Genomic DNA, 63,389 nt, shown 5'->3' with positions numbered 1-63,389 from the left:
AAATTAAGACAACCTAGAAGAACCAAACAAAGTTAACCACAAATTTGATTGACGAATCAACATGCAACAACGATGTCCAAAATGATCTAAACTATCCTCAATGTACTAAACTACATTGACTAATTGAACTTAACAACGTGTACCTAAATAACCTGATGCCTGCACCAGTACAGTAACCGTCATGGAGGAATTGGTATGGAAAGAAAGTTATCGTTTTCTGACTTTGTCACCCTCACGCTAAGATCGATAATCCATGAGAAAACCCCACGAAGAAGGCATAGACAGAGTTTCAGCCTGTACATCAGTGTTACTCAAGCCCTACCCAAGTTTCAATGAGGAGCCAATGCAAGTGGGTTTCCCAAACTCACCGAGGGTGAAAGAGATAAGACGACGCCAATTTTGTCTTGTTTCTACTCGCTGGCGGTGAACCAGGTCACCAATGTCCATCGTCAAGCACAGCCATGATTGACTCTGGAGCCGAGATTAAACCCTCATCCATAAAGATATCATCAAGAAATATAACATACCCACTCAACCATGCAATCCACCTTTATAAATTAAAGCCATCAACGACACTTGCATGTTGGTAATGGAATAACAGTTCTACAGACAAGTCATTGAACCCTTCAAGTTGGTTTGTTTCTACCCAGGAATCCATATCTCTCTATGTCATCGACTCTCCCAAGCACAAAGTCATCTTAGGATTTTTTCCATGGCTGTCTCAGTTCACAACCCCGTAATTTCTGGCATCAGGGTGAGTTGACCTCAAGTGGTCGACTTTCTGTGAGAGTCACTGTTTTTCCCCAGTTCCCCAACAATGTTATACGACTAGCATAGAAAGTCCCACAAGTACCAAGCCAGTTAGTATTCCTCCATATTATGATGACTTTGGCAGAAGTCTTCAGTAAACTAAGGCTACACAATTACCACCTCACCGCCTCTGGGACTGGTTCTATTTGAGTTACTTCTCCAATGCTATGCCTACTAAAAGTAGAATTTACCCATTATCCAGAACTGAGACCCAAAGCCATGGAGGAGTATATCGAGGAAGCCTTGAGTTCATGGTTCATGAAAAAGCATGGACGACTGAGGCCATGTATTGACTATAGAGGACTTAATAATGTCACCGTGAAAATCCAGAAACCCCTGCCACTGGTTCCTTCCTAACCCTCAAAACAACTCCGGAGGCCACTATATACACCAAATTCGACCTACAGAGTGCATATAACCTGATCCGAATAAAAGAGGGTGACTAATGGAAAACTGCCTTCCTCACCCCTAGGGGGGGCACTACTTTAACATCAGGTCATGCCATATGGACTTGCTGTAACGCCCAGCAGTCTTCCAATCATTCATTAATGAGATTTTCCGAGACCTCCTAAACCAGTACGTCATAGCCTACATTGATGACATCTTGATCTACTCGAAGTCTGAAGAGGAACATATTAACCATGTCAGGACCGTTCTCACTCGACTACTAAAGAATCAATTGTATGTTAAGGCAGAGAAGTGCGAGTTTCACGTCAGACAGACTTCATTTCTTGGTTATCTTAGTCATCAGGGTGTCAAGATAGATGAAACCAAGGTCAAGTAGTAACAGAATGGCCACAGCCATCTACTATCAAAAAAGCTTCAAAGATTTCTGGGGTTTGTTATAATTTCTACAGGCGATTTATCAGAAATTACAGTATGATTGCTTTACCCTTGACATCTCTATTAAAAGGCAAACCCTTTGAAAACTTAAGTGGAATGAGGAGCACCAAGCATTCAATACTCTGAAGGCCAGGTTTACCACGGCCCCCATCCTCAAACGCGCTCTCACCTCGATCTTCCGTTCATAGTGGAGGTGGATACTTCTGACTCTGGAATCAGGGCCGTGCTCTCACAACGCATGGCCAACCTGGTAAATTGTATCCCTGTGCATTCTTCTCTAGAAAATTAACAGCAGCAGAGAGAAACTATAATGTCGGAAACAAAGAACTCCTGTCCATGAAAGCAGCCATAGAACAATGTAGAAACTGGCTTGAGGGAGCAGTCCATCCCTTCCAGGTGATTTGATTTACTGACCACAAGAACCTGAATATATCAAAGGTGCCAAAAAGACTCAACCCACGCCAAGCTCGCTGGTCTCTCTTTTTTCACCCAATTCCAGTTCACAGTGACCTATCACGCCCTGGCAGTAAGAACACCAAAGCAGATGCCCTGTCTAGACAGTATGACCTTTCCTTCGACAGCCATACCCCCTGAAAGCATACGCTTAGCGCCAGTCAATGCATTACAGTTTAACCTTCTTCAGTTCGGCTTAACGCTGGATACGTGTTTTGAGGCAAATTCTCATGATAAGACCGAAAAGAACTTAAATTACACTTTCAGTTTTGATCGTACTCGATAAAAGGAATACATCAAACGAATCTGTATAAGGGTCTACTTTTATTTGTATACATACATGATAACAACAAAACTTTGTGCATTTATAAAATAAAGAAAACAAACAGAGTGCGCAGGTCTGCAGCCTTGGTCTGCAGTGATCTTTATTTAGAAACACGTCATTAAAATGAATTGTAACTCAGTGAATACTCAACACAGAGACATGAGAGATATATCTATAGAAAGCTTGACATGTCTACTTTTAAACTAAGTGCTACCAAAAACAAATATTCTGTGATAAAGTAATCCATATGAAAACAACGCAATGTCCGTCTTTCACGCCTCCCTTCATTATATCTAATGCGACCATCCCCCACGCGCCAAGTGCTTATTGAGATTATAATCTGGGCGGCTGGTAACCGCCCTCATCAGAGCAAACAAAGCAGCGAGACCGTACTTCACGCTTTTTAATGTTACTGTTCGCTTCGTGCTCAGAGGAATAAGACATAATTCACCTCAATAAGACCGCTGAGAGGAATAAGATGTGTATTACCTCAGAAAGAAGAACGAAGCGGCTTGACCCAGCAGAGATAAACATGAGTAAGTATTTTTATTATTAATCTACTTGTATTAGTTTTCATATAACTTGTACACATTTTACTAGTTAGACTTTCCTGACTAAATGTATAATCAAGTGAAACATTATGAAATAAAGTTTCATTTACATCATCTCAATGTTTCACAATGCCAGGATGTTTTTTTTATTATTTTTTATTTTTTATGTTCTATAACATAGACAGCTCTGGTGTAAATATTTTTAATTTGTTATACCCCGTCATTGGTGTTTGCAATTGTCTGAGGTAAAAAAAAAAAAAAAAAAAAAAAAATAAAAAAAAGTGTATCAAGTAAGCTGCAAATATCACTGACAATAAATGTTCTATGTGTAATTGTGTTCTTTTTTTTTCCTTATAAATTACTAATAGTATCAGTGACCATCAATGATAATGTTAATAATGCAGTTTATTTCACGTAAACAGCATGCTTACTTTTTTATTTCAGATAAATAATAACCTGTTGCAAAGCGAATAGCCAATGCAAATAAGCAGCCACTCAGGAACCTGGAATACAGCTAAGACCAAGCGAGGCACACACTCCCATCTCTTCAAAGTCTCTTCAAAAAGTATGTACTTCAGAGCACATAAACAATATACATTTTGGAAATGCCAGGTATGTGATGTTCATTTATATATTTCAACATGACACATGAGCCTGCATTTATTTGATCCAAGTTGCATTTGCTAAAGCAGTAATATTGTGAAATATTTTTACTATTTAAAATAACTGCTTTCTATTTGAATAATATTTAAAATTAAATTTATTCCTAGTGATCAAAGCTATATTTTCAGCATCATTACTCGCAGTCTTACTCAACAATATACACTATAAATACCAAAAAGCTGGGAGTCAGTATATATACAGGTCCTTCTCAAAAAATTAGCATATTGTGAAAAAGTTCGATATTTTCCATAATGTAATGATAAAAATTAAACTTTCATATATTTTAGATTCATTGCACACCAACTGAAATATTTCAGGTCTTTTATTGTTTTAATACTGATGATTTTGGCATACAGCTCATGAAAACCCAAAATTCCTATCTCAAAAATTTAGCATATTTCATCCGAGGCCCAGGATGCTTCGATAGCGGCCTTAAGCTCATCCAGAGTGTTGGGTCTTGCGCCTCTCAACTTTATCTTCACAATATCCCACAGATCTCTCTATGGGGTTCAGGTCAGGAGAGTTGGCAGGCCAATTGAGCACAGTAATACCATGGTCAGTAAACCATTTACCAGTGGTTTGGCACTGTGAGCAGGTGCCAGGTCGTGCTAAAAAACGAAATCTTCATCTCCATAAAGATTTTTCAGCAGATGGAAGCATGAAGTGCCCAAAATCTCCTGATAGCTAGCTGCATTGGCCCCTGCCCTTGATAAAACACAGTGGACCAACACCAGCAGCTGACATGGCACCCCAGACCATCACTGACTGTGGGTACTTGACACTGGACTTCAGGCATTTTGGCATTTCCTTCTCCCCCAGTCTTCCTCCAGACTCTGGCACCTTGATTTCCTCAATGACATGCAAAATTTGCTTTCATCCCAAAAGTACTTTGGACCACTGAGCAACAGTCCAGTGCTGCTTCTGCTTAAGCCCAGGTCAGGCGCTTCTGCCAGCTGTTTCCACATGATAGTTGACGCCTACTCGCATATGCCCTTTTTGAAACAAAAATGATGTAGAAATTTTTGAATTAATCTATTGTTTTCTGTGAGTGATAAAAGCAAGGGATGATTTTGCACATCATTTTGAGCAAAAATTAGTAGGCTCAAGGATGATTAGTATTGAAGGCTCGTTTACTGAAATCAATGAATAGCAATCCTGACATATGTGTTGGGTTCTGTCCAGGTGCATCTGCCCTTGATAAAGAGGTATTTCAATATCAATAGAACAGTGGGATTTAGTAATAACATCGGAGCACCATGAATCTGTTTACATAGAGGTAAACACCCCCAGCTTTGCTTTTATCATTACAGTCCACATTGTTCTGTCATGCCCTGTAGATATTTGCGCCCCTCTAGCGCCTCCCACTATTTGGAATGGTGCTATTAAGCCTAGTTTCTGTGAAAACCATAACGTTGCAACATTCGCTGAAATGATCTGAAGTTAGTAAGTCCTCTATCTTCTTTGCCAGAGATCATAATTAGTGAGGAAGATGCTTGGTATCGCTGGACTATGTGTGGTTGAGCTTTCTTCTTAGCCTGCAGTCGTGATGTCTGTAACTTGTAGACCGAGAAAAACACAGACTGAACAGACTAGGACCTTTAAAGACAGGATAATTAGGGAAACCACAGGTGAGTGTAATGACTAAATTAACAGGGACATGGAACACATGGGGAAGAAACTAGGACACACCTGGGAACTAATCAAACCCAACACAGAGACAGAAACCCCAGATCACGGGGCAAAAACACACTAAATGAGTCCAGGGGTTTGTGACATTACTCGCACCATATAAACAACAGAGGGAGAGTGGGTGGGAAACTTGGGAGGAGGTTCCGTTGGAGGACCAGGAGGGGTCCAAACAGACAGAGACAATGGAGGAAGGTGCCAGGATTTGGATATGACAAGAGGAGGAGCCTATGGAGGAGACAGGAGGGACCTGGCCACAGCCATAACAGCCCAAGGTGGAGCAGAAAGGTTGAGGAGAGCCGAAGAAGCCAGGGTGACGGGGAGGATTCGGAGGTCCCAGGCGTAACTGATGGCTCTGGCGCAGATGTGGATCTGGAAGGCCGCAACGTGGAGCTACTGAGCTGCAGAGAGGACTGAGGTGGAGCCGAGGGGATGAAGGAGCCTGACGAGAAGCACAGAGGGACAAGTTGAAGCCGAGGCATGGGATGGTCGACGCCAGAACCAAGGCGGAGCTGGAGGCACGTTTAGGAGCCAGGCGGATCAGAGTGGACCCTGCCAGGCCACGGCGGAGAGAGTTGGAGAGGAGCTAGGAGCCATAAGTGGAGCCGATGGGTCAGATGGGCCGAGATTGAGTCCAGGCTGAGGAAGGCTGAAGGTGGAGGTGAGGGAGCTCCAGCCACGCTTACGCTTGAGGATGGCAATCCCTGGGCTCGCACTGCAATGATGGTGGGCTGAGGGCGAGCAGAGGGGCTGCCAGATGACAGCGGTGGAGGAGGCAGAAGTGGGAGGGAGGGGATGAATTTTGGAGGAAGCGTAACAGAGGACACATCTAGGAGCCGGCACTAGAGGAACACCTTCTTAGGAGCCGGCACTGGATCGAGTCTGGGGCTGGAGCCAACACTGAGTCGAGCTATGTGCTGGAGCTGACACTGGAGTGAGTCTGGGTCTGGACCCGAAGACACGGGACTTAAGTGGGACCATGATCCCCTCCTGTGCTTAACTGGGGATTCAGGAGCCCCTCCTAGCTTAACTGGGGAACAGGAGCCAGGCCCTGGTCTTACTGGGGACATGAGCCCTTCCTGTGTTTAACTAGGGAACAGGACCTTCCTGGGCTTAACTGGTGGGGAAAAAAAAAACAAAAAAAAAAAAAAAAAAACAGGAAGCCCTTGCCCCCCTGGGCCTAACTGTATACAGGCACTGGAGAATTCGGAAGCCCCCTCAGTGCTTGGGCGAGGAAACCACGGAATGAAGGAGGGCAGGATGGGACCAGCAAGAACGTCGGAGTAGAGGAGAGGGGCAGGTCATCGTCCAGTTAGAGTCCCAGTCTATAAAATTCCACCTCCTCATTTTGGCCCCCTTTTGGCGCTCCATATTTTTGGCTCACCCTCAGCTGCTGTGCAGCGGGACGGAAGCTCCAACTCCACACTCACGACCATCCACATCTTTGCTCCCTCGTGGTGGGGCACTGTCGCCGGCTCTCCCACCGTGGTCTGACGGGTTGCGCTCTGGCTCTCCAGCATTGGTGGGCTTGGGCTTATGCTCCATAACTGTGGGGAGTATGGTGGACTGGGCTCTGGGTCAGAAGTAGATCTTGGTGAGATCCTCCACAGGGGCAGTGGGTTAAACGGCGACCCGTGTCTCCGCCAGAGGCCACCTCGGACAAAGGCGTCCGAATTCCTCCGAGGGACCATTCTTCCGACGGGTATGGTGGTGAGATGGCTAGCAACAGGAACGCCTCTGCTCTAGTCCTCGAGAGATGGTCACTTTCTGCTCCAGCAGGAAGGAGCGTGGAATTCGAGGTGAAGAGGGGATTGCATGGACAAACTACTAACAAGGAAACAAAAAGGGACCTTCGGAAGGAAAACCGGAAAGGAAAACAAAATGGAGGATAGACAAAACGTTATTTAAAACTTTTGTGTCGGGTCTTACTGTCACGCTACACTGCACCGTAAGGCAACACGGCAGTCGAGGAATAAATCAAGAGAGAGAGTATTTTTAATCCAACACAGAGGTAAATCCAACACAGGGGTAAAGCCAACACTGGGAAACAGGAGGATACACACGTATGTAACTTGTAACCTTGAAACTAGACAACACCTGGGAACTAATCAACCAAACACGGGGAGACAGAAACTGGGTCACAGGGGCAAAAACACACTAAATGAGTCCAGGGGTGTGACAGATTCACTCAAGCTTGGGGACCAGAGTAATTCGGGAGGTAGTAGATGAAGATCAGTGATGTATCCACATCTGTGTTGTGTGCATCTGACTTAGGATTCTGTACTGAATCGTTTAGGGCTTTATGTTGTAGGGATTCCTTTAGAGGCCTTTTGAACAGTTTGCATATAAATTAATAACTCTGGCCCAATGATATACATTTAATATGAGTGCTTAATGTATATGTTTATATGTCTGGAAGATACTGCAACAGGTGCTTCCCTCACCGAACTTCAAACCAGATTCCGAGATAACTGGATAGCCCTCCGATGCCAGACACCAAAGGCCATTGGCTGAGCAGCAACTTCACATTACCTCGACACACAACACCACACACACACATTAATTTCATTTAGACTATAATTAATCAGTTACAAATTTAGCTGGTATAATTCGATGTATGTGTTATGTTTCACTGTGGTTTAGTAGCCTAGTTTACCATTCTTTACTTTGTATTAGTTGAGGCTCTCAATTGCTAATTCAGAGTATAGAGTGGATCATCGTCTTTATAGATCTTCGCATTATGTTTGTCCTTGGTATCAAAAGTGGATCTTGTTTTATTCACCAATACATTAAATTACTGTTACAGCTATGTGGTGCCTAAAATGCATCATATATATTTTTACCATATTTTGGGTTACCAGATAACCAAGTTTCATCATGCCATATGCAAACACTTAGGTGTCATTGAGACAAAAGAAAACACTTTCCTGCTGAAACTAAAATGCCTTGGTTATTGGGCAATTCAACCAAAAGGGGTGTGTACTGGGAAACCAGATAAAACCTCTTCCACAACCAAAAAGTGCGCTTCCTCTTAACTTGCAGTCCCTGGAGACACCTCATTCACCTTGGAAACCTCGCGAAACTCCCCTCCGGGGAGTCCGATCTTCTGGCAGTTTCCAGCAACTTTGTTGATTCACAGTCGGAGTCTAGAGTCAACCCATGGATGAAATGACGAAGGTTTCACCTCCGCACAGGATTCAACAGGAATATAACGATTATATCATGCATGGGACACTGTACTCAGGAAATTACAGATCCCCTGAAAGAACACACTTGTTAAACAATTTAGATGCGTTCTAGGCTTGGACTCCTTTACTTAAGGTGATGAGATTCTTTGATGGTTCGTAAAAAGGTTGTGATTTAGTTATGAGAAATATGCCAGTCCTCTACACTATCTTGCGAGGTGAAGCACTCGATCCGCTCGCTTGCTCTATGCAGTGCGCTTTCTCTTGATCATCCATGCTTCCTTGCTGGCATCTATGGTCAATGGGTTGTTTGTGTTAGTCAGTTCCCAGTAGTGTAGTTTAATAAACATCCATATGTATTCACACTTGGTTGTCTGTGTTTGCTGCTCACGGGACGAGGTAACTTTAATGTTCCGGTTTCGTTACACACTCTGGGAGCAATTTATTAGTAGTAAAATAATTTTTCGTGGCCAGAGAAATACTTTTACTTAGAGTCAATAAATGATTAACACTGTCCACCCTGCGGACGAACAAATTATTTTATTGTACTATTAATGCTATAATGAAGTTAATAATTAATGCTACTAATAAACTATTAATGCTAAAGTAATTCCTGAAGATAAATGTAAGTTAATAATAACCCGTTATGATTGATTATATACATCTCACTTTGAGCTAATTTTGTTACATAAATGGTGGAGAATTTAGGGCAAACCTAGTTCTGTGAGCAGACTCAGTAACCGTGGTGTGTTTCTTATGCGTGGTTCATTCAAAACCAAGGACTATCCAAACGTGTGTGTTTTTGTAAATGAATGTGTAGGCTCTACACGCCCACGTTCCCGAGCCTTAACAGTTCCCTGAGTTCCCTCACTGAGAAACCAAGCCACTGTCAATGACTTAAGTTAACTGCAGTTTATAAAATTTGACCCTGTAAAACGGCTAAACCTTTTATAGTGTGTCTCAATGCAATTTTAACTGCCCTAAATTGAGCAAAGAAACCCTCTTTTAGCGTGAAGAAGAGATGTTCCTCACGTATCTTAAAATGAAGGCCTTAAGTTATATATAGCTATATTGATGCCATTGCTTCTTCCAATGTCATACAACTAGACTATTACTCCCTGGGTTTAACCATTAGCATAGCTAACTAATGTGTGCCCTCTCGTCCGTTCACGGAGCAAAATTAATTTAGAATACTGCAGGTCAGTGTTGGGATTAATGATAACCGGGAGTCTTAAAATCTCAATCAAAATTGTTGCAACAATCGCATAAGTACCATATATCTTGCGAAGAAATCCCAGAGGCAGCGTGTGTAAATAGTTTTTCATACTAAAGTTATCTGATATTTGGGCGAAGAAACCCCCACTTTCAGTTTTTAATGCATAAAGTCTTAAGTCTGACCAAGAATCCTCAGAGTAGCTGCATGAATTGAACTGCATGGCGAAGAAATCCCACTGGCACTGATACTGAAACTGGGCGAACGAAGAAATCCTCGCTGCAGTATATTTGCTTTTCATAGTGATTTGAGTGATGTTCTTCATCTCCCTAAATTAAGGCTTTCCTTTTAACCATCGCATATCATTGTAGTCATTAAAGTGATGCAATTAAATAGCGAAGTAATGGTTTAATTCTAGTCTAGCTAACTAGTAACTTGCCATTGTCTGTTCACAAGGGTGAATGTGCTGTTTTGATTTGTGAATTATATGTTATATGCGGGCGGGCGGCATAACCATACTATAACTGACGGTCGCCTAGCGTGGTGCCCGTTTCCCATGCAGATTTACAATAGTGCAAGTTCTGCTCCACTTGCAAGTGTTGTAAACTTGCATCGGTCTCTAAGACGCCAACATCTGATCCCGGAAGTTGAGGAGCAGCCTCTTCTGGTTCAATCTTATAACAGGCACCCACGTCACAGACCTTGTGTAAAAACACAACTGGTGTAGCCAAAGCTAACTTAATTGTTAGCTGTTAGGGCATCCGACTAACTGACACTGTGCGAGTTTTGTATAAGTGTGAAACACTCCTTCTCTCCTAACTCCCTGGTTTCACTTCTGTTTATAATATAACCTTCTGTATAGACTCAGTTAGGTTTGCCCCTCCTTACGTACGTTGGTTCTTTTTGTGTTATTTTTATTTATTTATTTATTTCTTTTATTCAACCTCTCTATGATTTCATTTAATTCATTTATTTTTAGCTTGAAGGTACAGATTCAGCTAAATTGATTTTAATTAAATCTGAGATTTAAGTTTATTTTTATTACTTCTTTTAGTCTCCTAAAAGCTATTAGGACATTTTTATTTTACCTTTACCTTATTTTAGTTATTTGACCATCACCATCTTCCCTCTCTGTATAGGTTAAAGCAGTTCTAGCAACTGTTGTCCCTTTATGAGGGTACAGGTTTTAGTAGCCTAATTCTGTCCTTATTACCTTCCTCACAACCAGGGACCCTGAGACCAGACTAGAAACACTTCCTATTGTTTCTGTGTATTACCTTGAGGTGTTTGATGTGTCCTCGTTGCACAGCTAACAGTCTCCCATAGGTTTTATGACCATGCTGCAGTACTTTAACAAGTGATAACTGCTTAATCATATCTCCTAAACTAAATAAGGAAAAGCCCTCCCTCTGTCTCTTCCTGATTTTATTTCAGTTTTTAGTTGATACATTCATAGTGACTGAACCTGTCTGAACCATCAGAGAATACTTGGTAATAATGTTGATAAATCGAATAGTTTAAAGTAATTAAGTGACCCCCCTGGTTATCACCCATCAACAGTGTTACTCATATTTTCAGGGCTCACTCAGACCAAGTCATCCACTCTCGCCTTATCAGCCCGATATCTACGCGTTTAGCCAGGATCATCGGTGCTCTTGCCCACAGCCAACATCATCACGTTCAGAATGGAAATGGAAAAATGCCCACAAGGAGGCCGGAGGACCGTGAGCGTGCGCAGGAACCTGGCAGACCAACTGGACCAGCAAGTGACAGCGAATGAAGAGGACAAAGGAGCTACAGGAGGAAAGAGTGAAGGCTTCAGAAGAGGCCCTTTACAAAACCTGCACAGACTGAGCATAGAAAACAAGCTGGGATAGAAGCCAGAGAGGCTCCAACAGGCTGAAACTCTCTTAAGTAATTGGCCCTGGTGAATCGAAACATTAGCAGCCTGTGAATGCCACCCCTGCAAGCAGCCCAAGCTGAAACCCAAGTCCTTGGAGATCAGCAAAAGACAACCCAAACACCAATCGGGTAAAAAGTCAAACAAAGCCAAGGAGTGACATCAGTGTCCACAAAATGAACTGAAATATGCTTTGCAGACCACAAGGTGAAACAGACGTTGAAAAACACAACACAAAATTCAAGCAGGCCCAGGCCCCCAGACAAGAGTCCAAACCTGCGATGGGGGCGGGTTGGGGGGTTGGGGTGAGAAGCCCACTGTTCACATTTCACATTTCCCCAGCCAGCAACCACAGGGGGGTGGGGCAGGGTCCTTTCCAGAGGATCACTGCAGACACACACCGCAGTGGACCCACATACCCCAACAAGCTGGGCCAGAGACATTACAACAATGTCGACCTAAATACTGCAAAAGGCCACAACACTTGCCTACTTACAAAACAGGGACTTTATGCTTGAACTCTGCCAATGTGACCACACAAGACAGACTATCTGCTCAGGGATCACCCCCAGCCTCGAGGCGCACACATCCTGTACCAGCAGACTGAAACTGTCAAAGCGAATTACAAAAACTACAACTACGAAGTCTACTGCAATGAGTCTCACGACAGATGACAGAACAGGCAACAAGGTGGAAGGTTTCAGCTCCAGAACCTTCCCTCCACTCGATAGTCTTTGCAGTACATTGGCCCTACAGAGAACACAGCACTGCCTCCATAGAGACTGTTCAAATCCTTCATATATCTGCACAGTACCAGAACCGACTCTGGAGAGATATGGGCCAGCATGAAAAGATCCTGGGACATTAAAGAACGGATCCTGAGTGTGGGCCTCACTGTTCAGCAGCAGGACAAACATGATCAGAGCAGCAGAGTCCTTTTAACTATGAGCGGCATGAGAAACAAACAACCTACTAGAATGCCCTCCTACTAAGAGAAATGCCCAGATCTCAGCCAACAGCTCTCGCCACAGAGACATCCATCCTCAGCAAAGCCAGACGGTCATGGCACCCAGACAGCACATCAGAAGACGGCTGTCCACCCACTACAGGCCAAAATACACACATGGCCAACTCCACTGCATCTGACCATCAGCTCCATGAGACTGTACACCCCGTGCACAACACAACTGGACTTGGAGCATTCATAGAATTGGGCTCAAGTGCAGGAATGTCACCTCTCCAGCCACCCAACTCATCTGAAGAGCACTACCAGGTTACAAAGATCAGGCTTTACATCTCAGCTGGTTGCGAGAACACAGTCTCAAGGTCAGACCAGCCCACAACCCAGATCCCTGCTAACCAGCCACTGACCACAGGGCCAGCCATTCCATCACCGTAATGGCATCACCCATCCACTTCAGCTGATGGCTGCACATCCAGGAATGATCCAACACCTGTCAGCATACCGGTCACCACACAAACCTGGTATCAAGACTCCTGAGGATCCCAATTTGCAAAGGGGGGCAACCAGGAAACAGGAGTTGGAAAACAAGGCGAGATTTGGAGCTCCAAGTGACACTGAAGTAAACCCAACTTTTAAGTCACCTCTAACTCTTTGAGATAGACCCCACACGTTGAAGCTCAGAAACAGAACTGAACTCTTAAGGCCCCAAAGGTGTGCACTGAACATGCAGTCAATACACGTATACACACCTTCTCATTGATAAAAAGAGCTGCTGGATCACATTGACCCTTTGCTGAACTTGAGAGAAAGCTGAAACTCAAGGCTGAAGTGCAAAACCCTGCCACTTCAGCCCAAACAGTTCACCAGACAGACTGTCAGGTCACCGAGGTCACGAGAAGATCATCACAGCCAGCCATGAGAATATTGCCTTGAGCCTCACACCAGGACCTGCCTTCACAAGCAAGTGCATAAGTTTCCCTATGAGGTCTTGTTGTCTGGAACTAAAGGTAGTGCCCACTTCAGCAAAACACTGCTCCCGCCAGAGCACAAACTACTCAGAGGACAAAAAGAGCCTGCACTGCACTTCCTGAACCATCCAGTGATTCTCCAGTCACAACGGAACCTGGAAAGTGATCACAGAGATGTGCCTCCAAACTTTAATGGCCCTCAACAACCAATGCATCCGTACAGAGGCCCAATGCACCAAAGCCACATGGTCAATGGCCCTTTAAGGACGCAATGATGAGGCACGGTGTGCCCAGAACAGGTGTTTTTGTGGGTTAACAGCAAACGTCTCCCACAGCAACACTGCAAACGCTGGACTTCCAGTCATCAAAGTACAAGTGACATCCATCCTGATCATCCTTCAAATCGCATCGACTCCGCGAGAAGTGCATCAGAAAACTCCTGATTTACAGACTCAAAGGATATTGTTAATGTTGGATTTTGGCAAGGAAACACTCACATCGGGAAACACACACCAGTTATGGTAGCCCACCACAACAGTAACCCACAGTTATACCTGGCCCCAAATCTGTGTATGTGTACCCTGACCAAAGACCAAAGTCATTATCTCTGCCCAAGCAATCCCTTCCTCAGAGACAACACTGAAGGAATCTGCGGTTTAAAACCCATACAAAGAGAGACACCTCTGCCGGCTGAGGCCAAACTTCGCACACAAAAGTCCACAGAAACGCACAGCAGAGATTGTGGAAACTCAGTGGCGTGTAACATGCCCATCCCTACCGCCACACTGAACTATGACCAGCATGACACTGCCCCCGTGTCAGCCCTGCCCAACAGGAGTATGTGGATTCAAGTGCCCAATTAGGTGCCATCCACAACCCGGGGACCTGGCGCGTACCTTTACCTTTCACGGCCGCCCACAGTTACATATAACGTTGTTCTATGTTCTGACATGCTCTATTGTCACTTCTAAAATCTAATGCGTAATCATATTTTTTGATCAACAATAATTTACAAATCATTAAACAAAGCATCATCTGTTGTGTAAAACAATATATCTTGTTTGATGGTGTTGGTTGCATCTTGGTGGTTTTTCTTATCAGAATTGTTCAACATGTGACTTTTAACACAAATACGTTATCGTTTCTATACGTGTGAATATATCCCTCTATCGTATTCTACAACAAAAGAAACAATCAAGAGCACTTGTTATAACTAGTTTTTTTATTTTGATTTCCCGAGTCCGCTAGTAGCTTATAGCCCATTAGCATCCACCCAGCGTGGTTGTCAGGCCTAAACCGCGTGCATCGCTAATACTCTATTCCCACCATTACAATTCGCTTTACTCACTGTAACTTGCTTTAATGGCGGATGTTTGTCTACCTTTGAGTGCAGGTGACGACACGTTCAGTGCAGCTCGATCTGGAGGCCGATGGAAGAAGCAGATTCGGGTCCATGCAGCAGAGGCAAGGCCAGCCTGAGAAAGCGGAAGCCGGCTGGAAACCTCCGGACTGACGCTCACAAGTCAGGAGGAAATAAGTTATACAACTGGCGCTGCTAACAGTCCACCCACCTCCACCCGCGTGTGTTTCTCCTGCACAGGCGCCGGTGCACCCAGGACGCAATCTTCCCATTAGTCCGTTAGCCCGAATGTAAAGTGCACCTCACTGTTTCCCTTTGTACTCGGTGTTTCTTCTGCGCAGATACCCGCGATTCTGCGCCAGATACCCGCTGATCCTGGAAGGCCGACGAGAGCCCCAGAGCGGTCGTGCGTTCACGCCGGTGTTAACGACAACCACGCAGCCCGGCAGATGGAGATGCTGAAGAGGGACTTCAGGATCCTGATCCCGAGGAGCGGTTACGCAGCACGACGCGGCACCCCGGCGACGATCATCGTGTCAGGACCACTGCCCACACATCGACCGAAAGGACCGCGAAAAGGTTCAGTAGACTTTTGCTCTAAATGAATGGTTATTGTCATGGTGTAAGAACAAAACTGCTCTTTGTTAATAATGCTGGAATCTTTTTCTGGGGCGTCTAGAGCTTTTCGCAGCTGATGGCCTGCACCCCAGCAGAGTCGAAGCAGGACTCCTGTCAGGAACAACATCTCCAGGACTCTACGCTCCATTGACTAGGTAAGACCAATTCTCAACAACCACAGACAACATACAGAACTACCGACATTTTTAGCTATAAGTTTTTGATTGAATAATTGCTGTTAATAGTGTTATCGTCTGTTTGTTTACGTCTTTTATTGATTTGTCTGAACATTTCTGCCAATTGAATCTGATGATTCATTCTGATGGAATCTGTTGAATGCCTCCGGCTGTTTTTTGATTTGTACTGTGTGGGAACATTTTCGGTGAATACTAATAAGAAACTTGGAAGAGTTGACTTCAGTGGTGACTGACTATATTCGGTTCTGTGTGGACGAAAGTATAATCCCAGAAAAAACGTTTAGTGGTATCTTCAACCATGAAGTAAACCCTGGGTAAAATAAAGAATTAAAAGGTGTACTGCACAGGAAAGAAAGGAAGCTTTTGAGCAGGGGAGACAGGCGCTCACTAAAAATGAAAGTGGCAATTCAGAAGGAGAGATTAGACAGATAACAAATGACTGTGAAACAGAAATATCAATGGCAGATTGAGAATTGAAAATGAGGGGGAATAACCTGAAACATGCATGGCAAGGGATGTATACAATTAGGAAGGAGGAAGAAAGAAGCACATAGATTACAAATGGAGATGATCAAGCATTTGCAAAATGAACTGAACGGTTTTATGCACTGTTCGAAACATCAGATTTTCTCCTGGGCGTGATGATGCCATTAGACAGCAGCTACAGTATGGTACTCCTCCAACTATTACAGGCAGAGGATGTGCGTAGAGTTTTTTAATAAAAGTGATTCTAAAAAAGCACCAGGCCCCAGATCAAATAAGTGGTAGGGTTTTGCAAATGTGTAAGTGAACAACTTGAGCCCTCATTTTCTTGCAGCTTTTTCAAAGTCATTAGATACACACAATACATTCCAAAAGCCTGGAAGTCCTAAGCTCAATAGTACCAGTACCTAAGGTAGCAAGACCAGCTGATTTAAATGATTATCGTCCAGTCGCCCTAACATCAATCGTGGTGAAGAGCCCTAGAGAAATTGTTCTGAGACATATTCTAAATGATGTGCAATGTAATATCGACCCTTTACAGTTTGCCTATAGAAACAAGCGGAGTACAGATGATGCCCTTCTGTATATGCTCCATAATATCTATTGCCATCTGGATAAGTCCAAACGATATGTCCGGTTCTCTTTATAGATTTTTTCCTCCTACTTCAACACCATCAGGCCCCACATTATGATGGAGAGGCTGGGGCAGTTAGGGGGTAAATCCTAACATAATAAGGTGGGTTGAGTCCTTTCTGACGGAGAGAACACAGAAGGTGTGTTAGGGTAAATGAGGCTGTGTCCTCCCCGATTATGACCAACACAGGATCCCCACAGGGCAGTGTCATCTCACCAGTATTGTTCACTCTTTACACTAATGAGTGTAGAAGTAATACACCTGAGCATCTTACAATAAAATTGGTAGATGATACAGCAATAGTGGGGTTAATACTGGATAGTGATGAGACCAACTACAGGGCCTGGGTGGATCAATTTGCAGACTGGTGTAGGTCCAGCCTATCTTCATTTTAAATATAAAAAGAAAACAAAGGAAATAATAATAGATTACAGAATTGGTAGCCAGCCCCATCAGTGTTTTGGTTATAAATGAAGAGAGGATGTTGGCGATTGTAGCCGAAAGTACAAGTACTTAGGCACAATAATAGATAATAAGTTGCAATGGAACAGTAATACTGACACGTCTAATAAAGGGGCTGCAGAGGCTGCCTTTTTATGCGAGGAGACTCAAACACAATTTAGAGTGGATAGTGATATGATGTTACTTTTTTATCACTCATTTGTGGAGAGCACTCTAATTTTTTTGTTGTGTTTGCCTGGTATTTCTCTTTGTCAGTGACCAATCAAAAACAGACTGAGCAAGATAGTTAACCTGGCTAGCAAGGTTGCGGGGAAAAAAAACCAGACAGTATGGATATTACCTGTGAAAGAAGGGTGCTTGAAGAAAGGTCAAGCAATTAATAGAGATATGTCACACCCCTACACCAGGCATATGAGGTGTTGCCATCAGGAGGAGGTTTTAGGGCTACCCTCTTTCAAAACTAATCGAGCCAGTAAGTCATTCATTCCAACTAGCATTACATTTATGAATAAGAACTTACCTGCAGGACAGCAGGTTTAAATAGCATCATGCACCTTTCTTTCCAGCTTGACTGTTACAGTATGCACAACTGCACTTTATTATCCTAGTTGTATGTGTAGTGGGGTTTTGAGTCTTCTGTCCTGATGGTGGGTATGTGTTGGGGGGGTGTTTGGGTAAAGGGAAATTTTGTTGTGTATATTTTGTTTGGAATTCTGTCTTGCCAACTGTCTTGCTGTCTTTATGTATAAATGTATCAGACGTATTTTCGTATGGTGTGTGTGTGTAGAACAAATTTCCGAAGGATAAATAAATCTCTCTCTCTCTTTCTCATATGCACATGAACTGACAGTCACCACTGATAAGCTACTACTAAATATTGTAGAAACTTAATTTTCTGTGAAAGTTGCTTTGCAATTTGTATCGTAAAAAGCGCTTATACAAATACAATGAGCTTAAACTTTATCACTGACTGATTAGAGTTTTTTTTTTTTTTTTTATTACTTTTGTGAGTGAAGTATTAAAAACAAACTAGCCTTCAATTGAAACTCGACCCTGTCTTTTGCACGTGATAAATACTAATCCAAGTTAGTTAGCCATTTCAGTTATCAACAAATGCAACCTCATGCTCATCAGCATGGTAGGTCATTAAAGCTAAGCTAGAACATTTCAGTTAATACGATTCTATTGTACAATGACATGCTAAAATAATTAAAAAAAGAAACTACATAGTACTTTCATTCTTTTGGCTTGCTCTTTATAGAAAATGTGTAGATCACAGATCAAAAGATGTAAAAATTTCGCTCTAGAAATTTGTCAGCTTGTAAAAAATAAAAAAATAAAAAAAAAACTTATGTGGGATTTTTGTAACTCTGCAGATTCCAAGCACGTTCACAAAGCAAGACTAATCAAGATGATCTGGAAATGTATTGCATATTTGCTTGTGACAAAGGGGATACTTGTTAAAAAACAATACAGAATTAAACATGGGAGCTATGTAAAGAAGCCAGCCATTTCCATGCCTATATCAGGAATGGTTTTGTACTTTTTACTAGGCCTTAATAAGTCTTTTTTAATAGCCTTAAAACACATGTATCTCTGGGTTTTCATACATCAACTGAAAAACAACCACATGAGGTGAAAATTAAAGCCAACTTTCACTGTCAACTGTGTGATTTTCTTTTGAACCCTGTGTGATTACTGATTGGGGTGGAAATGGTAAATATCGGCCGATAATTTGAATATTTTGCCTGCCTTCTTTCAGTGTAGACATCTCAAAGACCACCAAAAGTTCACATTGTCCATTTCAAGGATGTAACTTTGAAAGCAGTGTATGTTCCACATCTGATTGCACACAGAAGTAAGCATCATCAAAATCAAAATGAGAGAATGTTTAAACCAGAGCTAATAGTAAGAATAGAGAGTAATGAAAATGACACTCAGTGTAATTGACACTCAGGAATGTGTTGTGAAGTGAAGAAATGTGTTGTGAAGGAGAAGCATCCAGATGAATTAAGCCAAGATCATTTTAGTGCAGAAGAAAGTGATACACAATCTCAAGATTTAGAACAATTGGAACACAATTTAGCTGCCCTTTTTTAAAAAATGCAAACCATCCTTCACATACCAGAGAACTCTGTTCATGAAGTAATTCAACAGCTTTGCCACATAGTACAGTTGTCCCAGCCGCTTTTGCAAAAAGAATGTGAAGAGCTGTTCTTCAGAAACACTTTGGACATGTGTAGATGAGTGAGCTGTGGAAAGGAGGTGGTGGTTGAGACTTCTGTGGCAGAGAGAGAGTGACATATTGTCCAAATCATGTACCTGAAAAAATGGATGTCTTGGTAAACCAGTAAAAAGAAAGAGCATTGTATGTAATCATAACTTTCACTCTGGTAATACCTATAGAGTTTGTAGTTGAGAAAGGGAGAAAACAGTAGCATACGCTCCTTGGCAGATGCTATGTTCATTGAACAAGAAAGACATTTTGGATAAGGCTATGTCAAAAACAAGAACATAAAACCACATGAATATAGGGCATAAGCTAGATGGCTCACGCTTTAGAGAGAATGCCTTCTTAGTTGAGATAACTTCACAATCGCTTCTGGGTCGATTGTAGAAGTGTTAAAGGAACGGGGCTCTACAAAATAGTAGATATAACGTCGTGGCAGCCCACTCTCTTGCAGGATTTATGAAAGCTTCATTGTGGACAAGTTTTGTAGATTTTGCTTGGCATCCAGGACTGACACACACAACACTCCAAGAGGTAGGATCTGGTGCATTTCAACTCAGAGAGAGAGAGATACACACAACAGGCAGGTGCAAGAATCATTGCAGAATCCAAATGTGGAAATTTTGAAAAGCAGCCTGTTATTATTACTTTTGTTGTGGATTTTTCCTTGTTCAAAATAAACTGCTAAGAGAGGTTTTGAGCCAGTAGGACTTTATTGATCACAACAAAGCCGTGAGGTGCGTTTGCCAAAGACAACTCCAGAACGTCCTTATATATATATATGTCTAGAGCTGTTTACAGAATCCATATATGCATTGTGTTATTTTTTAGACAGGTGTTTTTTTTTTTTTTTTTTTTTTTTTTTTCATATGTAGAATGGATCAATAGCTGTCATGTATGTATTTATGGTCCTGAATAATAGATTCTTTCCCTTATATGCAGGGTCTTCAAGTTTTTAAATAGTACACTCATTTCTTTCTCAACTGCAACCTTTCCCACAGTTATTCACACACAGTCCCTCTTCAAATAATAATAGTAGATAATAGTAGACTAGTTTCTTCCTAGCAAATAGGCATACTTTATGGGACTCAAAGCTGAAAAAGTGCCCTACCTAGCTTAAAATTGCAACAGTTCCTTACTTCCAGTGTGTTACACACATAATTATGGTGTCTTTGGAAAGAAGACCCCTTGAGCGTACTTTTTTTTCAACCAGAGTTGATAATGCTAAAATATAAAAGAGTAGACAACAGCTTGAAAAAGTTTTTACCACACTGAATTTTTTTTTATTATTTGATATAAAAATACATGAAATCACTCCTGGAGCAATCTAGAAAAGTAATGGGGTTGAAAATGTCCTTGGGCGAGTTTCTATTTCCAAATCTAAAGGAGATACCATATGAAAAATGAGACTCTGCAGAAATCCATTTTTGGCCAGTTATAAAGATGGTAATCATATAAATACGCCAGAAATCAATACGGGGCATCTAGAAAAGTTTACTGGTTGAAAGTCAAATGCTCATGAGTTTCTATTCAAAATCTAAAGAGATACCATGAAATAGTAATGATCAATAGCTTTTCAGTATGTATTTCTGTCCTGAACAGATTCCTTCTGTTCCTTATATGTCAGGGTCTTCAGTTTTAAATAGTAAAACGCATTTCTTTCCACTGGGCACAGAAAACCTGTTCCCTACAGTTATTCATCACATTGACCAGTCCTTCAACTATAATTAGTAGATAATAGTAACCTAGTTTCTTCTTTTATTCCTACAATAGGCATACCGTTATGGGACCTCCAAAGCTGTAAGTAGAGTGCCCTGACTACTGTAAAATAGCAAGCGTTGTCCATGACTTCATGGGTTTTACACACAGTAAGTCTGGTGGTTTTTGGACAAGAAGACCCTTTAGCTGTCCTTTTTTTTTTCAACCAGGAGTTTGATCATTAGCTCAAACTATTAAAAAGTATAGACACTGAATTGCCTGCAGAAAGGTTTTTACCACCCCTGCATTTTTTTTTTTGTATTCTTGTGATCTAAACACGCCTGCACCGTCCTGGGAGCATCAAGAAAAGTAATGGGTTGAAAGTCAAATGTCCCAATGAGTTTCTAGTTCTCAAATCTAAAGGGGATACCATGAAAACTGGAGACTCCCTGCACCCATTTTTGGCCAGTATAAAGAATGGTAGCAGATAGAATGCGCCATAAAGTCAATAAATTCACACCTTTCATCAGATGTGCCCCGGGGGGTCTTTTCACATTGCTAGCCAATGCATTACACAGTATAGCAGCTGATTTGCACTCAACCAGATGGTACAGGCAGATACAGCACATTCAACTAAAACACCCTCCCATATATAACAAATGGTTGAAAGATAAAAAAAAATAAAGATAGAGGCGAGCGCTAAGTTCTGCCTCCCTCAGATGACATGTGCTCCACAGCGCGCGTCACGAGCCAATACGAGAGGAGCGCCAGAATTCTAATACACAATCTTTCCTGCCTATGCTTTGTCACTTTTTTTTTTGGTGGAGCAGTCTCATTCATGTTTGGGACACTGTACGCTACAAACCATGCTGCTGTTTTTTTTACTACCAAGATGCAGTTTCTTCTGAGCGTGATTTATTCCATAGACGGACACAAACAATAGTGTCCCTGAAGAACTGAAATGTAAACAACGGAATTATTATCATCCATATTAACACCTAAAAAACACGGCTCCATGAGATTTCGTTCAGTGACCTTTACCTTTCTAACTAAAACTGATGTGACAAGCTGCGGGATGCTTTTATGACTCGTTATTTAGGACAACTCGGGGTTGTCCAGGCGCTGTTATTCTTCATTGTTTTGATGTGTACTGCTTACACAAATTTAGCAAAAAAACACACGCCTCTGTAGGATATCAGAACCATTACATAACTACCACTTCACCCTTTTTAATTTAATTTATTTGCAGAAGTGAGTAAAAGATTCGTGAAATTCCCTAACTTTATGGTATTTGTGGGTATTGATCAATAATGTCAATGTTGCCAGCATAATATCCTCACACATAACTCACAATTAAACCACGCATAGCATAATGTCCTTCAACCCAGATCCTTTTGCGCAGCGGAGAGGGTCACTCTTGGGGAGAGTTTAGGCTAGCACATATACCCAGAGTCATGGTTCATCTCATCAGCTTCGTCCTCACATTTTAGGGTACTGGAGCTCTCATTCAGTATTTGCAAATTAAAGTTTGTCCGCCATTTTGATAATATTCATTGAAATGTCTCCCTGGAATCATGTGCTTATTATTGGAGATGCGTATCATTTTCCATTTGTTTGACAGTCACATTAACATTTAATGTTCCTTCAATATAGGTAATACACAACAAAATAATAATCCTCCACAGTAAGATAGGCTCAATTCCTAAAAACATTCCTAGTTTACCAAACCAGGCTCCCCCAGGCTCCTAATTTCAGGTCAAAACAATCCCACATCTGACTGTCTCCGAACATAACACAAACTCCCTCCTCCTTTTTTCTGCCAAAAAGCTAATTGACAGCCTGTCTATTTTGCCACGTCATTCTACTTGTTGCATGCACTTGGTCTCCTAACAATGTTAATTCATCATCAGTATAAATAATTAATCTTTGTTGATTATAATAAATATAATTAATCCATTCTGTATTTTTGTTTTTGAATCCAAATAAATATTGGTTCAAAACCTGCTTTAACTTAATCTCTTTCCTTAAATTCATGTGGAATTCCTCTAGCTAGGTTGTCCAAGTGCATCTTGGTATGTTAATTAGGGTCTAAAGTCTATTAAGCTCTCTCTAATTCTGTTGTTTCTTTGATTTGGCATTTTGTTCTGCTTCCCCATGTGTACCAGGGTAGATTTTCGTCTTCTTGCAAGTAATCATAGCGCTTAAACGCATATTCCTTTTTCCAAAAACCCAATATGTAAAGAAGGCAATCATTGGTTCATTTCCAAAAATATAAAATAAATCTATTGCTATGATTAATTGATTGGTCTTCATATATTTATATAGAAGGTAGAGCAATAGTTTTCGTTTTCGGCCTTCCTTGGGCGGCTATTCTTAATTCCCTTGGTGTATTCCATGGGCTAAAAAGATCCGGACGCTCTGCAAGGCAGTTCATGATTTCCAAAAGTTTTTTTTTCCTATTTTAGAATACCAAAATAACAGCGCATTTTCCTTTGAATTTTTGCCTAAATCATGTGTTCCTTTTGGTTTGTGAAAAACACCTCATATCTCTGGCTATAACCAATAATCAATGCTATAATCCCATTCTGGAATCTCTCCACTTTTTCTTTTGTTTCTAAGATTTCATATTTTGACTTGTATCTGAATACTGGACACCAAGATCACGACAGTAGCCTAATAAAATAATCCTTAAACTTTGAATTTCCAAAAAAATGCCTAGACATTCAGCCAAAACAATATGGTCTTTGTTAAAATCTGTTACAATGACAAATTTCTTTCCAAATTCAGCACCCTTTAGATAATCATGTGGATTTGGTAATGGCTATGTACTTTGTTTATAGGAGATTTGGAGACACAGCAAGCAAGTTTCGTTTTCCTGTTTCTTTAACAGTAAAGGTTGCCCATCTATACCTCAATCATTGTTTTTGTGCTGCTTCCCATTAATCATCATTTTGACTAAGTTTTTTTTCATCATCTTGGGTATCATAGTCAAGCGTTTCTCGATATTTTAGGGCAGCCTTTGTTCGAAAGCTGAAGGGGTAAATCATGATCCGGGTTTGGTTTGAAAACCCCATCATGGGGCCACTAAGGGCAAAAATTTTCTCCTATAACGACAACCAAAAAAGAACCGGAAGGACACTTCAGTTGTTTGATCGGACAGATAAGAGCAATACAATCAATCGAATCGGTAAAGGGTCATTTTTTTTCCATTTGTATCCACACAGAGACAACAGAAAATGTGGTGCATTGATAAAATAAAGAAAACAAACAGGGAGCGCTGGAAATCTGCCCGCCTCGGTCTGCAGTGATCTTAAGTTCAGAAACATGTGTCAAGTAAAATGAACTGTAAAAACTCAGTGAATACTCCAACAAAGAGACATGAGAGAGTATATCTATAGAAACCTTGAACATTTGGGGGGTTTTTCCTACCCCCCTAATGTAAAACTAAGCCAGTGCTACCAAAGAAACAAATATTCTGTGATAAATAATCCATATGACAAACCAACGCAAATGTCCCGTCTTTTCACAGTCGTCCCTTCATTATATCTAATGCGAACCACGCCTACGCCGCGCCAAGCGCGGTATTGAGATTAAAATGTTCCACGTGAAGCTCGCACCAACTAAAAATAAAAAAACGCCCTATAACAACAGAACAGTGCAGTGAGTTTTTTTTTTACGTTTTACTTTGCGTTGACAGAAATGAGACTGAATTCACGGCAGAAAAGACTTTCTGTGACAAATAAGAAAGAATTCACCTCAAGAACCTTTGGATTATTGATGCATAGCGGCTTGATCAAGCAGAGATCCTAAACATGACGTAAGTCTTTTTTTTAGTATCCTCCTACTTGTATTAGTTTTTTCACATAACGTGTACACATTTTACTAGTTTTAGACTTTTTCAAACTATTATTCCTGACTAAATGTATAATCAAGTGAAACATTATAAAAGTTTAATGGGTCACAGCATCTAAATGTCTCACCATGCCAGGATGTTTTTTTTTATGTTATATATTAACATAAACAGTAATACGATATAAAAAAAAAATATTGTAGCTAGCCTAATATCAGTAAGAATGGTTAGACAAAACTTTACTGAGTTAGGCTATTCTCTGTTCACGAATATAGCTAAATATGTTTATAACTATATATATTGTATAGGCCTACATACAAAGCATGCTTGTGTTTATGAATGGCAACTAAGCTTCTGTTTATAAATATCTACTCTGGTGTAAGTATTTTGAATGTGTTATACCCTGGATCCTCTGAGGTGTAAATTGTATCGAGTAAGCTGTAAATATCACTGATAATATGTGTGCAATGTGGGTAATTGTGTTCTTTTTTTTCTATAAATTAGTACTAGTATCAGTGACCATCACAATAATGTTAATAATGTTGTTTAAAAAAATAATATTTTTTCTCAGAGTCTTTCTTGTAACTCTTCTCTCTCAAGTTTACACACCTGACTGAAAGGCTCATTATGCAGGCTCATTATGCAGCCAGGCCCTTTGTCTTCTCAGGTGTGAATCACAGCATTATGCATGATAGTTGGGACGGCCTTCTTGCATATACCTTTCCTACACAAAATGTGTCTTAAAAAATGTAAATCAATATATTGTTTTTCTGTGAGCGAGTAATCAAGATGATTTTCACATCATTTTGAAGCAAAAAACGCGTAGGCTTCAAAATCTGTCTCAAAAGTCTTGTGAACAAATGTTCTCTAGGTGTTTTATTGCCTTATTTCAGTGACTTCAAAATTGTAGTTTTTTCACCTAACCACGCATAAAATGTTTGCTTTCCTCAAAAACACAATCATGTACATACTGCTGCTCCACATATTATTGTAGCACAGTTCGTGCTGATTACAGTGCTATTAGACTTTAGCCATTTTTATTTTTATAAGCAACTGAAAAAAAAAAAACACACAAATATCAGGGCATGTCAAAACTTCTCTAGGCCCCCAAAACACCCTCAGGCCTCAGAGGGTTAAGGACTGAAAAGTTAATTGAAGGGAAGTCAGGCTGTTCTCCGTTGGTTGAGCTTGGACTTGCATTATTAGATTCCCTAGGCATATGATGGTCATTGTCCATATTGCTTTGCTCATTTTTCCATTCCCATTTTCAGGAGCCTCTTTACTTGGTAAAAGTTGTTGTTGATCTTTTCAGAGTTTTTTGTACTGTGCTTCTCCTTTCATTTTCCTCTTCTTCTGTATCTTCTGTTTCATTTTTTCCCTCCTGTTGTCTTCTCTGTGTGCTTTGGGAACTCTGGTGCAATGGTTTAAATGGATACCAGTATTACATACATCCTTCTACTTGGACTGCTGTTGGAGTACTCGTTACCACCTTTATAGGGTCCCCTCTCTCCCTGTGTTCATTCCACTTTCCCCTGAACACTCTCAGATACACCAAGTCTCCTGGAACAACTGGACAAGCTGCCTCTGTTTCCCTCCTTAGCTTCTGCTTTCTTGTTTCCTGCAAATAGATAGCTTTGTGTTATTGCAGTTAGTATTCCAAATCTAGGAAATACTTCTCTTGTCAGAAATTTAATTTACTGTTGCTGCCCCTTCATCTGCTGATGGAACGCTTTAATCCACCTGCTAAATCTGTCTATTACCCACTAACATATACCTTTTACCTTTGCACCCATTTTATCATGCCCACATAATCAATCACCAAATGTTTTAAAAGGCCCTTCTCCGTACTGGTATATGACTTATTGGTGTTGTTATGCCTTTTCTTACATTATGTTTGACGCAAATTTCACAGGAAGACAAAAAATGTATCAACCATTGATCTTTAATATGGAGACCGATATCCTTGTAGTTTAATTCTCCTTACTACCTCCCCCCTCGCACAGTGATCAAATCCATGTGCATCTGGAATTAGAATATTCAAAAGAGTGTTTGGTTGCAACAATCTTTCCTTCATGTGAATGTCAAATGTTTTGAGTGTCTTTTATAGCTCCTCTTTTTTGCCACATAGACTGTTCATATGAAGTTGCTTGTTCTTGTATCCGAATAATATCATCTAATTGAGGCTGTGGTTCTATTAAAACTATTGGCGTGAGTATTGCTGTTTTACATCCTGAGCCTTTTTTAGCTTCCAAATCTGCTACATTATTTCCTTTGTTTACATAGTCATTTCCTTTTTTATGGGCTTGACACTTTATAACTGCTAATCATTTAGGAAGCATCACTGCAGTGATTAACTGACATATTTGATCTGCATATTGGATTGGAGATCCGTCTTTTTGAAACCTCTCTGTTTTCAAACTGCTCCAAATAATGCACCATGAGCATTAGGCAGAATCAGTAAAAATATTTACTGTCTGTTTTTTTGCTAAATTTCACAGGCAACTGTAAGAGCCTTTAGCTCAGCTAGCTGAGCTGAACAGGGTTGTATACAATGTTGAGATATTACTGGTACAAATTTGTCTCCTTCTTTTCTTACAACTGCATACCCTGAATAAGTTCCTGAATGATCTTTAAAACTGGAACCATCCACAAAATATGTCACTTCTGCCTCAGATATGGGTGTGGATTCAAGATCAAGTCATAGTTTCATAAAGGCTAGTGCCACTAGCTACACAATCACGTGGTTTCCCTTCAAAAGCTAACAGGATCAATTCAGCAGGGTTTATAGTATTACAAACATTTAATGTACCCCATCTGGATAAGCAAGCAATGAGGAATAAGCCAAAATACAGGCTGGAGTTAGAACACATTTCCCTTGTTCAATTAATTCCACAGTTTTGTGGTGCATAAAATTGTCACAGGATATCCCATTGTTATTGTAGATGCTTCTTATAAGCATAATGGATTTCTTTTCTGCCAAGCCCTGCTGATAACAAAGGTGTAGCCTTGTGTTACATTATCCAACTTTGTGCTATAGTATGCTATAGGTTGTTTTTTTCTTTGCGCTACAGCTTTCTTGCATTAGTATAGCTGACGCATACCATCTCAACTCTTTTTGCTACATATAAATGAAAATTGTTTTACTGTAGTCCGAGATGCATAATGGTCGGTGCCCTTTGTAGTTCCTTTTTTATTGATTAAAATGCTATCAATGCATTTGTATTCCATTTAGGTGCATTGTTCAAATTTTTCTAATCCTACTTGTTTCATAATTTCTCTTAATGGTGCTATTTTTACTGCATAATCCTCTACCAGTCTGCATTAACCCTATCATTCCTAAGAATGTCATTATTTGCCCTACTGATTGTGGTATTTTAACTTATGCCTTCCAAATAAGATGGGGCTCTAGCTTTCGTACCATATGCAATAAGCCTTCCTAAACTTCAACTTACTTTTAGATACTTTATGGCCACCTTGGACCAATTTAGTAAGTACTTTTATAGAATCTATGTGACACTGCTCTAATGTTGCAGAGCAAATCATTAAATCATCCACATATTGTAATAGAGTACTATCAATCATGAGATCTTTTAAATCTGCTCTCAGCACTTGATTAAATATATGTAGTGAATGTTTATACCCCCTGGGGCATTCTCAACCTGTCCTCCAACTAATATGCTCGTATAGGTCGTTTGTCCAAATCCCCTGAAATACGATCCATCAGAGCGTATACTACAATTGCGCCCCTATCGGCAAAAAGTCGTTTTCATATTAATGTTTTGTACTCTTTTATTTGCACTGTGATTTCGTTCCGTGTAGCTCAGTTGGTATATTATTGCGTTATACCTTGATATGGAATCATGCTATCATGGGTTTCGATCCCAGAGAACGGACGTGCACGTAAAAATGTATATGCTCAATAAATCATAATTTAGCATGATTTCTGTGAGGATTAGGTTGAGGGGGTGGGGGTTAGGTGTGGTCATTCGCGAACGAATAAGCCACCTAGTAAAATATGTACGAATTACTGTGAGATCGGTGTAAAAAGTCCACCACATTGCATTTAAAATAAACGTGCGTTTTGATTGGTAATGACGTTATACGTAATTTCATGACGACAGACGCAATGCGATACTATCATTATTTTTACGCCCGCTAGAGGCCGCTTAACTTTAAAACGTAAATATAGGTCGTAATAAGGTGCTTGCACAAACAACCTATATGGTCGTTTTTTGTTGGAGGACAGGCTCGGCATTCTAGTATATGTATACTGTTTTTTCAGCATATGTGAATGCAAATAAATATCTACATTCTTCTGCCAATGGAATGCTGAAAAATGCTGAGCAGAGATCAATTACAGTGAAAAATTTAGCATCAGGAGGAACATTTGTCAGCAGTGTGCATGGATTTGGAACTTCTGCTGTCCAGTCTCCCACAATTTCATTTATTGCTCTTAGATCATGAACAAGACACCCATCTAGATTTACCAGCTTTTATAACGGGAGCAATTGGAGTGTTGCAATAACTAGTTGTTTCTATCAATACTCCTTCTTTCACTAAACCTTCAATAGTGTTTATTATGCCTGCTTCAGCTTCAGGTCATATAGGATATTGCCATTTTCTTGGCAGACATACATTAGGTTTAAGTCATACTACTTTAGGATTTGCAGATTTTACTAATCCTACATTTGTGTCATGTTGAGACCATAATTCAGGTGGAACTTGACTTTCCATGTTTTTTAAAGAGTTCACTATTAGAAGCTTCTTTATTTTAGGAATTGTCATTTGCACTTGATTTTTATGATTTACAAGTACTTCCTGTGGGACACGTGTTAATTTGGTATTGCATAAAATCTTAATATAGTCTTTGTCCATAGAATGAAAAATTAATGGATTTATTGTTGCTTCCCATTGGCACTGTTTAGTTTTTTTTTTTCCTCATTTGTCCTATATCTTTTTTGTTTCCAATCTCTTTCCCCTATATAAGGATACATGTGGAACAGAATTTTTCTACATTAAACCAATTTTTTTATAATCATTTTCAAATTATGTTCATTGCTGCTCCCCGTTTTCCCCACTATTATATAATCTGAAATCATTTCTATTTTTTGCCCCTGTTGTCTTTTCTTTGCCAGTTTTTTTTTATTTTCCTGTATCCATTTCAGGATCATATACCATTGTACAGTGGAATTCCTGTTCTTGGTAGCCGTGCCTCAGGTATATGGGCTTCAATTAATTTTTCCCCCATTTATTAACAATTTGTCTTACATCTTTTTCTATTTGTCCTAACCAATATACATTAACTGTTGGTTTGTGAAATCATCATCATTGAGTTTCTAGTCCTTGCATATCTATATATATGCCATCTGGAGATCACCAATTTATAGGCCTAGTTTGCAGAATGCATCCCTTCCTAATAAGTTAACAGGAGTTTGATTGTGATACCAGGATTGGAATGATCCCACTTTATTTTTGGTTTGTAGACACACTGGAGCATTTATTGGAATTAGCTGCATTTGTCCCGAAAATCCTATTGTCTTTACAAATTTCCAGACATGTGGAGATGCAAAGATTATTTGAATTAAACACATGTAGAACTACTCCTGTATCTACCAACATGGATGTGGATTTACCCTCTATTTTAACTTTCAAACATAGGTTCTTGATTTGCATTATTTGTTAACATTGGAAATTGACTATCCCCAATAGGATTCTTTGGGTCTCCCTAAAACCCTATTTCCTTTGCATCATTCCTGGTTGTTGAGCATAAATGTGGATAATAGGTGTTGGGGTTGATATGTATTTGGAGGCATTCTAGCAGGTGGGATCGTTTGAGTTACTAGTGGTGGAGTCATTTGAGCTGTTGATGGTGGAGCACTTGCAGGATTTATTTATCATCATTTGTTCCACTTCTTCTTTCTTTACTGTTGCTTGAATCTTTTTCTTATGTTTTTGATTAATTCCTTCAAGTTGCAGTTTGAGTTAGTTTTTTTCTTCAGTTCTTTTTCCTGATTGGTCACAAAACTCCTTATGTGATTTGGAGTTTAGACCCAACCACATATTCCAGCTTGCTTTTTATTGGTTGTGGCATGGCATCAATAATGGCATTTCTGAACAATGTAGACATTAGTGGGTCTCCTTCTGGGTTCCCTTCAGTCTCTTGTTTTCCATCTTTTTTTAGTTGTCTTTGTATGTAGGTGTTTGGGCTTTCTGTTTCCTCCAGTTGATCTCCCTTTAATGCTTTAGGGTCCACTCTGGTTGGGTATTCTTCTCGCAATGCTTGCCACACTCCGGGGCGATATGCATCAAATACAGTCCCATCCATATAATAGGAATTTACAGCTCTCTCCAGGTCTGATGCTTGGAGGACTTCTTCCAACTTTGTTCCTCCTAGGATTTTTTGCTAAAAGGGCTTTAATGTCCCCCACAGCCAGCAATTTGCCCTTTGTTTCTTCTTCAGATGTTTTGATCCATTTTCCAGCCCCCTCATGGACGTCGGGGAGGCGAGCAATCAGCCCCTCAAGGTCCTGAGTTGCCCATGGCACGTACTGCCCCTGCGTACCTTTAATTAGAACTGGAAGTTGTTTTGCCTGTGATCTAAGTGTGCCCTTCTCCCTACCTTGTGACCATCTTTCCTCATCAAATGCTAACTCCTCCTCTTCACTAACTCTTTCCCTACACTTTAATAATCTACTCCTAGTTCTAATCAATTTATCTGTATCTTGTATTATTTTCTCAGTTTCTTTAATTTTTTCACCTATTTTTGTTTCTATCACCTGTGTTTGTGCTTCTATATCCTCTTCTCTCTTCCATGACTGGTCAAATGATTCTTCCTCCCATTCTGATTTTCCCTCATACTGTGTTTATTATTTTTTTTTCAATGCTGTTCGTGCTTGTTTAGAACAATCTAAAGGCAAAATAGGCTTTTCTTTTTATACCCTTGAAGTTTTTTTAGGTCTTACGTCCAATGCAATTTGTTTTTCTTTTTCTAAACCCTCCATCTGTATTTCCCTACAGTCCCTTTTAGCATGGGGAACTGACCTTCATTTGATCTATAAGGTGGTGGTGGTACTTTAACTAACATTTCCTCTTTTTTCTTTTGTCTTTATCTGCTTCTTTTCAATATTTTCCTTGCTTGTTTGATATTTTTTTAGCATGTCTTTTCCCTTCTTTTTTAAACAGTGCCAGCACTTCCTTTTCTCTTTTTTTATTTCTCTTTTTTTTTTACGTTTAGCACTTAGTCCTTTTATCATATGATTTTTTTTTCCATATGATTTCATTTCCTAACACAATGATACATCAAATGTTTCCTTCCTTTGGCCATTTAGGTCATTAAGTCCTTAGTTCTCTTTTGCCATTTGTTTGAAATTTCTTCTATTAATTCTTTACTCAATGGATATTTTTTAACCCTAATATTCCTACTGGAGTAGTTGTCATAATTAATCGTGATTTTTATTTTTTCTTTCTTTCTTTGGATTATTACTTTACGATTAATCAATATAAATTTTCAAAACATTTCCCTTTGATTTTTTTTACTATATTGTATTTTAATCTTAATTATTATATTTTAGTCCTAATTTTACTAATATAATTCTTTTGTAAAATTATCCTATACTCTAATACCAACCTCAGTTGTATTTATTGTATCGTATTGTGACCGTAGGTGATAATCCTATGTTTAGACTCACACAAGACTTTTCACTCCTGATCGCCCACTAAATCACCTCTTTTGTTTGGATGTTTTCTATGTTTGGGCTTTCGCCTAAACAGTCCAGCTCTTGCTAAACTGCATTCGGGGGCGCCCCTAAAACACCTTCTTTTAGGTCACAATATGTCAACATGCAATAAACAATTGACATTATTTTTAATAAAAATTTCATATAAAGAAATTTCCCACTAATTAATGTGCTACCGTGATCAAAAATACAGTGTGGATCAGTACTGCACATTCAATCACTCTACATGCTAATAGTTATCAAATAAAGCACGGATTACTCTTAGAATCTCACAACCATATTACTAATGTAACATATATATATATATATATATATATATATATATATATATATATATATATATATATATATATATATATATATATTATTTTTATTTTCTTTTTCAATTCTAATAATCTATTAAGGATTATGTCATTAACTTGTCTAAATAAAGAATCAGACAGCACTACTTTAAAACACCTGACAGAAAGAATATTTATGATGTCAAGCTGTCTTTGCTTTCCAGACCATTTACACAAGTGCAAACACATACAACATATATCTTTCTCTAGACTCATTCCCTGGTGTGAAACTTCAACACCTTTCAACCTCCCACTTAAGACTGCTGACTTCTTTCCCTATTTTTACTATTAAAAATACTAACACCTTTCTAGTCCGTATCCCGGTGGGAAATATCGACACCTACCAGACCTTCCGTTTAAGTCAGCGATTTCTTATAACACAACAATGATACAATAGAACCAAAACCGTCTTTCAGGTTATAACTAAAAACTACCAACCCATCTTTCAGGTTTTAAGATCGTCTTTCAGATCTTTACTAAAAACTATAATACCACCATCTTTCAGGATTTTTTTTCTAAAAACTATAATACCACCATCTTTCAGGGACTTTTTTTTTCCTAAAAACTATAATATGCATGCAACATTTGACAGACTACAATACATTCTGGATTCAAAACCCCTTTTTCTTTTGGTTCTTAAATTTTTGGAAGAGCTTTTTAGAGTTTTCTTCTTAGCACAAACTGTTATTCTCTGGAGAATTAATCAAACATATTTTTTTTTATAAGCAAAAAATGCTTACCCATGGCCATGTGTCTCTTCCAACTGTCCAGAAAGAGCCCACAGCAGCTTTTTGCTCTTTCGCCCTGTCTCCCGTCCCTTCGTGGTCGCCAATTATGTTATGGATTTTTCCTTGTTCAAAATAAACTGCTAAGAGAGGTTTTGAAGCCCAGTTGACTTTATTGATCACAACAAAGCTGAGTTTGCGTTTGCCAAAAGACAAATCCAGAACGTCCTTTTCACACAGATATATATATATATATATATGTCTGGAGCTGTTTACAGAATTCCATATATGTATTGTTGTATTTTTAGACAGGTGTTTTTTTTTTTCCATATGTAGAATGATCAATAGCTGTTATGAATGTATTTCTGGTCCTGAACAGATTCTTTCCATATATGCAGGGTCTTCAAGTTTTAAAATAGTTCACTCATTTCTTTCACTGCAACCTTTCTCACAGTTATTCACACACAGTCTCTTCAAATAATAATAGTAGATAATAGTAGACTAGTTTCTTCCTACAAATAGGCATACTTCTATGTATTATATTGTAATTAAGATCACTGAAAATCTTCTACACTTTAAGACTTTTCAGTAACACAGACAAAATTATGATAAAAAAAGAAAACTTGACAAATGATACAATGTTGTCTCTGCAACAACCACACACAAGACCTCCGACCTCGCTGACATGCGATGTGTTGCGATTAGAGGGCTTCCAATACATCTTGGTGATGACCCAACTGAGTTCTTCAAAGCATGCTTTGTAAGTATTATTAATACATTTTTACTTTCATAGTTTTATTGTATGATTTTCTTAATGTGCATTTATGTTAGCAAAAACAAAAAGGAAATCGCCAAAAACAATGTGATATTTTAGTTAAATGATAAATGAAATAAGGAGTGAGGAGGAGGTTTTTAATTTTAATTCATTCAGGAGAAATTTGAATTCATGTTATGACACCTTTGAAACTTTAAACTACAATCCAGGATAATCCTACATCTACAATCCTCATCCTTTACATATTTTAATGTAATCAGTAGTTCATGTCATATGCATGCGCAATGACTTGTATACAAAAGCAAACATATAAATTTAATATTTCAATATTAGTGAACTCCTGGATACTTTTGTGTACATAATTCACAAACAGTTTATGCTTGCATACAACTAAACTAGTCTAGAACAACTAATCTAGAAAAAAAGCTGTACACTGCTAAAATTTATTTTAGTAATTTCCATATTCTTGTCCAGGCTTCTAATGATGCAAACTCATACCAACATGTGTCCGTTGGAATCCTCAGCCAAAAAATAAAAATAAAATAAAATGAGGATGAGGCCCTGCAACCCCTGTCCTTCCACCTCAACCCATCCTCAGTGGGAATCATCTTGGATGGGAATGTTGTAATGGACAATTTAGACAACATGCCCCAGGCCATGGTCTTTTGTTGGGGGTTGACTTATGCACTGCACCTAAACTACCCTAGGTGTATGGGGCAATACCTTTCTTTTCATTCAAAAAGTTCTGCTAGGTTTGGGTAGGAAGGAGTCGAAGGGCAAGATTCTGACTGTTGCAAATCAGCTTGCCACATGAATAGGTAAATCTAGGTATAGTAAATCCATATTTCATTAAGGCCCACTTTCATCATTTGTTATAAAAAATATTTTCCAGATATTCCTTAAACTATGCTTTAGTGTTTAGCAAATGTTCATATTCCATATTAAATACAGTAAACTATAACATACATTGTTTGTTTAAATATTTGGAAATGTTTTAAAACACTATTTTAAATATTTAAAATTGGGTAATTGTAATTAAGATAATTTATTGTTTTGTCACTCTTTGAAACTGTGAATTCAAATAAATTGTTAGTTTTTCAAATAATGCAGGTGTTTTTTTTTTTTTTCTCTTAATTAAATATTTACAGTAAATAGCTAAATTTAAATAATGTATGGGTTCTGTCATAACATTTATCCAGGTTGAGATTTCACTTCAGTGTTCTGCTTTGTATACCTTTAAGACTATACAGGTTTGATTGAAACTTAAAAAATGTATGGTAACTCATTGCCCTAATAAAGTCAATTTTGTCTTGTTGAGAAAACAATACATTTCAAGTTTAATGTACTTAAGATTTCAACAGCATTGCATTAAAAACTGTTAGTTCAATGAACTAAATATTTTTAATTAAATACTGTTGAAATCTTAAAAACATTAAACTTGAAATGTATTGTTTTTTTAACAAGACAAAATTAACTTTTTTAGGCAACGAGTTTCCATACATTTTTTTAAGTTCAATCAACCTGTATAGGCTTACAGTGTAACTATTATATGAGCTCTTTCAGGTTGATAATAGATCAATATTAAAACATTACTTAAGTCTTTTTAAAAATGTCCAATAATTAATTATCTCATGTCTCAAAGTCTCAAGTCTACTTTATTTATGACTGTAAAGCAACATAACATGCAAGATGAGAATAGTAATAACAAAAAAAATTCAATAAAATTAAAACAATTTACTTCTTCCAAAGTCAACATTTAAAAGCCATAGAAAACAAGTATGTTTTCAAGCGAGATTTAAAAACATCAACTGAGGGTGCAGATTTGATGTCAGGTGGAAGGGTATTCCACAGTCGTGGGCCAGCAACCAAAAATGCACGATCCCCCTTTGTTTTCAGGCGAGTTTTTGGAACTGAGAGCAGTAAGCATTTAAATGATCTTTGAGATCTACCAAAGTTCAAATTAATCAGGTCCGTAATATATTCTGGGGCCATATCATGGACAGCTTTAAAAATGTACAGCAACACCTTATACTGAATCCGATATTTAAGCCAATGCAGCTTTTCCAAAACTGGAGTGACATGCTCCCTTTTCTTTGTACTAGTACGGAGCCTCGCAGCTGCATTTTGGACCAATTGCAATTTTGAAATAAGAGCTTGGCTCACTCCCAAATAAAGTGCATTGCAGAAGTCCAAACAGGAGGAGATAAATGCATGAATCTCAAGATCAGCACCAGACAAAAAAGATTTCATTTTTGCAATAGTCCTCAACTGAAAGAAGCAACTTTTTACCACACATTTAATCTGATTATCAAACGTTAGAGCCGAGTCAAAAATTACACCCAGATTTCTCATTTGGGACTGCACATTAGTTGTCCATGTACCTAAACACATTGTTTATGTCACAGTCAACCTTATTTGTCCCAAAAATGATTACTTCTTCAGATTTACTCACATTTAGCTGTAGGCGATTTTGCTCTAACAAGCACTTCACATCCTAAAGACATAAGAAAAAAGATGAAAGAGAAGTTGATCCTCCAGATCTAATAGGCAAATATAATCTGAATGTCATCAGCATAAAGATGATTAGACATACTGGTGTTCTTAAAAAATAAGGCCTAAAGGCAACAGAATAGGTCCCAAATGGAGCCCTGAGGTACTCCACAGTCAGTAGAGACTGAAGAGGAAGAAAATTCCCCAACCCTCACTGAAAAGGATTGTCCCATCAAATAAGAAAAAAAAAACATTTTAAAACAGTCCCTCTCAGACTCACAACATGCTCTAAATGTTTAATAAGGATATCATGATCTATTAGATCAAAAGCTGCACTAAGGTCGAGCATAATTAAAGCTCCTCGACTACCCAAGTCTGCAATGAGTAACAAATCACTGAAAGCTCACAATAGAGCTGATTCAGTGCTGTGTCCTGCCCTAAAGCCAGACTAAAAAGCACATCATTATTATGCCAAAAAAGAGCGTCAGCTGAGATAAAACCCACTTTCTCCAATATTTTCAAAATACAGGGCAGCTTTGAAATTGGCCGATAATTTGTGAAATCCAAAGGGTCCAGAGCAGACTTTCTTTGAGAAGGGGCTGAATGACCGCTTGCTTAAGACATGATGGAAAAAGACCTGTAGAAAGGCTACAGTTCACAATAGATGTAATACTTGGTCCAATAAGTCAGCTGTCGCACCAAGCAAACCTGAAGGCAAAACATCCCAACTGGTAGCTGGGTGTTTCAATTTAGTAATAATATGACTAATATCAATAGATGAAACCAGATCAAGTTCATTAAAAAGTGTTGACACTAGTAGAGTTTTCTGCCACCTTTGAATCCAAATCACGAATATTGGACCTAATGTTTTTTACTTTTCCAGAGAAAACACTTAAAAACTCTTGTAGATGGAGGTATGGTAAAAAAAATACCGAGAAGTGAGTCTTGTAAACATCTGGTGAAAGACCAGAATGTTTTTTTTTTCCACCAATGCCCATTCTGCCTTCCTACACTGCTGTCTAAGAACACGAGTATGTTCATTAAAACCAAGCTGAGGATTTTACCTTACAATTGCTTAATCTTGTAAGGAGGCAACAGTGTCCAAGACGTCAGAACATACAGAATTAAAAACAGTAAGTAATTTATCTGGATCAGCAGTAACAGACTCAAACCACAACAAATAAAAAAAAAAAAAAAAAATAAAAACCTCACCAAAGGCCTGTGGTGTTGATGGAGTAATTGTATGGGAACAAACATAAGAGAGATTCTGAGTCGCCCTCATTTCATTCTGTCTACATTTTCACTGAAAGTAACAGGCATATGATCCGAAAATGCAAACATCATTAATCAACATCACAAATATTGACAGCCCTAAGGAAAAAACAAGGTCCAAAGTATATCCTCTCTCATGCGTAGGGCCAGAGACATGCTGAATAAAATTCAATGAGTCCATCAGGTCTGAAAAATCTCCTTTACCAAAGGCTTCCCAGGACAACAGATATGAATATTAAAATCACCCACAATTAAGATATAATATGACAATAATAAAATTTGAAATCCTGAAAATTCCCTGGATAAAAGCCTGTCTATTACTTTGGAAGTCAATAAAATGACCACACCAAAAAACAGGCTTAAAGAACTCCACACAGTTTTTAAATTCAACTGAATTTCAAAGCTCGAGTAGATTAGGATTGATAAACAGTGACAGTAAAACTGCTGTTTGCACACTGTAGCTAGACCCCCCCACCACGACCCAAATTGATCCTTGGGGTACTAATTAAATTAGACTCGTTTGTTGGACAAAGTTCATCACATAGATAGTCCAAATCATCCACTCTTTACCACGTCTCTGGGATAAACTAAAAAGTCCAAAACATTATGTGAAATAAAATAAATTTAAAATGAAAGTCTTGTTTTGTAATCGAGCATGCATTAACCAGAGACATCTTTAAAGTCTGATGAAAAGAACCGTGGAAACGACAACATGTGGCTGTGACCAGACTTTACCTGTCTTAGGCATATAGTTAATATAGTACTCAATTCGGCACCTCTGAAACTCGATGAAGACTTTGCATCCAGGTAAAAGCGCAATGCCGACGAAATATCCACTCTGGTAAACTGGCAGCAAAGTCATGAACACAAGGCGCCAACCCCAAACTCAATCGCAGCAAACCCCGCCATTGCCGTCTTCTCTTGCAAACTGGGCAACACACACAGTCAGATATCACTCACTGCAAAAAATTCTCGACATGCTTATCACGTGATCGCCACTTACTCAAACCAACCCAACCACTCTAACCCCGTCTTCAAACCGGCGTCTTTGCTTTGCAGCACACCACAATGCCCATGTATATTAAAAAATTAGCTTACAACCAGAAACACGTATAGTTAATGTAGGTGGCAAGTGCAGCGAACTACATTATTTTCCCACGCCTAAATCGAAAAAGTCCCAACAACTAAAAATGAGCAAACTCTGATGCAGGGTGTTACTGCGTAATTCATAATATTATAGAAACCCACAATGCGAACATGAAACGGACAAAACAAAAAATTTATTTAATATAAAAGAAACTCACCCAAAAAGAAAAATAAAAATATTAAAGTAACAAACACTAGTGATATCATAGAGGAGTGACGTCAGGCCCCACCAACAATGGTCGTCGCCATCTTTCACTTTGCGTCAAAATGCCACACAGCACATACACGAGAGTTCCATAATTCAAAGAAAGAAAAGCTGTTCAGTAAGTTTACAAGATAGAAAAACCAAAAAAGTGAGGCTTTAATGGACTTACCAAAGTCCATTTGGTGGTGGACAAGTGTGGTAAGTGTGGACCCTGCACACCACAAATTGCGCGTTCACGGCTTGACTGCGGTCGTTCAGCGGGCAACCCTTTGAGGCACTTGAAAAGTGCGTTTTGTTAGTTATTTTTGTTGGCTTGCGGCAAGTTCCAATGGGATATCGGCGGGCTGAATGCAAAGTTTACTTTAGTAGGCGGGTAAGACGTTGAGTTAGCATACAAGAATCCTAACGTGTTACGTGTGTCAGATGTCTTGGTGACTTAACACATCAAATATGACTTTGGGGTCATTTACTCTGTGTTTTCAGCGTAGCTAATAACCACACCAAAACAAGTTATTAAGAATGTTAGTTGAATTTAACAGAGTGCTACTGGGGTAGAGTAAAAGAAGGACAAAGGGGTCGTATGGACTGAATGGGTATGGGCAGTAGTGCTCAGGGCAGTGCTGGGAATCTGATGGACTCGAAAGATATTAAAATACATTTAATTAAAATTCTTAAAACAATATATAATAAAATGTAATAATATAAAAATATTAATATAAATGACGACAGATATAAATAAAAGTAAAAGATTATAATTCAATAATAGCAATTTGTTATATAGAAAATAGACCAGGGTTGGGGGTACACATCTCTATCCATAAATCATTTATACTAGGCCCGAACCAATTTAGGACCCATGTTTCCCGATCACGAACAAACTGAAAGAAAGAGATGGAATATGTGTGACTAAGGTGGCTGAATTGATGCAAAAAGGGAGGGGGAAGGGTGGGTTCACTGTAAGAGAAAGACAACAAACAGAACTTAACGAATCTTGAGGGGGCCCGATATATGGGAGGTATATACGTTAAAATAAAGTTGAGGGGGAGTTTGGAAGGGGTGGACCTGCCTCCAGTGACCATCTGGAAACAAATAAACTCCATTTCTCTATCTAAGAGGACCACAATAACCACAAGACAAGCTATGAAAGCTGTTAGTGAAAGAGGGAGTGTTAGTGAAGAGTAAGATAAGATGGATCGAGGGATAGATTTAGGGAAATGAGAAAGAAGGTCGTGTTTGATCAGGACAATCTGGAATTGCTGGCTCAAGGGAAGAGACGCAGGGTGGGGGGGTACCATCATCTTATAAAATATTTAGGGGCCTAGACAAGTTAGGGTAACATCCCCCAAGTTGGAAAAGGGGCATAGCATTAAAACGTGAGGCTTGAAATGGTAGATATATCCGAATTATATCAGGAGAGGATGCAGAGACTAAAATAATGTTCAGATCGTAGCAATGGTTAATGCAGGTCATTCGTTTATTTTTCTGTACAAGCCTTTATATTACTACAAAATTGTGAGAATTGAGAGGAGTCTGGGCAATTCCTGAGCCCAGTAGGTTGTTCATAAGGAGAAGTTTGATCCGTGACAAAGTAGGTTTAATAAATGCATCGATGATGGATCTTAAGGAATGAACTGAGCAATAAATGATATTAAGAATTGTTGAAATGGACGGGAGGGTCAGTTGATGGGAAAAGGAAAGCTATTGAGAACATCCGTGTTCACGCCGGAAAAGGTATTCTGTGCAAATTATCATGCTTGGAGCACAAGGCACTAGAGATGACTTCTAGGAGAAGCATGTTTTGGTGTTCTGATCTATCGTTGATACCATAAAGTTGGGATGAAAATGGTTTATTCTGGAGGTCCAAGTCGAAAATTTCTGGAAAAGAGGAAATTATCGAAGAAGAAAACAGTCGAAGCTATGAGATTGATGATTCCTGGTATAGGAGCTGCTCGGAGAAAGGAAATATGTTTGAGCAAAGACTTACCTGGTGAGCCTGCACCCAGACGCCCAGCGCCATCAAATCAAATATTTGCACGTGTCAAGACTTATGATAACGATTAAATGAAATGTGAAAAACACATTTTCATTTTAGACCAGCTCTAATATCATTTATAATAATAATCTAAGCTAGATGACAGACGATGCTTAGATTACTTTTCTATGACTGTTTTTCAATAGAAGCTTATAAAAGAATAATGTAATTTGCTAATAGTTTGTGTAAGCAGTACCCACAACAAAACATGAAGAATGAAAACACAGGACATAATACCAGATTCATATCAGTAATAATGATTCAAACACATCAAACAGTTGTAAATCCTGGTTTAATGTTAGAAAGGTAAGGGTCCACTGAACGAAATCTAATGGAGCAAGTTTAGCTCCAATCAAAGCAATAACGTTGTAATATGGATGTGATAATTCCTTTGTTTTACGTTTCAGTCGTTCAGCAGGGACAGAATGTGTTTGTGTCTTTTATTACATTTGGAATAACTAACGCTCAGAAACTGCGTCTTGGTAGTTAAAAAAAACGGCGGCATGGTTTTGTAGCATACAGTGTCACAAAACAGAAATGAGATTATCACCATAAAAAAAGTGTAAAGATAGGCAGACATATTGTTTTATTTTGAATTCACTGGCACTCTCTTTACAGGTGCTTCGTGAGGTCGTGCTCCTGATAGCTCCCCTAGATCATCGATGGAGGCGGAACTTAAGGGCGATCGCCTATTTTACCTTTATTTTTTTTATTTTTCAACATGTTTTATTCAAATGTGTGAGATGTTTTTTTATGTTGAATGTGCCTGTATCTGCAGGATTCACATTCTGTTTTGAAAGTGCCAATCAGCTCGCTATTACTGTGTAATCACAGCTATCATGTGAACGCCATCTATTTGAATAGAAAGTTATGTGGATTTATTGACTTTTTAATGGGTGTGGGGCATTTAATTGATTAACCATCATCTATAATACACTGAGCAGGCAGCACATCATACGGCAAGTATTTCAAAATTAGTAATAATGCATTAGGAAAATGCATTGCATTTCTAGGCAATTTCCAGGATGTTCTTTAATTGGCAGAACAACGATGTTTACTATATCCTGTCGTATATATTTCTTACTACAAATGCTTCTTATTGTAATTTTCTAGTGCTCAACAATGACATCCACATTATATGATGTCTGAGGATATCACCTGTCTATTGTTTTATATAACTAAAAAAAAATAAAATATAACAGTGGTATTGTTAAATGAACATAAATAATTATGTAGAAACGGCCTTTAATACATGTTTGGTATAATATTTTTTATAGTTGTTGAGATGTGAAATAGAATACTCATGAGAGCAATTATAACTCGTCAACCGCATTACTATTTTTCTATGATTATTTGCTGCCAGGAACTAGATTTGCATGGATTTTTTATATCTACAATAAAATTTGTTAAAAAAAAATCAGTGTTGTAAAAAACACAAATTCAACGGGGCAACTCTTCGTGTGCTGGGGTCTATAACTTTTAATATTTTTGAAACGTCATGTATCAACTCTGTGGTTGAATGAGTAAAGTAGCCAGCCCTAAAGTGGTCTTTCTTATTCTTTCCAAAGACACGCAAAAGATTATTTGTGTAACACACGGAAAAGAATAGGAGCTTTGTTACAGATTTACGAAAGTGAGGTATGGGCACTTTCACTATTTGAGACCGTAAAATACCATAAGGGGGTGTGGCTGGCTAACAGGAATTACTAGTGAGGGCCCCATGCTATGGGCATAGTTGGGGCATGCACGGCCACCCCCAAGCCAACGATGATCATACCTTGATTTATAAGTATTCTACCCTTCTGCTAGCATAGTCTGAGCGGGATGAGTTGATTTTGGACCATGTCAACCTGCCCAACAATGATGGCATGATCTATGACTATGGCAGCATAATTTTCATAATGCTTAGGTGGTAGATCTGTGCACTCTGTACCATGTGGAACTGACCTCTGGAGGCTGTTTCTGAAAATCAATCCCAGTGGCATCCCGCCATAGAATTAACTGCTGAAGTGTGCTATTAGAGGTTGTTGCTACTCAGTGTAAATAGGTTGGATGCAGCCAGAGTGAGAGGAATATATAGACAATTATGGAAAATGATAATTTTGTGTCCATGATCAGACATAGGTTTTGGTTGCCCGGAGGCTACATTTACACCATTGCATGCTTTGCTAATGTGACTACGGTCATAGGAGAAATTCGGGATGATTGCTTCGTTTGTACAGTAATGTTCTGACGCAAATTGATTAATAGTACAATCTGTCATAGCTCAGTATTATAAAATTGTGAGGCTCTGAGAGTTTCTTCTGCTACTAGATAATTGGATAGGCTTAAGCAGTTTCCGATGCATAATCATAGATTGAGTGTGACCATCCTAAGTAATGGTGTGGCGAGATTGCACAGGATGCATACTATTTGAACTGTCCTATAAGAAAGATGATTGACATGAAAGAACTCTCGGTGTGTTTGTTTAGCGAAGAATGCGACCTAAAGTAGTATTCGGAAATGGTCGATCTAATAATCTAGTGGTTTCTAATGTGCAAACGTCTAAATGTGGCTTGATGGTGAAGTAATGGCTACCTTCCCCAGAAGCTCTCACAGCTTCAGATGCTTGATGGATGAGTCACGACTTTTCAAAATTAAGTAAGGTTCTTCGGGCTTTGGGCGAGACCAAGCTCTGTTGCCTGCTTAGTGAATGAGTATGCGTGGGGTTGTGATGAATAGCGGTATGAAATATGTGCTGGGAATGACTTAGCAATCGTGTGGGACATGATTAATTTGAATTTATTTAAATTAAAAACCGCTCTTCTTGCTTAGTTAGCCTATCAACTATATAAGGGTTCTTGATATTATTGGCGTGAGGTGACTTTTGCAAGGTCAGTTCCTGGCTGGTGTACGTAGGGTTATGAGGGCAGGACAGTTTTCTCCGCAAGGCTACTGTGAAAAATTCGGCAGATTTGTGTAAAGGAGCCTGCCAGTTAGACAAGGGGCTAGCCCTCATCTGACGGGGGTTGTATGTAATATTGCTTGCCAGCCTGACCGTCTCTAGATTCATGTATTGGGCTGGAGCCTCTATGTTCGATGGTTTATAGGAAAAGGTTAATATTTCCTGATGGGCAATAAACATTGGCAATAGCTGACCGCTGGTATGTGAGTTGGCGGCGACAAGTTCACCGAGTAAAGTGAGGTATTTAAATTGGTCAAAATATGCGCATCAGTGAGAGTTGCAGAGTTGAGAGGGCTTCCTGAAATACCCTTTGATTATGAACTGCTGTAGGCGGACTGGCTGCTGAATTATGTGGGCTAGTGAGAACCCTGGACTAATCTGAGACATAAGGTTATAGGATCTGCTGAAGCTGTGGCCGTGTATGTAGTGAGGTGTCGGTCTATGGTTGAAGTACTGTAAACTCGCTGATGTGAATGTACATGTTGAAGGTATTGATGGTAGTGGATGTATAGGTGAATATTAGACCAGATTAATGGTCAATTGGGGGTTGGAGGAATCCAATGGGCTGGGCGCCACACGTGAGGTAGGGTCGCCTTAGTGGTGCACAATGAAATGAGTGCAATTAAACCTGGACTGTCCGAATTAGCTGTTTTGAATTTGCGATTAGTCAAATACTGTGATGTTGTGATGCAGCGGAAATGTTTGTGAGGGAGTTTTTTTAGCCAACTTGATGCGAGATGGCATATGACAATACCTCCCTCGTAGTATTGATGTATTAAATAATGGATAGATAACCAATTTGGAATAGAAATTGCAGGTATTTGAATACTGAAAGGCAAGACTGGCACGCTGCGTGAGGTAGTGCCACTGGAGACGAGGCTAGTTCTCATGGACTGTAGGGGTAGGCTATTGGGATCAAAATATGAGGATGCATGAGATCCATATTATTGGATGAAAAATGGGCTGAAGTAACGGGTGGAAGAATGGATGCCATACAAGGAATAACAACGGATGTTCTTTTTGAGTGTGGGGGTATTGATGATAAGATTTAGAGCTATTGTTCGGGGGTTTAGAGTGAAGGGAGGGAAGGAGGGAGAGAGGGAGGTATGGGAGATTAGGAGATTGGGAGGTGTATTATAGAACTGGGACGTAAGAAAGAGTAGGCTGTAATGTGCTGTTACAATGGTCTGAAGGGAAGGGTGGAAAAAATGGATGTTGGGATGAAAAGGAGATTTTTGTTAGTTGGGGGGTAGTAGTTGGCAAGATGTAGTAGTGGTATTTGGGATGGGGAGAGGAGTATATCCTAGGGGACAGAATGGATGTTACGGGATGAAATAGATTTATTGTGAGTGGGGTGTTTTTTCTGCACGATGGCAGTGAAGGGAGGGTGGTAGAATGGGATCTAGAAGATTTGGGAATAAAATTGGAAGTTTGAAGGAGTACCAGGCTCGTCTGCGTGAAGCAAGAGACTGTAGAGATAACTGCACCAGACGTGACCCCCCCAAGTCACTCCTTTTGTTTTTGATGGGAAAAAAAAAGGCCACAGCGTACTATGGCTGCTCCATCAACACGAACGCTATGCTCTTCTGAATTGAAAGAGTCGAATCACTAAATAATTTCGAATAAAAAGTCACGCTGTGCGACTATCTGTGAACTGACCTGTTAAAACTAGGTCTCTCGGATGCTATATCAAACTGTCAGTGGGCCTGAACGACACTGCGTTTAGGACTGCGTAGCACACTTGACTTGATCTTAGCCTGAATAATAAAAGTCTATATTAACAAAACACTATTTGATGGGTCAGCATAAGTTAACGACATATTATTTATGACAGCAGTTTGTTGTCAGTTACATTCTTTGCTGCTTTCGACAATATGAAATATATGAATCATAAGCTTAGGTAGAAGGCAGTTTGTGTGGAGAATTTGAGGTTTCTCCCCCATACAAGAGATAGTAGTTGGCTCATTTGCACACATGACGATGGGGTAGGCATGTTTCACAGAATGGCAGCCGAGTACGAACCATGACTTTGTCTTATAAAGTGACTTTGGGCGTGAGGTAACGGGATATCAAGGGAACAAAAAATGACTGGGCATGCTGGAATTTAGTGCAGTATTGTCTGGATAGATAGATTATTTAAAGAAAACAATGGGAGGGCCGTAATTGCTGAATGTTTGTTTATTACTATTACTACGAAGAGTGCGAGGGCTCCAAAGTGATTGAAATGAGGTGTTTTGGTTATCTGCATGATGGTACAATTTGATAACGGCATTGAATATTTAACAGTGCGATTAATTATTGTTGCATAAGGGCGTAGTCACCGGAAAAACAAACATGCGACCCTAGGAGACTAATGCGCAGGTGATTCCTCAAGTGACACCTATAGTGACATTGAATGCGAACAGAACCGCCTGCCCAGGCACCAGGTGAGTCCAACATCTGTCCTTCGAGAGAAAGAACAAATCAGTACGGTATGAGGTGGTTCCGATATATGGAGGTTTCGGAAAGTCAGGTGATGCGTTGTGGGGCATGGCCCTGCTCCTGAACGTGCTGTTAACCAATTAACTCCTGAATGTGTGAGTAGGCTGCTGGGAGAGCGAGTGAAATGGTGGATGTGTGTGCACACACTGCGAGGGAGTGTGTGAAAGATAAGAGGAGTTATTCGGCTCTCTTGCAGGAAGATGAGCTGCTCCCCTTGCTCAGAGGTAAAACCCTCACCTCTCTGAAGATTATATTAAAGGGGTAGTTCACACCCAAAAATGACAATTCTTTCATAATTTAACTTACAATCAGCTCATCATGTTGTTTAAAACCTGCATGACTTTCTTTCATCCATAGAGCAACAAAAGCAGAGGTTTTGCTCATGTTTGGAGATGTTCCAAACCTGATTTTGCATGAAATCAAACTTCGAAAATAGCTATAAAAAAAAAAAAAAAGGAGCATAACTTTTAAAAAATCAGCTCTTTCAATTGCATTCACGTTTTTATGTTGGACATCTGCTGCACGAAGATCAAAATGTCTCAGGTTTGTTGTTTGAAAATGGGGGTGAGGGGGTCCCCTCCATAAAGCCAAACGCCATGGTTCTTCTCACACACCCCTGGACTTATTATTGTTGTGTTTTCCCCCCCCTCATGTGTTCCATTCCCCATGTTCTCTGTGACCCAGTGTCTGTCTCCTCGTGATTGATTAGTTCACAGGTGTGTCTCCTTAGTTCCCAGGTGTGGTTCTCCTTAGTCCTTTGTTATCTGCCTTGTCCTTTATAAACCTTTGTCCCTTTGCATGTTCAGTTTTTGTCAGTCTACGCAGTTACATACGTGTGTCTTCCTCCGGTGTTCTTTGTTGGATTTACCCCTGTGTCGGATTAATAAAGACTCTCTCGATTACTCTCTACTCTGTGTTCCTTCTGGCAGCGTAGCGTGACAGAAGACCCGACCTACAAAAGTTTAATTTGCGTGTTTACCCTCCGTTTGTTTTCCCTTCCGGTTTTCCGTCGGTCCTTTTTCTTTCCAGTAGTGGTGGCGTTTTATGGATCCCGCTCCTTCAACCCGGATTTTCCTCCTTCTCCTGCTGGAGCAGGAAGGATGTTCTCTCTAATGGACGACCATACAAGGCAGTTTCCTGTTTGCTAGCCCATCTCACCACCTACCCGCGGGATGATTACACCTCTGTGCATTCTATAACGCCAGCCTTAACACAGCCGTGTAGATAGTGCGGAGCACATGCCCGCAGCCCGCTGCTGATGGAGTGAGCCAGAGCCCGCGCCGCGACCGACGAGCCATTTGCCACATATACGCTACAGAGCTGAGGGTCGATGCAGAGCTAGACACCATGACATCCGACCAGGTGTGTTTAGCCGGCAACAGCCGCCTGCCACGAAGGAGAGGAATACGGACACGGGGGTGCGCGCGGAGAGGAACTCCGCCCCCACCGCCCTCATCGTGGCTGAGGGTGAGCGTAATATTGGAATGCCAAAAGGGCCAAACTAAGGAGCTTGGATTTTATAGACTGGGAATCTGAACTGGATGAATGAACTGCCCCCCCTCCGCTCTCTCTCCGATGTCTCCACTTGTCCCGTCCAGCGCCCCCTTCGTCCTTAGTTTTTTCCTTGTCCAGGCCCTGAGGGGTCTTCCAATTCTCCAGTGCCTGTTCCTGAGTTAAGCCCAGGATGATAGCTCCTGTTCCCAAGTTAAGAGCCCAGGATGGTCTCCTGTTCCCCGAGTTAAAGCCCAGAAGGGCTCCTGACTCCCCAGTTAAGTCCATTGTTGGCTCCTGCCTCAGAGCTCGCTCGGTTACAGTGTCGGCTTCAATCCCAGAGCTCGCTCCAGTACCAGTTCCTAGAAATGTGTCCTCCAGTGCCTGCTCCTAGAAATGTGTCCTCCAGTGCCAGCTCCTAGAATGTGCCCACCTGTGATCCGCTCCTCAAAAATGATTGCCCTCCCACCCTTTCCTGCCGGATTCCTCCACCGCACCGCTGGCGTCTGTGCGGTGCGATCTCCATGGGACTGCCATGAGTCTCCTCTAACCTCCGCCTCCTGCCTTCGAGGCCTGGACTCCACTCCTCTGGCTTCGCCTCGTCCCTCCGTCCCTCTGCCTCAAACAGGCTCCTTCATCCCCTTGGCTCCACCTTCAGTGCTCTGTCGCTCATGGCTCCAACCCGCGGCCGCTCCCGGATCCACATCTCCGGAGTCCGTCCTCCCCCCGGGAACCTCCTCCCAAGTTCCTACCCACGCCCTCCTCCCCTGTTCCTACGGTGCGAGGTCGCACCTTCCGGGGAGGGGGAGTAATGTCACCACCACTGACTCATTATGTTGTGTTTTCGCCCTCATGTGTTCGTCATTCCCCATGTTCTCTGTGACCCATTTTCTGTCTCCCGTGATTGATTAGTTTCCCAGGTGTGTTTCCTTTAAGTCCTTTGTTAGCCTGTCTTTATAAGCCTTGTCCTTTCAGTTCAGTTTTGGATCGGGTCTACCAGTTACATACATGTCTCTCTGTGTTCCATGTAGGATTTTAACCCTGTGTTGGATTTAATAAAGACTGCTCCGCGATTAACTCTTGACTCTATGTTTCTTCCAGCAGAAGTGTAGAAGCATGAACCCATTCTCAAACGTGTTTTGAATAAAAAATGGAGATGGAAAAAAGACATAAATATGACATGAGTAGATGAGTCTCCATATCATTCTTCTACCTGATAATGTTTTCAGATTTTAAATGAAGCATGAATAGACTTGTGGCTTTAGCTTCATTATGTTGCTGTGGTAAATACTTAAAAACACAATTTTTCTATACATTTTAAAAATACACTTTTAATATTTTATTTTAGTTTTTATGTTTGAGCTTATACACTCACCTAAAGGATTATTAGGAACAACACCTGTTTCCATTTCTCATTAATGCATTTATCATACTCAACCAGTCACATGGCAGTTGCTTCAAAATGGCATTTTAAAGGGTGTGGTCCTGGTCAAGACAATCTCCTGAACTCCAACCTGAATGTCAGAATGGGAAATAAAGGTTAGATTTAAATGAGATTTTGAGTGTGGCATGGTTGTTGGTGGGTTCCAGACGTGGCGGTCTGAGTATTTCCACCATCAGCTCAGTTACTGGGATTTTGCATGCACAACCATTTCTAGGGTTTACAAAGAATGGTGTGAAAAGGGAAAAACATCCAGTATGTCGGCAGTCCTGTAGGTGTAAATGCCTTGTTGATGCTAGAGGTCAGTGTAGAAAAAGTGGGCCGACTGATTCAAGCTGATTAGAAGAGCAACTTTGAACTGAAATAAACCACGTCGTTACAACTGAGGTATGCGCAAAGCATTGTTTAAGCGCACAACACTTTCACAACACCTTGAGGCTGCATGTGAATTCAACACACAGAATACCCCACCGCCGGGACCACCCACGCATGCTCCACTCAAAATATGAAAGTAATAAAGAAGAGCTAGCAACTAATTTTGCTACAAGAGTCTCCACCAAATTGGACAGTTGAAGACTGGAAAAATGTTGCCTGGTCTGATGAGTCTGCGATTTCTTGTTGGAACGCTTCATATGGTAGAGGCAGAATTTGGCGTAAACAGAATGAGAACATGGATCCAATCATGGCGTGTTTACCACTGTTGCATGCTGGCTGTTGGTGGTTTACATTGTTGTGGGGGATTTTTCATCTTGGGCACACTTTATGCCCGTTCTCTTAAAGTGCCAATTGGTACATTCGTTATAACTGCTCTAAAAACGGCGCTAGGCCTGATGCATTGTTTTCTGACCATGTCCATGACCCTTTATGTCCCACCATGTACCCATCACTCTGATAGGCTACTTCCATCCGGCTAAGCAGCGCATGGTCACAAAGCGTGAATCAGTTCAAACTGGTTTCTTGAAGCAGGACCAATGATTTTCACTGTACTAAAATGGGCCCCCACAGTCAACTGCATATCTTCGACCCAATAGAAGCAATCTTTGGATGTGGTTGGGAACGGGTAGCTTCGTGCCCTGGATTTGCATCGCTGTCCCAACAAATCTCCGCATCAACTTTGCAAGATGCTATCACTATCAATATGGGCCAAACATTTCTACAGAAGTAGCTTTCAGGCACCTTTTTGAAAATTCATGTACACGTGATAATTAAGGGCAAGTTTCTAAACGAGCGACAATGAGGTGCACACATCAAGTAGTAGTATGGTGTTTCATAATAATCGCTTTAGGTGAGGGTATATCGCTATTCTCCATAGACAATCTGCATAAAATTTCTGGTTCTTGAAGCAGTAAACTTTGAAGTGTCAGCTTTTTGTAAACATGTGTAACACAGTTGATTGATTTATATATATGTATATATATATATATATAGTATATATATATATATATATATATATAATATATCTAATATATATATATATATTTATGTAATCGTAGTCAGAAAGAACTCCAAGGCTAACAAGCCTTTTTATTTTTTTTTGGGGGGGGGGGGACATGTTAAGTGGGTTCAATTGGGCTAAATGGTTGAATACATCTGACAGAACAAGAGATGGAAAAATGGGCATTAAAAGTTCATCAGTGTTTTGTGACTAAGTTACATTTTCAAGAATATTTTTAAAACCAAGATTGATGATGTATTTTGCGAAGAAAAGTATGGACTAAATTTATTTTTACAGTAGCACTGTTGAATATTTTTTTTTTTTTTTATTATTTATGTGCAGAGAAAATATAGCATATATATATATATTTTTTGACTATCATTTCCAGACATTCCTTATAATTAATTTATTTAAGATTACTTTATTTCTGTACCCAAATTTTTATAACCTTTTGTCTTATTTTCTTTGGTTTGTAAACCATATACTAAAGGATTTAGTCCTGGTGGTACAATATGAAAACATTATACTAGCTAGTTTCCTGCTTTCAGAGTATTCATGAAACCGATGGAGAAAAACCATGGTTGCACAGGAAACAAAAACATGATTATATAAACAGCCTATAGTGGGTGCTACAGGTTTTTATGGCTTTGCTGTTAGATGTTGCTTTGTTTTTGCTGGTTATGCATACACTGCAGCAATCTTGGTGTATGTTATAAATACAGACCCAAGTGAAAAAGTAAAAACAATTACAGTATAAATAATTCCCAATATATTATTAATGACCACACACTTCACAGTACAGTTTGAACAGTGAGGCATTATCACAGAAAGGGTTTTTCAATTTTAGATCTGCAGCGAGACAGTCGTATAGTGAGACCTAACATAGATAGACACTATGAATACTGACAGTCCCCAGGTCTGATACTGATAGTTTTACTACCATTTTATTGGTCATTTGTGGCTGTGTATCGCAGTGGATTTACATATAGCCACGTATCTGTCAGGAAGGCCATGATCATCAGCACATAGTGACTTGCGGCTGCAAAATATGTGTACAAAATATGCTTGAACAACACACACTCGAACATATGTCATGTAGCTCTCGCAAAGAAAAAAAGAGAAAAAAGACGGAGCGGTCCCGTAAAAGGTCCGGAAGTAAGGCGGGCACAGGACAGGGGTTCCTAGTATATGTCTATTCAGATGGCAAAGGTGCGAACGAAAAATGGCAGAGGATGAGGCAGAGTGTTGGATCAGGTTGAGATCAGGAGGGTTAGGCCAATGTGACATCCCATTGGTGCTAAACACACATAATCGATAGAAGCCAGATTAATAACTGGTATAGAGAGCGCTGAGGTTTAACTTTCCTTCTCTTCCATTGATGAGGAATTTCGGTTTTGGTGATGTCATAGGTTGTCCATTACGTTTCTTTCTTTTCATCTTACAAAAAACCTTGTAAACAATATCCACCAGACGTGTCAACGTCATTAATAGCACAAACTTAATTGTAGCATTATATGATATATTATTATATATATATAATATATAGTAGACTAATATATATAGTGTAATATGATATATATATATATATATATATGAAGCTGTAAATAGTATTATCAAAAATATGTAAAATATTGGCTGTTAAGGGGGCAGTAAAATCCTAACTATCCCCATCACATTTGTTTAACATTTTACAAAAAAAAAAAAAAAGGCTTGTTTGTCCATTGGTTGTCTGTAATAGTTGTAAGCTAAGATTGAAGTTTGTATTTTTTGTAAATTAGCACACATTATTTGTCTGTTTGTTTTTCGGTATATATTGAAGTATTAATTGGCACATCATTTAAACTAGGGCAATTCACTTATACTAACATAACGCACTACTATAGTAAATTTAACCAAAGAACCTGGGACAGTTAGCTAACGGCTGTTGTAGCTAAAGTAAAGTAGAATACTCTTGAAGTTAGTATTGTTTGAGTTGTGCAGATGGTTACTATGATCGCTTCCCTTTGGCAGTTGTGTGTAACATGATTAGGCAGCCTATGCTAGCAGTATTCACGGATCCATAAATTTAAAAATAATTTTCTCTGAAGAGAACTTTAGGCATGCTTTTGGCCTACTATTGACAGTATGTTGTTTCAAGAGGTTTCTGGTGACGGTGTCATAACCCAGATAGGTGAATGACCATGGCGCAAGTTGTTGCCATGAAGCACAGCTACGAAAACTGTAATGGTATTGGGAGTTTATGTTGTTTTGTTGTAATGCTTGTTAGGTCTCTTAGTTAGTTAACTGTAGAGGTCCCAATGCTTTTACCTCTGAAGTGGGACAGCTGATCACAATATAATACCTTTTGACCTAGCTCTCAACACAGCCAGTGGTAGGTGTGCTAGAGAAGTAGGAAAAGCAAAAGCAATTAATACTGGAAGTGTTCTCTAGGCCTATATGAGAGTCTTGCAAGTTGCTTTAAAAGCAACTTACTTGGATCTGTTTTTAAATGATATGCCCGCAATTTGAATGAATCCATGTTGCGTTGTGGGTTTTTCAATTTACAATAAGTTTTCTGTGTCATCTCCTATTATTCCTACGAAAAGTGTATGGACCAGTGTTGACTCCCTAGCAACGAAGCTCAGGGGTAATCTAAAATAACCTTAAAAATAGTCTTAATAAAGCAAAAAGGGTATGATCGGTATGAACGGTTTGTGGCAAGAGTGATATGAGGGTGTCTCTAGGCTACCGGATTAAAAAAAAAAGTCAGATCTACATACATCTAATAAATGGCCTGGCTAGCGGTTCTCTGGTAGAAATGCCTTTTCTCACGCAGGCATTACTGCAACTCACAATTCATTTATTGAGTAATATCAGTTAGTGGTGCATAGTCTCTGCAGTGAAATCAGGGGTTCCAGATACAGGTGACCTTACACTTCACACTAGTAAAATACACAGGCTCGCACATAAAGAGATTAGGCTGGATGTCAGTTAATTCCAGGCTGATAACCGCATTCCCACTATGAACAGTCCCTTTCGATAAGGAGCACGACTATCAATGACTCAGGTCAAACAATCTCTCTTGCTCGTGTAAGACAATAGGCTCCCATAAGCTGCGGGCTGGCCATAGATCGCAGCGTTAGGCTAAATGAATTTAAACCTCGAAAAATGATGTGTTTTCCAATCGACAAAGCAGATCTCATTGTTTCCGTTCTCTCACAGAACAGCAAATTGGGACGGCTATACGCATCCAGTTTTTCATGGATTGCGGCATGTTGTGAATGTGAAACTTGGCACTGCGGTGGTGCCTTTCGATAGAAGCTCCTGGGCGGATTGCAAAGGGCGGACTTCGCAAATCATCAGTTCTTATGCTTGCTGGATGCTATCTGCTGCTTTTGACACTTGTCAAAATCATCAGATCCTCCTGTCTTCTGCCCTCTCTGCACTGGGGCATCTACAGATCACAGGGATATCTCACTTCATCTTGTTTGCAATCCTATCTCACTTGGTATGTCTGGCAGGGTGTCTTGGGGAGGGGAGATATACATCAACTTGTCATCTGGGGGTCTCAGGGTGGGGGAAAAGAAAAAAAGGGGGGGGGGATCCAGTTCTTGTGCCCCCTCCTCTTCTCCACCAACGCAACATCACTGGGTCCGCATCACTACAGGCCACGTGGCGCTCTTCTATCTCAATGCTATGGCTGATGACACCACATCTATATCGTTGCATATTTCAACTCTAGTACCTTCCACACGGTTGCGGCTCGGATCTCAGACTGGGCCTGGCAGGACTCTTCTCGTCCATGGATGAAAGAACATAACTTACCGCTCACCCTTGCAAATGACTTGAGTCTTCTTTGTCTTTGCCTGTGCACGTACCAACTCTACAGGCAGGATTTTTCTATCAACGATGAGTGTTCTTCTAGACAATACCCCGATCATCGTCGGTCAGAGATCTTGGTGTAAACCTATTGAATGACCACTGACGGCTTACAAAAACTCCAGCTTGTAAAGACCTGTCCGCTGGGGGGGGGGGGGTGAGATGGAGTTGGGATGTTGTGAGGCTTGATCTGGCAGGTTTGCTTGGCGCAACATCCTACAAGATTTCTAACACGATAAGTGGTTTCTAAAGCGATGGAGTATATAGGCTGTCGATTCTATTAATAGATGATCCGTTTGCGCTCTTTAGAAAATGTTTGATTGCGATCAGAGTGAAGCCTTCTCCTCTATTGACATCCATTAAAACAACGCATGGGCCATCTAGTCTCCGGCCCTGCGCCGAAACATTAGGCATAAGTCGTGGTGTCTCTTTTGGCTAAAGGTTGCAGGCTTGTGCCTTTTTGAATTGCTTTGACCAAAGGTATCAGTCTCAGGTGAACGGGTCGTTCACCCTCATTGACTGACCCACTACTCACAACTACAGCCATTGAAAGCCTTTTAACCAAAATCATGTTGAAAATGGGCATCCAGTGGCTCCCTTTTAAGTCCCTCCTGCGGCCCTTTTGAAGCTGTTCTTCGCCATTTATACTAAACGCGAAGCTATACCTTTTGCTAAAAGCTTTCGCGAACCAGGTATGGGATTTTGGTAGAACCCTTAATCGCTATTCGAGATAGCTCCCCCGCAGTGAGTTTTAACACACTGTTTCAAGCCTCATTGGATCAAGCTATACTTCCTCTTCCTCGAAAAAAGGAAAACTTTTTATTGTAGTACCCGTTCCTAAGCGAGAGAAGTCCCAATATTTTAATGACTATCGGCCCTTTGCTCTAACCTCATTAGTTATGAAAGCTTTCGAAAGGGAGGCCAAGTTACAGCTCATAAGTGTGTATAATGTGAAATTTAGGAAAAACTTTCCAGTTTACTTATTGCACTAAAAATTGTGGGGATGATGCAAAACCCCTGAACACTCTCCATCAGCATTAGGAAAGTGGGGCTCATATGCCAGATTGCTGTTTGGCTGACGTTTCCTCCGCATTTTAATACAATGAATTTGATTAATACTAATTAGGATAATTAGACAGATTATCCTAGTTAAGAAACTTGTAAATGAGTTAAAATGTTAGTAATGGGCTGGCTTTATGGATCTTGGATTTTTATTTATTTTTTTTATTTTTTATGTAATTTGTAGGGAGTAAAGGGGTAAGATGAATGGAGAATTATCAGACACATTTTGTACATCCAATGGTGTCCACAGGCTGTGTTCTGTCATCAATTATTTTTATCCTCTATACAAATGAGTGTCAAAGTTATGAGGATAATTATTTTGTTAAATTATTTTGTTAAATGCAATGAAGCAGAGCTGAGACTGAATATAACAAAAAAAGAGAATGAATTCAGAAAAAAATGTGGTGCTGAGGTGAAGGGAATACATCCAGGATTTACTAGCTCAGGGGTTGGGTGGTCAAGTCAAAGTCTCCGTATGCAGGTATATGTCTGGAAGGAAAATGGCACCCAGAGACAGTCTATAGATTACAGGTTGTTAAACCAAAAAGACAGTTTCAGATCGCATCCATTTCCCCAGATCCAGGGCCTCATCTACACTCTGGGAGGCTATCAATGGTTTTCAATTCTAGACCAGGGAAAGGCCTACCATCAGGAATTTTTTGGTGGAGGGATCTCTCAGCACCTTACTGCATCTCATGACCCCTTGGGGACTATATGATGCTAACCCTAAAACAGCATACAGAACTACCACATTTTTGCTATAAGTTTGATTGCATAATTGCTCTTAATAGTGTTAATCGCCTGTTTGTTTACGCCTTTTATTGATTTTTCCTAACATTTCACGCCATATGCACTGCTAACAAAGTTCGTTCAAGTAAAGAGGAAGGAGTCCGGTCCGGCGTGCTGAGGCTCGTGGGATACTTTATTTTAACACAAAACAATAAAAACAAATAAACAATAATCGCCACATGCGCATATATGCAGTTCACAGTATTTCTCTACTTCGCACTACTGTAGTCTTCCTATCTTGGGGTTTTGTAGCTCCACAGCTTCTCACTCCCACGGCAGTCCCCCAGCCCTCTCTCTTCTTCTCAAGCCGGTCCTCAGCCGGCTTAAATACCGGTTCCCCATGCCAATCCCACTGCACGGTGATCCAGGTGTTAATCAGTCTTTCACTTGCCCCACTTACCACCGCCGCCTCCCTCACTTGTGCCTCCGGCCGCAGACCTGGCTGAACCACGCCTCCCCCAGCACATGCACACATAAACTGACAGTCATCACTGATAAGCTACTACCAACATTGTAGAAACTAATTTTCTGTAATGTAAAAAAAAATGTGTGTATTTATAAAATAAAGAAAACAAACAGGATGCCGGTTCGCCGCCTTGGTCTGGCAGCGGATCTTCATTTAGAAACACGCCATTAAAATGAACTGTAACTCAGTGGAATAACTCAACACAGAGAGTATTAAGGAGAGATATATCTATAGAAAGATTGACATGTCTACTTTTAAACTAAGCAAGTCTTATCGAAAACAACTGTGATAATATGCCGTAACTATATGAAATCTAACCATGTCCAGTCTTCACATCTCCTCTCATTATATCGAATGTGATTACACCACGCTATAGAGCTTATTGCATTATAATGGTCCACGGAAGTTTCATTTGCGGGTAAACGCCCCAGCAACAACAAACAAAGAGCAAGTTTTTACATTTTACTTGCACTTCTGGCTGAGAGGAAATAATTCACCTCAAGAAGCTTTGGATTACCTCAGATGCTTTTTACAGTGCAGCGGCTTGATCCAGCAGAGATCATAAACATAAGTAAGTCTTTTTTTTTTTAGTAATCTACTTGTTTTAGTTTCCACATAGCTTGTACACATTTTACTAGTTAGACTTTTCCCAAACTATAAACGGTGGTTGATTTGTCCCCACAATATAACCATAAAAATAAAACAAACAAAAAAAATATTTTTACAGTGGGAACTGAGAACTCCCGGGGTCCCCAGACTGGCAGCAGCGCAATGTAAAGGCACGCTGGAAGCCACCTGCGTAAACTGTAACGTCAGCAGCACTCACATTGACCTGATTCTCAGGTCAAAAAGCCTCGAAGAAAGAAAAAACACAAAAGAAAATAATCAGTTATTGTGTTCGGGCGCCAGACAGGTATATACTATGCTGCCTGTCAAGACGCTTTAATTTAGTTCATTCCGGATAGCACCCCAGACTGAATAGGAAACCATCCGTGAGATACAAAAAAAGAAAAAGATAACAGAAATTGCATGCAATTTAAGTTTACTTCTTAATTTGATGACGCATCATTAATATGGACGCTTTTCAAATAATAATTTAAACCAGCGCTTTTTCAATAACAAATAGAAACCATCGAGACAAACAGAGAAAAGAAAAACACTTATTAACGATTTGAAAATGAAATAGGGTGTGTGTATGGGTGTGTGTGTGGTTCTGGTTGAGTGAGAGCAGCGGCCAGTAAAACAGCAGGTGGTGACCTGGAACCTCGGCTGACAGCCATTTAGCTCCTTCTCACTCCAGCTCCAAATCAAGGTTCAGGAGGTGCAAGAATTCCAGATTGTTTTTTAAAACTGTGAGGAGAATTAGCCAGCCATGCGAATTGCCTGTTAACAACAGACCCACCAGGTAGCGTAGCACCAGCCCCTCTTAGTGAGCTTCGGGAAGCACCCTCCGAGGTCCAGCATTCACCCGTCAAAAGACTGCCTCCATAGTAGACAATTGGTCAGTAAAGAAAACTCCCCCTTTTTAGTCTTTGAGCGTGCCCCCTATATACACACTCCTGCGTAGTTAGTACTGTCCTCCAATCCTAAGATGTTTTAGTTGGAAGGAGGAGTCAAATGAACAAAGGGGCAGTACAAATATGTGTAATGCCACAGTGTTTATAAATGTAACTAAACTTCTGTTCATGGATATCTGCTCTGGTGTAAATATTTTGAATGTGTTATATCCCATCATTGGTGTTTGCGATCATCTGAGGTGTAAATGTATCAGATAAGCTGTAAATATCACTGATAATATGTGGTGGTAATGTAGTAGTGTGTTCTTTTCTATTAATTACTAGCATCAGTGACCATCACAATAATGTTAATAATGCAACTTATTTATTGTAAGCAGCAGCATGCTTACTTTTTTATCTCAGATATGAGGATAACAAAAAGAACCTGTTGCAAAAAACGAAGGCCAATGCAAATAAGCAGCCCACTCAGTAACCTGGAACACAGCTAAGACCAAGCAGGCACACACTCCATGAGAGTCTCTACAAAATGTTTTGTTTTTTTATGTCCTTTAGAGCACATAAAACAATATACCACTTTAGATAATGCCAGGTATGTGATATTCATTTTATATATTTCCAACATGACACACCTACCAGTCAAAAGCTTTAAACAGTAAGATTTTTGAATGTTTTTTAATAGAATTCTCTTCAGCTCACCAAGCCTTTTGATCCAAAAATACATAAAGTTAGATTTTTGCTAAAAGAGTAATATTATGAAATATTTTCTTTACTATTTCAAATAACTGCTTCTTTCTATTTGATTATATGGGTAAAATATAATTTGTTCCTGTGATAAAAGCTACATTTTCAGCATCATTACCCCAGTCTTACTCCAAGTGTAACAATGTACACAATACCATTCAAAAGCCTGGAGTCAGTATAAATAGAAATTAAAACTTTTATTTAGCACACAAGTGATGATAAATACATTTATCATGTTACAAACAATGCTGTTGTTCTGAAATTTCTATTCATCAAAAATATTCTCAGCTCTTTCAACATACACACACATAATAATAATAATAAAATGTTTTTTGTGTAGCAAATCAGAATATTGAATGATTTCTGAGTTGATTGTGTGACTGAGTCACAATAACAATGCTAAAATCCAGCTTTCTTTGAAAGTTAACATTGATTGTTTCTAATAAACTGTTTAACTGCACTTCACAAGTGAACCTCAAGTGAAAGGAGGAAATTATTTCCCTTATGAAATAAAAGCTCAGCCAAACTCAGGAACTCACATTAGACAGATGCCATGCAATAAAACTTATCTGGAGAAGAAATCTTCAAAGAGCAAACAACACCACAAAACATTACTTTGGGAATCTGTAGTCAGAAAAAAACCCCATGCAGTGTGATAGAGTCTCTGGAGCTCTGTACTAGCACTCTAAGCTGCTGTGTGTGTCTCTGCTGTCAGGTATGATCCAAAAATGTAATTGTGTTAAACATAAGCCACACCGTATAGTTGTTTGTGCTACTGCATGTGCAGCATATTGGCTAGTTAAGTTTATTCTCTAAAACACCTGAGTGCTATGCATTTTAGACCATATGTCTTAAATTACATGTGTGACCATGTTCAATTTGTTTGTCTCCTGCTTGGATCACTTGGCCGCTTTCCCATATGGTTACAGTGTCTATGTGCAGGAGCTAGGTTGTCTGCTAACGGTTTACAGTGTGATTCACAATTGCACTATCCTTTCTAAATTGGCTTCTAATTGTTTCATTATGTAATTTGCATGATACAATTTCACCTGACAAATAATAAATTGGCCAGTGAATTTCTGAGCTGATGTTAGGTACTTAATGAAAGAATAATTGAAAGTATTGGATTTCTAGAATACTCAAATATCTAAATTAATAAAGAATCAATGTTTGTGATCAGTTTTAATTAGAAACATTGCCTGAATTTAATGATCACATGTGAAATTGGGGTCAGATTGTACACAGACTAAAATTCAAATTAAATCCTGATAAATTCAGTAGCACAAGTAAAAGACCGAATATGCATTAAACATTCGACCAGGCTGCTGTATTCAATTCTATTCAAGTTTATTTGTATAGTGCTTTTTTACGATACAAATCATTGCAAAGCAACTTTACAGAAAATTAAGTTTCTACAATATTTAGTAGTAGCTTATCAGTGTTGACTGTCAGTTTATGTGTATACGGCAGAAATGTTCAGAAAAAAAATCAATAAAGGCGTAAACAAACAGACGATTAACACTATTAAAAAGCAATTATGCAATCAAACTTAGAGCAAAATGTGGTAGTTCTGTATGTTGTCTCTGGGTTAGCATCATCTGAGGTCCTCTGAGGGGTTGGCATCATCTCTTCTCAGGTGTTCTGGATCCAGACTGGAGCTTGTGTAAATCCTAGTTACCACGGAGGGGTGTAAATCCCGTGGCAAAACAGAGAAACAAATAGAGACATAATTAGCGTAGCTGCTGTTTCCAGCCAAGTAAAAATTAATTAGTTTAACCCAAGCTAAAGAATAATAATGCGCATTTGATCAGATATAACTGCAGTCCAAAAAAATATGAGATGCATTATTTTGAATGTTTGGCCAAAGAGGTGTGTTTTTAATCTAGATTTAAACAGAGGAAGTGTGTCTGAACCCCGGATTCCGCTTTTTGGGCTGGTGGGTGGATTCTTATAGTTCTTTATAGTCCCTCTATGATCTCTCCCAGTCCTTGCGGCGAGTGATGTGTTTCTTCATCAAAAAACCTGAAAAAATTATTCTCAGGTTTTTCAGCATCATCATCATCATCATAATAATAACATTTAATGTGGTAAATATAAGATGAATATGTCAAAGTCATTTGTATGTGCCAATCTACCTGCTGCCAGCTGGTGGCGCTATGACTATAACTGGATTTTGGCATGTAAAATTCTTCATTCCAGCACTTTTATCAAGCATATGAAATTTAGTGCAGATTGAACATGGAATGTTTGAATTAGTATAAAGCATGAGGTATCCTATAGCCAACAGGTGACACAATGATTATAACTGAATATTGACCTTTAGATGTCTTCAGGCCATGACTCTTTCCAAATATTTGAAGTTTGGTGCAGATTGGACATTGTATGTTAAAGCTAGAGTAAAACAAATGACTCCTATTGCCAGCGGGTGGCGCTATGATTATGAAAGGTGGAAAATTGACTTCAGATGTGTTTGGTAAGACTCTTTTCGAACATGTGAAGTTTGGGAAGATCGGACATTTATGCAAAGTTACAACAACTTCTATTCCCATGGTGAGACTATCGAACTTTGTCCGCGGCGTATGGACCGCACCCTGTAATGAAAACTCAGATCTTCTGATTTAACATGTAAGGCCTTTAGATTAGACTGACCAAAAAAATTATAAAGGTATGTAATTTAGGAGTGGTTTGTTACAAGCATTAAAACATGTCACTTCTGTTGCCAGCTATGTCTATAACTTAATTTGGGCATGTAGATATGTTAGGAGTCAAGTCTTATCAAACATATGAAGTTTGAGGCAGATTGGACATAGTATGCATGAGTTATAGCCACTTCCTTTCTCATGGCGAAACATCGAAATTTGTACTAAGGCCTTCGCAACATTTGACTAGCCCCAGCTTACACCTAACCTCAAAGATCTTCGCAATTTAACATCGCAAAGGCCTTTAGAATACACAGACAAAGTCTGGTGTTGATCTGAATAAATCTATAGGAGGAGTTTGTTAAAGTACAACCCCTGAAAATGGAAAAAACGACACAAATTTTGCAGAGAAAATTCAAAATAACTGACTTCCTGTTGGGATTCGAATTTCGTACCAAGAGACTTTTTTGTAGGTATTGGTGTGTTACATGTGTCTACCGATTTTTGTGCATGTACGTAAAAAGTAACTTGAGGCGCACTCCATTGAATGTGTATACAGTAGGTAGACAACCAAAATGAGTAATACCGCCGCGGCGTTAACTGCAAGTCAGTCGCGTGTTAAAATCATTCGCTATACTACCGCCAGGTGGCGCAAAGGGATGGATTGTGAATATAATTGTAAAATGAAAGGAAGACGTTAAACAACAATG

General features: G+C 39.7%; 1 pseudogene; it reads right to left on the bottom strand.

The window, feature by feature from the left end:
- Window positions 1-41,630: 41,630 nt before the first annotated feature.
- Window positions 41,631-52,702, bottom strand: LOC122141300 (annotated as a pseudogene).
- Between the last annotated feature and the right edge of the window lie 10,687 nt (window positions 52,703-63,389).

Source organism: Cyprinus carpio, chromosome B21, assembly GCF_018340385.1.
Source record: "Cyprinus carpio isolate SPL01 chromosome B21, ASM1834038v1, whole genome shotgun sequence".
In the NCBI taxonomy this organism is placed as follows: Eukaryota; Metazoa; Chordata; class Actinopteri; order Cypriniformes; family Cyprinidae; genus Cyprinus; species Cyprinus carpio.
Note: the sequence above shows the minus strand (reverse complement) of the source record. Positions and strands in the feature narration are given on the sequence as shown.